General features: G+C 38.6%; 2 protein-coding genes across 2 annotated transcripts; both read left to right on the plus strand.

Annotated features, from left to right (window-relative positions):
• Positions 1 to 20,689: 20,689 nt before the first annotated feature.
• On the plus strand, positions 20,690 to 53,395 carry EPYC (epiphycan). Its single transcript, XM_040989595.1, has 7 exons — positions 20,690 to 20,763; positions 23,010 to 23,187; positions 45,046 to 45,217; positions 50,232 to 50,390; positions 51,450 to 51,652; positions 52,643 to 52,738; positions 53,225 to 53,395. The coding sequence occupies exons 2-7, from the start codon at positions 23,023 to 23,025 to the stop codon at positions 53,393 to 53,395; spliced, it is 966 nt and encodes a 321-aa protein (XP_040845529.1). The 5' UTR covers positions 20,690 to 20,763; positions 23,010 to 23,022.
• Positions 53,396 to 62,093: 8,698 nt separating this feature from the next.
• Positions 62,094 to 63,431, plus strand: CCER1 (coiled-coil glutamate rich protein 1). The gene has a single exon (XM_040978095.1). The coding sequence runs from the start codon at positions 62,094 to 62,096 to the stop codon at positions 63,279 to 63,281; it is 1,188 nt and encodes a 395-aa protein (XP_040834029.1). The 3' UTR covers positions 63,282 to 63,431.
• The last annotated feature ends 8,658 nt before the right edge of the window (positions 63,432 to 72,089 follow it).

The raw sequence follows: 72,089 nt of genomic DNA on the forward strand, positions 1-72,089 counted from the left end.
ACCAAGTCCAGGGTCTCTCCTTCACTTCTCTCCAGAAACTAGAACAATTGAATTCTTACTTTTAAATCCACCCGGTGTTTGAATGTCATTGATTCATAAATCAGTTTCTGAAGCAAGGACTTGAACGTGGATTGTTCACAGAAATCACCCCAGAAAAGAATTGAGAAGTATAGTCAGAAATCAAGAAACAATAATAAAAATGGGTTGATTGAGCAAACATCAAGGTGAGTAAACAAGGCTCAAACACCACAGGGGCTAACTGTGCAGATCGTCTCTCAGACACACCCAGTTGGAAAGCTGAGTTTCGTACACTCTCATTCTCACCACTTCAAATTTGCTTTGGTGTATAACACACAGATGAACTCAGCTGTATCATGACTACTTGAAGTTGTAAGTACACTTGTGAAACGCCATGTTAAGATTTGTGCTTATCCAGTGCAGATCATTTGTCCTGTCGGCTGAAACAGGACACAGTCTGGAGAACTAGATTTTTCTCATCTCATCCCAACCTCACCATCAGGTCAAAGCAAAATGGTGGGGTCTCTGTGCCTGGGCCATGAAGTTTTGTCTTTCAGAAGATGGTGAACTTGAATCATTGGTGAACTTGACCCTTGTTCCAACTCTTTATTCCAAGTGTGTTGTATTAAATATTCTTTATGAGGTTTATAATAACTCCTCTATTTTCTTTATCAGGGTTTAACATTTTTCAATGCTTCATGTATCTTTTTTCATTAAATAAGAAACAGGATTTCTTTCCAAAAGCAGAAAACCATCTATAAAATAAATAAATTAGCATGGAGGAGACAAAATCTCTCTGCACAGAAATCAAGTTATCTGTTAAAGTAATTGGACAAACTCACACACACACACACCAAAAAAAAACAAAACTCAAAGATTTTTTGTGATAGTTCATGGAGAACCAGGAATGTTAGCTTGAAAAATGAAATTAGTCAATGTTTCATTTTGAATTTTAAAGAGAAAGGGAAAGTATGATAGCATGTGTAAATAATAAAAATGCAATCTCATACCAGATCCTAAAAAAAAAAGAAAAACTTATGATCAAAATTGTTTTCCAAACTACCATATTATTGATGCCAGATGTTAATCTGGAATTCAGAAGATAAAGACCTTGTGGAGAAAAAAGGCCTCATTTTAAAGAGTAGAAAGTTCACTTATAAAAATAAGGAGCCCCTGGAAGCCTGGTTAGGCAATAAGCCTCCCATTATATTTAAAAACATTTTTTTTTCCAATAGCAATCCAATAGGTAAAATCCATTTCACATGATGAAATACGCGATTACACTTTATAAAGTCTTAGGTGACTAGAGGTTAGCAGCCATACAAATAAAGAAAAGAAAGTTACACTTTGAGAGATTTCTAGGAGCTTTTTGGTGCATTTTATATCCCTACAAAGAGATTAGTTCCATTTACAGCCTCTAGTTAGAGCTCTAAATCCCGCTTGCACAATTCAGAGGTCTTTTTACAGCTTGGGTTGATTGTTACTTAAGCAACAAAAAGCTAATACACCACGTTCAATGTCTCTTCTAAAAAATACCAGTTAGTTGAAAGGCAAAGAGATGTGGGGTGGGGTTGAGGGAGACAGGCAGTGGTCTTCAACTCACTTGTTTAATCCCCAATTGCCTGCAATTGACAGGGCAAAAACATGGTTGGAAATCTGCCATGTTGGTGGCAAGGACCCAGCTGCTCATGCTATCTCCTGACGCCCCCAGTGTGGGTAGAACCAAACACATTCCCTCCCTAACCCCCAATTTTATTCACTTAAAGCTTCTTGGTTTGGGTGACATTCCTTTCACTCACCAATTCATTCAACCATTCCTTCATTCATGTCATTGTTTCTTATGTAAGCGTTAGAAGAGGTAGATAAGTGTTAGAAGCTAAAGTATGTACAATATAGTATCTTTTAAAGTTCCTGGAAATATATTTTATAGAATGCATTAATTTCCAAAATGTGTTTGTACTAAAACTTAGCTTTAAAAAAAAAAAGCTTTATTTTTATGTGGCAAGCAGAGTTAGAGAGGGAGAGGAGGAGGCAGAAAGAAATCTCCATTCACTGGTTCACTACCTAAATGACTACAATAACCAGATCCCGATCTGATCTGAGCCAATCCAAAGCCAGGAGACAGGAGCTTCATCTGGGTCTTCCATGTGGATGCCAGGGTCCAAGCACTTAGACCACCTTTCTTTTTCTTTCTTTTGTTTTTGTTTGTTTTGTTTTGTTTTGACTACTTTCTCGGATTCATCAGCAAGGAGCTGGATCAGAAGTGGAGCAGCTAGGACTGGAACTCGTGCCCAATTGAGACGCCAGCACTGTGCCAGAGGCTTAACACACTACGCCACTTAGTTTTCAATTGCAATTTTCCACAAACTCTTTGAAGTAACCACATGTAGTGCCTACTCCTGAGGATGCAATGGAGGATTGTCACTTCATTAGTTATGGCACAGTGAAGTACTGCTAGCATCAGTGGCAATGGAGCCCAGAGGACTTCTTCACACTGAGATACTTACAGGAACTGGCTGCTAAACATTAAGTGAATGCTTTAGGCTTCAATGATGTATACCCTTCAAATACTTTTTTTCTTCCTCATTCTTTTCCTTCCATTTTGGATTACATTGAGATACATCTTAGAGTCCCTAATACACTCAGATCACTGAGAGTTTACTAATTTATTTTTGTTATTTCCTCTCTGTCTCCTTTATTCAATTTCGGTATTTTCTACTTACTTACTGTCAAGTTTAGTTATCATTAATTCTACCATACATGGCAGATTTTTAAACCTTACATATTGTTTTCTCAGTTATGAAAGTTCCATTGAATTTTAAATTATTTTAGGCTATTGATGTTTTAAATTGACTTGTATGTCTGTAGGGTTTCATTTAAAAGGAAAATCTACAGAGAGAAGGAGAGACAGAAAGAAAATCTTCCATCTTCTGTTTCACTTCGAAATGGCCACAATGGCTAGAGGTTTACCGTACAAAGCCAGGAGCCTGGAGTTTCTTCTGGGTCTTCTATATGGATGAGTGCCCCAATGGAGTGAGCCATCCTCTGTTGCCTTCCTATGCCATAAGCAGGGTGCTGGATCTGAAGTGGAGCAGTGAGACACAAACCAGTGCCCATATGGGATATCAATGCCACAGGTAGAAAATCAACCTGCAATGTCACTACGACAGCCCCCAAATACTAAATATTATTTGCCTAAAATACTTAATTTCTAATATTTAGTGTATTTCAAACTAATTATTTTCTTAATTTTATTCAATTTTTTTAAAAAATTTAAACTTAATTATTTTATGATATAGTTCCATATGCTGTGGGATTTCCCTTCCTCCCTCCTGAAATCCTATCCCCTCACTGATTTCCCCTACATTATAACAGTATAGTCTTTCATAAACAATCGTAAGTCTGTTGTTCTGCTGTTAAGTATATCGTGACATTGCAGGTATAGACAATGGCAGAGAGCAGTTTCATTGGAAATTCATCTTAGATCTGGAATTAGAGATGCATACTGTATTGTATCTTCACATCTAGATATGATAGTCTCCATTATACACTTACCATACATCCCCTTAAATGAAAAACCAAAAACAAAATCACTAATGGGAAGAAAACTAGAAAATTTACAACATGAAGTTAAATAACTGAAGAGATATGTCACTGGAGAGATGAAAAAAAAATTTCAAATAAAAAAATCCTTCTTGAAGAAAATGATGCTACTGATTGAGTCAGTGAAAAAATTAATTAAAAAAAAGTGTTTATAAAAATGAAAATAGGGCCCAGCGTGATAGCGTAATGGTTAAAGTCTTCGCCTTGCACGCGCCAGCATCCCATATGGGTGCAGGTTCTAATCCCGGCAGCCCTGCTTCCCATCCAGCTTCCTGCCTGTGGCCTGGGAAAGCAGTCTACGACAGTCCAAAGCCTTGGGACCCTGCACCCATTTGGAAGACCTAGAAGAGCCCCTGGCTCCTGGCTTCGAATTGGCTCAGTTCCAGCCATTATGGTCGCTTGGGGAGTGAATCATTGGATAGAAGATCTTCCTCTCTGTCTCTCCTCCTCTCTGTATATCTGCCTTTCCAATAAAAATAAACAAATAAAAAAGAAATGAAAATAAAAACAAAAATGTCAAAGTTTATGAGATGTAACAAAAACAGTATCACAAGGGCTACTGATCTTGTATTTTGCGTGAAGGCTGCCTTATATCAGAGAGAACATACGATATTTGTCCTTTTGGATTGTATAGTCAGTTTTTCCTTATCATTGCTTTTCATTGCATTGTAGGTGTTGTGAATGACACAAGGCAGAAATTATGTTCTACCTGGAATTCAGGATTCCCTGCAGTGGGTATCAGTTGAAACTGAAGTTGTCTCAGTTTTCCAGGTGTTGGTTTAATATCAGGTATAGCAATTTCCTTTGCATGTGTATAGTTTTGGTTGTGGGCTCTCCACTCTACTACAGTATCCTTTATGAGATTTTCTTCCTTGCTTTGTGCAGGCCATTAAGATTTTCCCCTCCAAGTCTTTATGATACATCTTATTTTAGTGACTTCATTGGGATGGAATGTTAATCTAACAGTTTGAACATGTGCATGTCCTATGCCCGTTTAGGAAACAACTGATGTGTCACACATGTACTGTTGGGAGTCGGGGTGGTATGATCCTTAAGAGCCATGTCCAAGAGGCTTCTCCAAAGCCTGGTTACCCTGTTCTCAGAGGAAAAGTGAAAAGAAATATCAGACACTTCACACACACAAAGAAGAAAATCAAATGCTGTACCTTCTAATTCACAGGCTGAAAATAAGTCAGGGCATTTGTATTGGTCGACCTTAAAAGCTGGCACGGACACATTTTCCTAGTTTTGCAGTAGGAGATTATGAGTGATCCACACTGTGAAAGTAGACACGGAACAATCCTGCCAAAAAAGATGACACTGCAACGATCCCCCTTGGATGTGGCTTTGGGCTCAGCAGGCATCACGGCTGCCATGTCCAGTTAAGTAACTACAGTTTTAAATGAGGAAAATGTGTTGACTGTATTTTAATCAGCTTGAACATTGCATTATTATTTTTTTTTAAAGATTTATTTTTATCATTTTTTCATTGGAAAGGCGGATATACAGAGAGGAGAGACAGAGAGGAAGATCTTCCGTCCGATGATTCACTCCCCAAGTGAGCGCAATGGGCCGATACTATGCCGATCCGAAGCCAGGAGCCTCTTCCGGGTCTCCCACGTGGGTGCAGGTTCCCAAAGCTTTGGGCCGTCCTCGACTGCTTTCCCGGGCCACAGGCAGGGAGCTGGAAGGGAAGCGGGGCTGCCGGGATTAGAACCGGCGCCCATATGGGATCCCGGGCGTGCAAGGTGAGGACCTTAACCACTTGCGCCACCGCGCCGGGCCCAGATTGCCATTATTTTTTAACTTGCTATCTAATATGTTTATCAGTGTATTATTATCCTAACATGACAATATTATAAAATATTGGTATTTTATGGACATCTCCATCTGATGAGGGATAATATTTAGGCAGCCTGGATAGTTAAAAAGAAAGTTATAACCAACACATTTTTTTTCTTCAGGATCGAGATAAAGACCTAGATTAATTATCACTTAGTGAATTAAAGTAAACTATTTCAGAGTTAACAATTCTACTGAACCAAAAGATGAAAATGAAAAAAAAATGATCATATGGACTTGGGAAGAGATAGGTTAAATTTCATACATAATAGTGTTGATTTAGGTGTTACTATTACTAATAAATGCCAGTATGTATTTAAATTATGAATGCCCTGTACTTTTAGAGTTGAAATTAAAATCTGTCAATATGAACATTTAACATAAATCAGTTAGGGTCTGGGGGCACAGTGCAGAGCACCATGGCACGGTATGAGAATGCACGCAGCAATTAAATAAGGAGAAAGCATAATGTTTAATTGTCTGGTTTTAATATAAAGCCGGGTATTAACTGGTACAATTATATTTCATTCTTCATGTATTTTAGTATGATTGGATGCCAAGCCATATAAATATTAATTTTTATTCAGAAAACAAAATATAAAACAGAATAAAATATTTTCCTTTGTATCTCTAAACCTAGGAAAGGCTCAATTTTGAAATCTAAATTCTACATCAACTATTCAATAATCCCAGAACTTTTTCTGTATGATTAAAAGGAAATTCTCTTTCCTCAAGAAGAATTCTTCATGCATTCCTCAAAATAAGATACAGACTGATCTACTTATCCATCATAAACACTTGTGTAAACACCATTTGTTTTTCAAGTTCATGAAGAGTTCATTGTACTTCCTAGTCTTTCTTCACAAGTTCGAAATGTTCTGCAGCCCCTAGCTTCACTGAGCAACAGCAGCAGGGGAAACAAACTGCTACTACAAACTCCTTTACGGTGTTTTTCAACTTTGTTGTGTTCATTCCAACACTTTGGATGTGCTATTTCAATTCTTAGTTATAATATGTCTTCAGTGATAATATTTGCAAACCAGTCATCTGAGTTTTCCAAATTCTCCCACCCCCACCCCCCCAAAGAAAAACAAAGTGATTAGCAGCTACACCACAAGTCTCCTGCTTTATCAGAAAGTGGAGTCAGGAGCGCAGCCTTTTGGGGCCCATGCCATGACACGAAAGGCTTATCCTCCACCACAAGGCCAGCATCCCATATGGACACCAGTTCAAGTCCTGGCTGCTCCACTTACACTCCAGTTATCTACCCATGGCCTGAGAAACCAACAAAGGATGCTCCAAGTCCTTGAGCTCTTGCACCCACATAAGAGACCTGGATGAAGCTCCTGGCTTTGGCGTGATTCAGAACTGCTTATTGTAGCTGTCTGGGGAAGTGAACCAGCAGATGAAAAGATATCTATCTAGTTCTCTCTCTCTCTCTTTGTAACTCAGACTTTCAGCTAACTAATTAAATAAATACTAAAAATTGTTAAGGTCACTGGCACTGTAGTGCAGCTGCAGTGTTAGCATCCGTTGTGGGAACGTCTTCAAATCCCAGCTGCTTCACATCTAATCCACTCCCCTGATAATATACCTAGGAATGCAGTGTAGGACCTAAGTGCTTAGGTTCCTACGTGAGACTCTTGGCTTCTGGTTTCAGCCTGGCCTCTCTCTGGCTGTAATGCCACTTGTACAGTTAACCAGCACATGGAAAAATCTCTGTGTATTTCTCCCTTTCCTCTCTCTTTCTCTCTCTCTCTCCCTCTCTAATTTTGCATTTCAAATAAATAAAATAAATCTAAAAATATCATATGGGATATTGGCTTTTCTTAGACACATGGAAATTAAAATGATGTCTTCTCAGGAACATATTTTCATATTTACATTGTTTTACCTATTGCATGAGTAATTTTGAAAAAAATCTATATGGTTTGTTACTCTCACTTGATATTAAACTCAATCAAAGCAACACTTTGACTTTATTCACTATTCTTGCATCCACATGCAAAAAACTTCTGACAAAATCATTGCCAAATATTCATGGCTACAGCAAGAGTTCAGGAAATGTAATTTGAAACCTAAAGCTTTGATAATAATTCCTGCTGGTTAAATTAGAAACACTTCTATGCAGGTTCACAAAGGCAGATTTAATTTTCTTAAACGTAATTCACACATGCAAATAACAACCCTTATGATTTCATAGAAATTAAAAGCCATATAGGGCTGGAGCTGGCGTGGTGGCAAGGTGGGCTAATCTTCCTCCTGTGCTTCTGGCATCCCATAGGGGCACCTTCTGATCCAGCTCCCTGCTTATGGCTTAGGAAAGCAGTGGAAGATGAGTCAATACATGGGAACCTACACCCACTTGGGAGACCTGGAGGAGGTCTTGGCTGCTGACTTCAGGTTGGCTCAGCTCCTGCATTTGTGAACATTTGGGGAGTGAAATGGTAGCTGGAAGATCTTTGTCTCTTTTTGTTTCTCTTTCACTCTCTGTAAATCTGCCTCCTAAATAAAAACAAATAGACATTTTTCAAAGACATATATAGGACTAAATTTGTGAAGGAATCAACTTTGACAGCACATGTTTTTAAGTAATGCAATGGGCTAATATGGATATGAAAGCAAACAGCTAAAATGGTCTGGCGATGATAGAAGCTTGAAAAATACTACACTGATTCATAAGCTTAAACAAGATATAACGAGGCCACAAGAACCCGGGCCTCAAAATTAATTAAAAAGATGACCTTTCTTTAATATTCAAATTGCCCCAGTCTCCTGTAAGTCCGTAAAGCATTTTCCTATGGCTCCTTGGGGATTTTGTTGTAGCAAAGGTTATTTTGCTGTTCGGCTACTGGCCCCCTCAGGAAAACAGAGACACAGCTTGGCCTTTCTCCAGGCATCCTGCAACTGGTAACCTAAAATCGGTTATGCAGGAGCAAACAGACTGATGCTGTGTTCTTTTTTTTTTTTTTTTTTTTTTTTTTTTTTTTTTTTTTTTTTTTAAAGATTTATTTTTATTATTTTTTCATTGGAAAGGCGGATATACAGAGAGGAGAGACAGAGAGGAAGGTCTTCCGTCCGATGATTCACTCCCCAAGTGAGCCCAACGGGCCGATACTATGCCGATCCGAAGCCAGGAGCCTCTTCCGGGTCTCCCACACGGGTGCAGGTTCCCAAAGCTTTGGGCCGTCCTCGACTGCTTTCCCAGGCCACAAGCAGGGAGCTGGAAGGGAAGCGGGGCTGCCGGGATTAGAACCGGCGCCCATATGGGATCCCGGGGGTGCAAGGCGAGGACCTTTAACCACTTGCGCCACCGCGCCGGGCCCTGATGCTGTGTTCTAACAAGCTTAGTGCCTCCTAAAAGAATGACATGCTTCGGAGAAGTGAGCAGAGATGACCTGTGTTTTAAATCCATCCCTAATTTTTTTGTTTTCTTCCTTGCTCCTTCTTTAAGCACAGGTTCTCTTTCTCCTGATGGAATCTGCTCAAACCTTTCTTAAAGCTGTGTTTCTGACCTTCTTCCACTCTAACTCTCCTTTCCCTGCCAGAGAATAAGTTATTCATCCAGGAGTCACACTTTGGATAATGATTTGGATTATCCAAAAGGCTGACCAAAGATGTCAGGAAACACACTGGTCAACAGTAATGTGATATTTAACTGCATACTTTCTGATGTTCCTTATATATGAAACCCCCTTAAAAGACACATCAGAAAGAGGAATTGCAGCCATGATGGATTTTCCAATCCTCTTGGATATAAAGGTAAATAACCCAGAAATAACATTAATTCTAATAGAATTCATTATGCTTTACAGAATAACAACTATATATCCCAAAATTATTACTTACAGATACTTGCTATGGTTAAGAAGGTAGACCACATGGTTTTACATACAGAGCACCATTTAAATATGGGAGCATAGTTCCAATATATTGACCAAATATGGAATAAAACGCTAAGTTCACTTTGATGCAAAATCATTTTGGATATCTAAATGTAATTTTTCCATAACATGAATTCTTCACTAACTTTCCGAAGATTTTTAGCTAATTCTCATCTTCATTTCCTGAGGATATTATTGTGCCTCTTTCACAGGAACATAATCTAGGGCAAAGAAATATTATGTGAAAGTTTTCAAGGTTACAGAACAAACAAATGTTGAATTCAGAAAAGTTCTAACGTCAAAGCAGAAGTTGCTCACCCTGTTTTCCAGATGAAATGAATATAGCTAAAAGGGAGGGTGACGTGAGTTTTGTGTCACACTGGCCAAGTGACCATGTCCAACACTTTTATCAAGTAGTAATATGAAGGTTTCTGTGAAGATATTTTGTGGAATGCAGCTATCATCTCAAATAGTTTGGCTTTACATAAAGGAGATTTTAGTTGAAGGTCTTAACAGGGAACAGTGAACTTTGCCAAAGAAGAACTTAAGTCTCAAGATTTCTAACAGAAACCCTTTGTAAACTCCCAACTTACTACCACCCTGAGAATTTCAAACTTACCAGGCCCAATATTCATAAGGCTATTTCTTAAAGCTAACATGTATACAAATGTTCTAAGGCTTATGCTTCTCTGCAGAACCCTGAATAATACTAGGGACATCCACAGCTTCTCAAATTAAAATTATGTACCTGGATAAATCTTGAGTTGGGATATTGATCACAAATCTGCTCAAAATACACTTTTCTGTAACAGAACCAGCAGGAGCTTATTATGTTACCTAATGAATAATCCTGGCCATTGTTAAACCAATTTTTTATGTACACATTTTAAGAAATACTAGACTTTGCTATGCTGTGAAACTAAATACATTTTTAAAATGTCAGGCAACTTGGAGGATAACACCTTGGGTTTCAAATGATTAATAATTACCCCTGGCCTATTGCCATCACCCCCAGGCTATCCACTGTGCCTGCGTGATTTTAATCTACTTGATTAAAATCCATTTGCCTTCAAGAAAGCCTTACTTTATTTAAATATCCCATGAGAAATATTTGGGTATTGTTTATTTTACTCTCCTACATGAACTTTAAATTCCCTGCCATTGGACAGATTCCAAGGTTCTATAAGCAATCTTTGTGCTGACTAGTCTAGGTGTGAAAAAATTTACTCTTTCTTTCCAATTTGGGTTCTGACCTAATTAGAGATGGGTTAAGATACAGAATTTTCTATTGAGTTGAATTTCAAATATATAATTAATAATTTATTGGTATAAATATGTTCCAAATATTATATGGACATACTAGCAACAAAACTATTGTTGGGGTCAGGTTTGATCACATGTTAAGATGTCCCCAAGCCATATTGGCATTCTTGGATTCAATACCTGACTCAGTTACTAACTTCAGCACCCTACTAACATAGACCCGGGGACGTACCAGTGATAGCTCAAGTAATTGAGTCCCTGTGGGAGACCTCCACTGAGTTCCTAACTACTGCTTTCAGCCTAGCATGGGTCTTCCTCTTTGCAGAAATTTATGAAGTAATCCTGGGAAAAGCATGACCCAAGCCAGAGGTCTGGTCTCCCACGTGGGTGCAGGAGCCCAAGAACATGGGCCATGCTCTGCTGCTGTCACTGGCAGATTAGCAGGGAGTTGGATTGGAAGTGGAACAGCCATGACATGGCATGCCATGTTCAAACACTGCCCGAAACCCTGGACATAATATTTTTTAGACAGCTAATGCCTGAAAACTTATTTTAAGTGAATAAATGTATGAGATATTTTTACTTAAATTTTTAAAAGATCCACTTATTTGACAGGTAAAATAACAAAGAGAGAGAGAGAGAGGTGGGGGGAGAGAGAGAGATTGTTCATCCCCTATTCATTCCCAAAGGGATCATAATGCTTGGATCTGGTCCAAGTCAGAATCAGGAGCCAGGAACTCTATACTGGTTCTTCTGTGTAAAGGGCAGGGGCTCAAGCATTTAGTCCATCTTCCACTGCCTTTCCAGGAGAATTACCCAGGAGTTGGAGCAAAAACAATGCAGCCAGGTCTTGACCTAGCATTCAGGTAAGGGCTGCCAGAATGACACACAGTAGCTTAACCTGCCAATGCTGGGTCCAAATAGTAAAACAAAATTAGAGGTAACTTATAAAACTGTACTGAATCCCATCTCAAGCTACAAAGAGCAGAATAAGCTTAATAATAGGGGTGTATGAGTTGGATGATATTTTGAGATCCAAATCAAAGTTAGAGCAAAAAGCATATTCACCAACACCAGCTGTGAAAGCCAAGATGAAAAACATGTCATTTTGTAAAAAGGTATATGAATAAACTTATTTAATGCAGAACAAGTAATTTTACCAAGTTAGGAAACAGCAAGGAATGCTGGTCCAGACTTGATATTAATCATAACAGGAAACAAATGTCTGAGACATAAAACTCAGGCGTAAAGTGCCAAGATTGCTACCATTGACACATATGTGAAGGCTTTGATGGTCAGAAGTCAGAGAAGATTCTGTACCAAGAACAGTACAAGTGTGTTGTGTCTCTGTGTCACACAGTGCCTACCCCAGTAAAAGCCTCTTTGGATTTTGAGTGCTTTCTTTAATGAAAAATATTTGCTAAACACAAAATTTATTGAGTCTGTGTGATATGCAGTGCGGTGATCCTTGTGGTCTAATGTAGAACGCATCCATAACTGAAGTAATAGCAATGATAGAACGCTTAGGAAGAATTCTTTGCTTTAAAGGCTTGGTCCATTCTTAATCCATATTCCATATTTATATTATTATGTATTGTATTATGTATGTCATATTTATAATACTATATTCCATGTTTATATTCTTGCCACACTATTGTAATTCCATAAGGGAATATACATTAAGGATTGTCTTAGACAGAAGGGTTAGAGGAACTATAGCTGCTGGAATCCCAGTCCAGGTCAGACAAGGCGCTGGTAGAATAGTTTCACTTAGGGGGCAGGAGTCTGTTAGTTATTTCTAAGCAGAATGGATGGATTAAGAAAATAATAAAGTTGGCCAGAGTAAAAATGATGTTGCTGAAAAGAGATAACTGAATAGCAATATGACATGATGATACACATTATATTTGAAAAGAATCTCAGCGAATTAAACAGAAATGCAAACTTAAAGTTTATAGCAGAAATATTTTATTAAAATTATAAACAACAATTAATTTGAAGGTAAAAATGCATCTTTGCCTTCTTGAAATATTGGTATGGAAAGGCCAAGTCATTGTTTGATCATTTCAAGGTCCAGTAAACATCTTATTAGACTCCAGAGAGGAAAATGAAGTGACCTAACAGCGAAATATAATTAGGTTGGCCTCAGACTTTTCCACTGCGATCTTGAAGCCAGAAGACAACAGAGAATGTCTCAATTTTGTAAGAAAAAAATAAATGAGCCCAAGAATATCCTACCAGACAACTTGTCCTTAGAGTAGAACATTTAGAAAAGTTTTTAAACATTCAAGGACACAGACAACGTAAGAAGTATCAGACTTTTTGAGAAAAATGTTTTGGAAATATAAGAAGTTAGTCTCATCAAAGTTGCACATGTTAAGAATATGCCTGCTATTATGAAAGAACAGATAATTCATGTTAACAATCTTCAGGTGTGTTTCTGCCATCAAGCATTAACAAAATGGTATCGGATAATGAGATATAGAGTGCTCTAGACCTAGATTCTTATCATTTCAGCTTTGACATTTTCTTTAGTTGTATGCTCAGGAGGAAATTATTAATAAGTCATTTATATTATTTTCAAGAGTATATGTCCTTTAACATGTAAATAAAAGTGGGGATGACTTAGAACTATTGCCAATGTTTAATAAAGAAGAAAACAAAGTAAATGTAGATATAGAAAAAACATTAATTTCTGCAGTTATAACTATTGGAAAAATTGGGTGAATTACAAATGCAAATAAGTGTCTAAGCCTGAAATATCTTAAAAATGTTTTGTCTTCTCGGGCCCGGTGTGATGGCGCAGTGGTTAAGGTCCTCACCTAGCACGCCCGGGATCCCATATGGGCGCCGGTTCTAATCCCGGCAGCCCCGCTTCCCTTCCAGCTCCCTGCCTGTGGCCCGGGAAAGCAGTCGAGGACGGCCCAAGGCTTTGGGACCCTGCAACCCGCGTGGGAGACCCGGAAGAGGCTCCTGGCTTCGGATCGGCATAGTATCGGCCCGTTGCGCTCACTTGGGGAGTGAATCATCGGACGGAAGATCTTCCTCTCTGTCTCTCCTCTCTGTATATCTGCCTTTCCAATAAACAAATAATAAAAATAAATCTTTTAAAAAAATTTTAAAAAATGTTTTGTCTTCTCAATATTCTTCATAATTATTAAGTGGATAATAGACAATTTTTGTGTAGTGAGTGGGAAATCACCCCGGGACCTCTGCCTGCTTGGTCTATATGGGAATTCATAGGCACATGACACCATGCCTCTGGAGGAAACACTGACAATCGTCTTGGCTTTCTGAAACCTGGCCTGTTCATGGGTCATACAGGCGAGAATGATGGGCTGCACCTCAATCTCTCTGTCCTTGGACAAGCTGTTCTGGGTCTTCCTTGATAAGGAACTCTGAGAAGCTGATGCGGCCCCCTGTTGCCTGCCAGCCACACAGGATGTGTGCGACCTTTAGCTGATGCACAGCCACACATGGTGAACTTGACCTGCGGCATTCCTGTCAGCTATGCGTGTTGTACATGATCTGTTACATGACTGGAGAGTCCTAAGTGATAGACACTCCTTCTAGCCAGTTACAGTGTCTATGTTGGGTGGCAGGATTATTGGGAGCCACCCTTCTGCTCTTCCCTAACCCTTTCTTAGTCTGCATAAGTTTGTGCTGGCTTTACAATAAATGGACATGCTCGATCACATCAGACTGTCTCCACTGGTCTGTGTTGAAGAACACAGGAAGCTCCCATGAGTAGTGAAGGAACTACCTCACCTTTACCAATTCCCTCAATTAAGATTTTTTTTAATATTAAATATATTAAAGTAAATATTTTAAAGTGTGTCAAATCTTATTACTTACATGTAGCTATGTGTATCATCTCTTTATTCGTAACATTTCAGAGAAATATTTGAAAAGATAAGCACCTGCGTGATTATCACTTTTCAAAAACAATTGCAGACCTTGAATTTTTATAATGATGATGTATGGTTTTTACCAAAGCAATCATTTTCTAAAAAACCCCATCACAAGAAAAGCAAATAAAAAGTGGCATAGCCAAGTATAACAAAATGAGTACTAATAGAGGTTAATTTAACTATAATTTTAGTCATTATTGATTAGCGCCAGTTGATTTAAAAATGAACTGGAAGGGTCCAGTGAAAATAGCTCAGTGGTAAAATCCTGCCTGCACCAGGATCTCATAGGGGTGCTGGTTCATGTTCCTACTCTTCCACTTCCCATCCAGCTCACTGCTTGCAGCCTGGGAAAGCAGTAGAGGATGGTCCAAAGCCTTGGGACCTTGAGCTCATATGGGAGACCCAGAAGAAACTCTTGACTCCTGACTACAGAACGGCTCTGCTCCAGCTGTTGTGGCCACTTGGGGAGTGAACTAGTGGATGGAAGATGATGCTGTCTTTCTCTGCTTCTCTCTGTAAACCTACCTTTCCAATAAAAATAAATACATCTTTTTTTAAAAAGAACTGGAAAACATAGTGTATCATAGATACACATGAAAAAGCTTAGTATGAGTACAGGAACCTGTTTATCAATTTTATCAGTGGTATCTCATTACTCATTAATTTGGAAGACAGGCGCCAAAAGAGGCTTCAGCTCAGTCAAAATAGGCTCCAGGAAGGCCAAGTGCTAAGGCTCAGAGACTTCTGCTTTTCATCAAGGGTTCACTCTTTATTTGCTAGTCCCTACACGGAGCCACTCGGTATTCCACTTGCCCCAAAGTCTTCGTCATTTGTTTATTAAAACAAACAGATCATTTTGTCATAGAGAAAGCATTCTGGTGGTGGAAATAAATAAACTAATACTGTAGGCAATTATGCAAGATCATTTTAAGTGTTATGAAGAAGTTGAGCCTGTTTTAAATGGAGTGTTCAGGAAAGATAACATTTGAGTTGAACTTTGAATGAGGTAAGTATTCAGCCAGTTCAGACCCTAAAGTTTCCCCATGTTGACTTTTTTTTTTCCTTTTGAGTTATGAATTTGTGGTTTGGTCAGGACAAATGGCAAAAGGGGAAATACATTTTGGACTTTCATAAAGAAGACTATTTCTCTTCATTTTTAATCTGAAAAGATGTAAGATAAAGAGCAGGCATAGTTTCCATTTCAAGTCCACAAAACAAACAAAACTGTGGGAAAAGAGAAATTGTCACACTTCCCTTGTCAGTTACATGGCCTGATATTTGCTTAACATAGTTTGATTTGGGGGATTTTATGTTTGTGAAGACAAGACATCCTACATGGAATCAGAGCAGCCTCAGATTCTCAGCAAAAGCCCTTGCCATGGATCATGTATGTGATAGAGTTTTAGTTCTGGAAAGTGTCACTGGATAGCTATCTAGTGGTCAGTCAGAACAGAAAGTCGTGCCAATTAACTGATTGAATGATTGATTGATTCAAAAAACAATGAGCTTGAATTATGGGCCAAGCACTTAAAAAAATAAACATTTATTTTTATCTGAGAGGCGGAATTACAGTGAGAGAGAAGAGACACAGATCTTCCATCTGCTGGTTCACCCCTCAGATGGTCACAATGACAAGAAATGAGCTGATCTGAAGCCAGGAATCACAAGCTTCTTTCATGTCTTGCACATGCATGCAGGGGCCCAAGGATTGGAATTGTTCTCCACTGATCATTGACAGGAAGCTGGATCAGAAGCGAAGCAGCTGAGATTTGAACTGTCATCCATATGGGATGCTGGCACTGCCGGTGGAGGATTAAAGTGCACCCCATGCAAGCCCCCGGAATTTTACTTTTTGACACTTATTCTTACCAGTGAAGACTATACAATGTGAAGTTTACATTGACATAGGATTAGAGGGATTCTATAGAAGAACAGAAAAATTATAAGATTATGCAAATACCAAGGAAAAGTGAAGGGGCTGAGTTAGTACAGTGTTTCCAGAAGGAAAGAGGTCTATTTTAATGTGGAAGAATTCAGGGAAAGCATTTTTTAAGATGGCATTTACGTGCTTAAACTTTTAAAAGAGAGGTAGACACTCTAAAATACAGGAAGTAATGACTAAGTGTAGTACTCTGAAGTAATAATGGTTTGCTCAAAGTCCATGATATAAGGGTTGGGCATATCCCTACAGCAGAGTGACTGAGGGAGTCGTGGTGAATTCATTGTGGAGAAGCACGCCATCTTTGACTGCTTTCCCAGTCCACAAGCAGGGAGCTGGATGGGAAGCGAGATGCAGGCATTAGAACTGGCACCCATATGGGATCCCAGCACGTTCAAGGTGAGGACTTTAGCTGCTAGGCTACCATGCCAACGCCCTAGATAGTTTTTTATTCCAGTTATTTTAAAAATAATTTGACTTTTATTTTACTTGTTTTCTTCAGATGTAGCATACATTCTTTAAGTTGTTTCTCTTTCTCATTTCCTATAGGTTTTCATTTTTTTTCTTTCAGGATAACTGCACTTCCTTCTACTCGTACTATGTATTTATATTCAGATTTAGTAGAGAATTCATTTAGTGAGAAACTGAACAAGAGATAACTGAATAAACCCAGAAGTTGGATAGGTGAACAGAATAACATTTCAGACCTTATTTGGGGAATATACTTTTAACTTGCTGCACAGTCAGAGAAGGCAAACAGAAGACTCATGTAAATGTAGGTGGATTTGATGGTGGCGAATGGTCTGTTTTCAGATGACTCCTATGGCTTCAGTGAAAATGAATGTAAAGAGTTTGTGGGCAGAGGGCATGTTATAAAATAAGCACCTTGGTGTTAGAAAGTAAATCAACATCAGGAACATGATGGATTTTGTGATCGAGGAGAAATCTTATCTTCAAGAATGTCATCTGATTTTTACGAATAATACACAGGCTATTAGAATGCAGAAAGAGAGATAGTTGAGAGTTGTACTTAACCAAGTTCAGGTCTTTCTAAACGTGATAGAAGTTAAATGTGATAGAAAAGAAGCAGAGCATAAGTTGCTTCAAAGGGAATAATTGTGGTAAAGTCCTATCAAATCTAAGGGTGATGAGGAGATGAAAGCAAGAGTTTTAATGGATAGTGAAAAAGTGATAGTCCATGGAATGAATATTCTATGAGGCTGAAATGCAAAGGATTGCAGTACCATTAATTAGTGGTATACATTGCCTAACTAACAGAAATGAGTGTGCTGGTGAATAGGTTTGTAGGAATGTGGCAATTTCATTACATACAAGAAGATACAGCAACTACTAAACCACACTGATGGATGATTCACATGATCGCATGGCAGGGATATGTGTGGACGGCGTGATGGATCCAGGAACTGTCAAGGAGCTCAAGCTATTAACAATAGAGAAAGGATAATGGGAACTGATAAATGTCATGAATTTCAGAATGGATACTATATTAGAAAGCTACCGAGAAGAAATCATTTGGGAGAACATCTTTGGTTTATACTCCTAAGAAGACAGGTAAAAGGACCACAGTTGATAATATGTATCAGAAATTATTTCAAATCAAATAAAGGAAAATCTTCCAAACCAAAGAGATCTAATGCAGGTTAGTAAGATGTATATCAGACATGAAAGATTGAGAGGTAGAGGCAATAGTTACAATTAGGGAATGCAGGTAGCAGAACGCATATGGCTTAATGGTACGAATGGCAAACATTGACTTTTAAGATTGGACTAGTTGCCCATGATGCAAAATGCACTTTATCTGCTAGTTCTTTACAGCAAGACAGATCAACACTGCAGGTAACAGTTTTGTTATTTGTAACTGGGGGATTAGGATATATAAATCTTCTATATTCCTGATGATGTGGCCTTTTGGGTCTAAAGGCAAGAGCAGGCCACAGGCTGCTGTTAGAATGACTGCTGCTCTCTGTTCATCACTGATGCAGAACAAAGAGTAACTAACCACTAGAAGACTGTGGTTCGTTATATTCATTATCATAAAGCAAGCAGAATGGTGTTCAGTCAATGTTGTAGAGCTGCAGCAAAAAGGGTTTTGTAAAATGTTTTTGGAGTTTAGGGGTATAAATCTATGAAGACTCAGTAACTAGGTAGTGTAACTGGTCAAAACAACTGATCCTCTGAGACTCTGATAACCCAAGTTGGATTCTATTAAGAAAATTATCATGAGAGCTGGAGATACTTGCCAGTAATAAGAGAGGCTGGAGCTGGTAATTTATCCTCCCTCACTGTTCAGTGGTGATTAGGTCCTGTGATTGCTACAAACTTGAGCTCTGAAAGTTGAAAATAGATTTTGAACTGTTGAAAAGAGTCCAGAGAAGATTAAGGAAATCATTTGAGAAACTGTCAACTTTTATAAGGAAAAGGAAATGTCTATGTCCTTGGAAAGAGAAAATGTTCCGGAATGATCATTTTGGGTTTGAATTCATTCTAGGATAAGTAGTTGGCTTTTAAGTTGTCATGAAATTTGGATTTCAGCTGTGTTAGTAGATGATGTTCAAAAACCTAGGGAAGTTTCATTTAAACGCTAATAGGGTAACAAAGGGAAGTATTAAAGTATCCTTCCTGAAAATAGTATTACTGGTTGTGCTAGAGCTCTTTTGGAAGCCCTCCGGAAGCAAGGGAGTGGAAAGAACTGCACGGATTCTTCTGGACGACAATGGGTCTCCTGACTATGTGTACACAGATATGGATTCAACGACAAGTTTGGCTTCCTTTTTCTTTGTATCTTGTGTGATGGTGGATGATCTAATGTCTGTGTCTGTTTTGTCACCTGTAAATAATGACAACCACTATGGTTAAAAGATACTGAGAAACTTAATAGTGTATGAAGACCCCTAACTCACTGTGGGACTTCACTGCTAAATAGAGCCAGCATGGATACTCAGCTTCAGGCATCCTTCCGTTAACTAGTCTGCAAATATCCTGGATTCTGTATGCGTCTCAGAGAAAAAGTCTGATGAGGTGGGACTTCAAGAATGCTAGCTGCAAGACATCCTTCCTCTGCTTCGAGAGGCTCAATAGTCTTCATAACTTATTTACCTTGTTTTTGTTCTAGATCCGATTGGTTCTGTGAAAAACAATGTGCAGTAGGAGCAAATCATTTGGAAGCAGGATTGGCCGATAGGGATGATGAATGAGAATGGCCCGAGGAGATTAATTACGGAGAACTTTCTGTGAAAGGAAAGGTTGTAGATAGAGACAGAAAGGGGATGAGAAAGTACTGGAGACCAAACTTCTGCTCCCCATCTCTGTGCCAAAACCCAAATGTAGTTTGCATTTAACACAACTATTCATTTTTTATAATATAGGAAAAATTCTAGCAACAGAAATAAAAATCACATGCCCTGCTATCTGTAAAATCTACAGGAATGCGAAACGCAAGTTTTGTCTTCCTCCAAAATGTTCGATGTAAACTGAGCAATAGAAATGTAATACATATTTTTCTACATTCTCGCAATAAAACTCAGGTTTACAAACCAGGTCAGTTCTTACAGACTAAAACAAATCATCCATTCTGTGCGATAATTTTTTACTGTAATTTGATTTGTCTGGAACTGATAGATAAAAGAATGGAAAAGGGCCTGCTTTCCCTCCCATAATCCTCAGACTGTATTTATGCATTGCTTCAAGAAATAGGTTTTTCGGAATATTTTCATGCACAAGGTTCATTGTTCAGTGTTGTCAAAGGGTTCCAAAAAACTAGAAGAACTTGGATACCCTTATTTATGTATTTATTCATTTATTTTACCCAACAATAAACAGGTAAGTCTTTAGCAACTTTACTTAGATTTTGGTGAACATTAATACAAACTGAAAAGAGTAATTATTACTTATTAGAATATTACAAAAGAGCCATATTTAGTATGACTGCATCTATTAATGCATTTTGTTAACCAGTGAATATGTTAGAGATATGTTAAAATCAACTACATTTGCTGAAAAATTTAAGGTGACACATTGGCATTATATTTCCATTCACATAACATCAATAGCTTTACATACTCTGTATTTTGGATTATGTTATTTACTTTTGGTGACTATAAAATAATTTGGGGTTTTTAAAAACTGAGAAATATTGCTCAAGTTTAATTTTTCCAAACAAAAAGTTGACTGTTATAAATTCCACCTCCCACAGACCAGAATTCACTACTATTGGTCAGGGGCAAATACCACTGGCTGTGCGTCCTCAGTCACTCTGTGCCACTTCGCCAGGTTGGAGCCAAAGGTAAGATTGTACACTTGCTTTCTTCTTGGGCTGGAAATTCTTCCCTTACTGTAACAACCTTTAAAAATTGTTTGGCTTGCTTTAATATTTCCTGGTGAACTTTGATCTAATGTATTTGGTTTAATTTTATGATGAGCTTTATATAATTTTTAGAAAACAAAACAAAAACTTAATTAGTTTAGGAACTAATAGATGTCAATAAAATGATGATAGCTTCCAATAAAAGAAAATTATGAGAGCTTCCAATAAATGCTCTAAATCAAGAACACTATATTTTTTGCCAGTACAGACAGGGACTATTGCTTAATACTGATTAATCAATAAGTCAGTTTTGTGACAAATGAAAACATAGTGATATTTCATGCTTTTAAAAATACTCTAATGATCATATGGGACTAGACATTTATAAGGTATCTTAAGCTAAATATATTAAAGTCAAGTAACATTTTCAAAATATGGAATTGATGTAAAATAAATGGGCTCAAAGCTTTATCTAAGAAACTACATTAAGACTAGCAGAATATATTGAGGAGAGAAATGTAATTTTTTAAATACAGATTTCCTAATATTTTAAAGTTTATAAACAATGTCTTATTGCTAACAGCTTTTCTTAAGGCATAGGTCAAATAAGTAAAGTATTAAATATAGAGTATGGAGTAAGAAAAAGTCTAAGCAAAGTGAATAATTACCTTGAACAATTGAAGTTGTCAAAGATTAACAAAGAAAATATTTTGCAAGGTAACTGGTGATCACAGTTAATGCTTCACACTTGAATATGGGAGAATGAATCTTGGAAGGTTTGCAAATCAGTGTTTTATGGAACAAGGTTTATTGCTTATTTCTCAGAACAGCTCAAATGTGCAATCCTGCAAAGACTTCTGCAAAAGCAAGTGAAATACTGGCTTAGTTATCCCAGTGTGAATTTTAAAAATTATTTATGAAAAGCAGCAAGGATGAAAAGGAGTTCCTTGTACGGCTTCTTATTCTCAGAGGAATTTCATATCCTTCTGCCTAAACCTGCCTCATAAAGACTTTCTTTCAAGTAACTGGAGGTCAGTTGATCTTCCAGTTAACTCAAGTTTAAAAGTACTGTTTATCATGAATCCCCCTTTATACGGGTGCAGAGGTACAAACAGCATATCAACTGTTCTTGAAGTAAACAGAAGGAGTGGATCCAGAATACAAAAGGCTACAATTTTAAAACGTGTTTGATAAAATGTTGTGCAATACCTATGATCACTGTGTAATAATTTTGATAGGCCAACTTGAATGTTTAAAAAAAAGGAACAACTATTTTTCCCTCAATCAATGTATGTATGTTCAAAGGAGTACATAAAACCTAAAATAATTAAGATGATCAAATTTTGATGAAATCTTTCAAAAACATGATGTCATCATGGAAAAGAGAGCTTATTGATTATTTAAAACAAACAAGTGTCCTAATCCTGCATATGTTCAAGTCCTCTATTCAAGAAAATTTGCCAGTTGTCCCTTGGAAATTTCATTTGTGTTAAATATAAGATTAAACCATACGTAGCTACCACAATGAAATAAAATGGCAAGAATTAAAGGAAATTATCTTTCTGCTCCATTTTATTATGAGGATTTTGAAAAATATTGCATGAAATGTTAATATTTATATAAATATTAGATTATATTTCTATTTAGATACTTAGAGGAAAGAAAGAAGCAACAATGGGAAAATCTTCATTATATGGCTCTTAGGGAAAAAAAGCCTTAGTTTTGAATATGCATGAAAGAGTTATAAATACGTATATAGTTACATCATAAGTCAATTGTGTCTCAATTTCCCTACCTGAAAATGGTGTGACAGTTGAAGTCACCATCATCTTCATCATCAGGCCTGCAAACCACAGTTGATATAAAAATATTCATTTAGATGATAAAAGTCTTACAGTGAAAAGATTTGTGAATGAGAGTACCACAAATTCTTTCTGCACCCAGTTTTTTCCATTTTTTTCCTCTATGACATAGAATCAGTTTTGTTGTCCATAAACTATTCCCTTTAAAAATGTGGAGAGAATTGTGAGTGAATCTGATCATCTGGCACCAACAGCCCTCAAAAATCATATAAGCCATTTGTTATGCATACACATTACTACGTAATCAAACCTACCTGATTAAGTTTCTTGATATTGATACTGATTTATTATTCCTATCTAATAAAAGCTATTCATGAACTAATACCAATGAAATATTTACATAGTTTAATATTTTGTGTTTAGGAAAGTTTGAAAAATGAACCTTTTGGGAAGCCTTATTGTGGGACTTGTCATCTTGGGTGTGGCAGCAACGGCCCCAACTCCAGAGTCCATCAATTATGACTCAGAAACTTACGATGCTACCTTGGAAGACCTGGACCAAACATACAACTATGAACACATACCCATTGATCAGGCTCAGGTAAATTATCCCACCTCCTGTTGGGGACACTAAGCACTTTGGATAAGGGATCATTGATGTTTGCGATTCTTTTCAAAACAATTTTTTAAGCTTAAAAAATGTCATAGTAACTTTTCCTCTAGAAGATGGCCAATCTTTTGAAGTTTAATATTGGAAGTGTTTTTGCTTTCATGCAGATCACTCTATTTCTTCCAAATCTAATCCAAAAAATTTTATGAAAGAGTTTCTGTCAAGTTAGAATAGAGAAAATTTGGACAGCTAACCCATGAGGAATAAGTTTTTTTTTCATTGTGTGTATATATATTTTTAGTAATATGAGAAATGAGGACAGTTTGGGCGAAAGAAAAACCTGTGACATGAAAATAAATTGTAAGGAAGTAAAAATTGTACAGAGGAATTACAACGGTTTGGAACTTCATCGTGCATCAAGAGGGAATGTGCTTCTCTAAATGATTGATTGTTTTTCTGGCACTAATGTGGGCATTGGCAAGGTTGCAGCACATTACATAAATCTGATATGACATGTTCCTAATTAAATGCTAGACTTTTTACATAGCTAAAGGATTCAGGGTAATTTTTATGAGTCAGAAAACAAACAGACCTTGAAATGCTAGAGTATAGTTAATGTACAACATTGAGAAAATCCAATTAACTATAAATAAACAACAAAGTATATTTTATCACCTTTAATGGATTATAAAATGTTTTGGGAAATCTTTTAAGCACAAATATTCTTCAGATAACTATTTCAGATACTCAGGGCTACAAAATATTTAGGCAAAACCAGTAAACTTAACCGTATGGCAATTAAGCATATAGTGATTAAGAAGATATCAATTTTCAGTACTGTTTGCTGAAATTTTATTCATTTCAATAAGCAGCATTGCCTGTTGTCTTATAAAGTACAAGAGTTAGGGCCCAGCACGGTAGCCTCACAGCTAAAATCCTCACCTTGAACTCACCAGCATCCCATATGGCTGTCAGTTCTAATCCCGGCAGCCCCGCTTCCCATCCAGCTCCCTGCCTGTGGCCCGGGAAAGCAGTCGAAGATGGTCCAAAGCCTTGGGACCCTGCACCCACATGGGAGACCCAGAGGAGGCTTTGCGCTCCTGGTTTCAGCTTGGTGTAGTTCTGGTGGTTGTGGCCGTATTGGGAGTAAATCACCAGACGGAACATCTTCCTCTCTGTCTCTCCTCCTCTCTGTATATCTGGCTTCCCCATAAAAATAAATAAATATTATTTTAAAAATTCAAGAGGTAGATTTTTAGAAAACAACAGTTTATTTAACTCTTGTCCCTTCCCTTTCCCTCCTCTACCTTTCTTCCTCTCTCTCTTTTGATCACGCTAACTTCTCCCTGCTGCTCCTCATCTCTCTCTCTCTCTCTCTCTCTCTCTCTCTCTCTCTCTCTTTGAAGTTTCAGGCTCAACAGCAGATCACTTGCTTTCTCCATTTAAGCTGTGCTTTTATTTTCCACATTTTCTTAATATTCACTGTTTTATCCATTTCACAGTATGATTTCTTTTAAAGTACAAGTGCATCAAAAAAGATCATAAAAAGAAAGTCAATGGTTAACTCTTCTGCCTTGCGTATGTACTCTTACATTAAATTAAGTATTTTTGTTCAAACCTCATTTCTCAAAAAAGTGTCCCATGGGATCCAAGAACCCCGATGACTATTGTAAGTCTTCTCTTTTTGGTAGAGTTTGAGATTGGGGTCAAATGTTCTATTTCCTTCAGAAGACTCAAGCACAATAGAAGGGCTGGGGTTCCCTAGACACAATTTTAGAGTAAACATTTACTTTTAATTTAAAAAACAATAATTGTTTCTTTGTTAAAAGGCAGTGAGACAGAACAAACAGAGAGAGTAAGGAGCTCTTCCAGGAAACCCATCCAGGGGCCCAACATTTGAGACATCATTTGCTGCTTTCCCAGGTGTTTTCCTGGAACAGGAGCAGCCAGTTCTCAATCTGGCATTCACTCACTCCCATTCATCACAGTACTGGTTCCCAGATCTCACTGAACCCATTCTTCGGTCCAGAAAACCATTGGCATTCTCCATATTCTGAAGACTTTCACAGCATCAGCAAGCTGAAGTTAATAATCATTTCCCTAAAAACATGGTTTAATATACAAATTTTCCCTGATATTTACATATTCAGCAATAGCATCTTTCCTGCAAGGTTTTATATGTACGTATAAATAGGTCATCATATCCTTTCATGCTCTATTCCTTTCCCGATGCATTCTTAGTTTGAAGCACAGTTTTTCTAAACAGTTGCAGTTCTAGCCACGCTCAGAATCCTGAGCTGCCCTAGAAATACACTAGCAATCCCTGTGTCATGATTTAACAATCATTTGTGATGAACTCGCATCAGGAAACCACTCTACAGATAGGCAGATAGACATAAGTGTGGATTTCCAAAGACATGCACAGTAATGGAAAAACATGTTTTATGTCTTTACATATTTTATTTATTTATTTATTCATGAATGAATAAATAAGCTCAGAGATTTCTTGTCCCCCTCCTCAATATTATAATACCATAATCCTTAAAAGACAGTCACAAATCCATCATCCTGCTATTTCAGTGCATCTTGATATTGTAGGTCTAGACAATGCTAAAAAGCCCAGCACCCTATTATCAAGATGCATGCAACAGTTTCATTGGGAGTCCATCTTTAATTCAGGAGAAGAAATGCATAGTGCAATATATCTTCACTTCTTGATATGATAGTCTCTTTTTTACAGTTCCTCTAGATGAATATATACACATGCATAAATATCTAAGTATCTGTTGATGTTGTATTTTACATAAAAGGTTGCCTTGTATCAGAGAGAACATATGATATTTGCCCTTTTGGGATTGGCTTATTTCACTGAGCGTAAGAGTCTCTAGTTGGAACCATTTATTGCAAATGGTAAGATTTCATTTCTTTTGAATGGCTGAGTAGCTTTCCATAGAATAGATGTTCCACAATTCTATATATTTTAATTTTTAAAAAATATTCTTTACATTAAAGGCAACGAGAGAGAAAGTGTGGGAGAGAGAAGAGAGAATTCCATGTTTTTATACATTTTTGGGTTGGACCAAGCCAAAACCAGGAGCCAGGAAATCCCCATCTGGGTCTCCCATGTAAGTGTCAAGGACCCAAGCATTTGATTCCTTTTTTGCTGCCTTCCAGGTGTATTAAAAGGGGTTTGGATTAAAAGTGGAGCAGCAAGGACTCAAACTCATGCTTCATTATGGGATATTGGTATTGTAGGTAATGTTCTAAAAATAAAGCATTTTACTTACTCATTATTTTAAAGAAATGTATTAATGTATTAGGGTCACAGAAAAAAAAAAACACTACAACACAATTAGCACCAATTCTCATGTTGAACAATAATGTAAGAGAACAGATCCCATGAAGTTCATGAATACAGTTCTGAAATATAATTATTCTTTTTCTTTCTCTCACTCCCCTTTTCCTTCTATCCTTTGTTCCCTAATTTCATTTTTAGATAATACATTTTAATTTACATTACAGTTAAAGGCTTAATGTTCACTAAACAACGGATTCAAGAATAAAATACTGGTAGTTCAACAGGAATACAAAAGGGGTTATAAATAATAATCAAATGAGCAGATGTCCATTTAACTCATCTAAAACAAATTTCACAATAATCACTTTAAAACACAAAGAAATATAATATAAAACACCAGTACCAAAAGGTAAAAACTAATGCACTCATTACAAGAAAAAAATAGAGAAAAACATAAACAAGATAATAAAGACACAATGGAGAGTAACTTTCGGACAGTACTTAGGTACTCCAGTTGAGATATTCACAGATTATTAATAAAAATTGCTTCACAAGCAACTAAGACACAGTTTCTTATGAGAGGATGAGAAAGAATGACGATAGATCCAGTCATGTGAATGAACTGAAGAACACAGAATATATGAGTAGCTTGAATTTAGTCCTGAAAGTCCAGACTCTGATGATTTGCCGATTTATCTCATTCTAGCACATACAAGTTGTTCTGATGTTGTTACTCCTATGCGTTTGCTGAGTGATCACTGTTTAACACCCACTGGGAATGGCTGTGAATAAGAAATTAGTTAAAATAAAGCACGTGGAGAACACGTATGAGATCAGAATTTTTTTCAACATTTTTAATCTTGGTTCTAAGGGAATGATTTTGCCTTGTTTAGCTTGGAATTTATTTCATCTGTTGAAAATGTAACTTTACATTCTAAATTGGCAAATTCGTAGAAAAACTAAAAAGTGATTCTCAAATACATGTCACTTTCTTATAAATTTTGTACTCTACATCTGTGAGCAATGTAAATCATCTTGGCAATGCTTTAACTTAGTAAACCCTCAGCCATTGAAGGATATTGCAGAGAGAATTATCACATGTCCGCTAAGAATATCATTTCATGATGTATTTATGGCACCTATCACACCTGCCAAAATCATGTGCATACTGGAATATCATTTGTGTTATTAGATTGTTAATCTAAGATTAACAAGGTGAGCCTTTTGGATCAAGATCTTGTTGATAATGACAAAGCCTGAAGTATAAACAATTCAGGGCATAGAAATTGGCTGTTACATGCTTGATACACACAGGCCCATGAGACAAGGAATGCAAAGGTCTTTGGAAACAGAAAAACCTGCAACTATCAACAACAATGCATACCTCAAGCCTGTAGACACAGGACCCATGAATTTTTTTTTCTAAAGATTTATTTATTTTTCTTACAAAGTGAGTTATACAGAGAGGAGGAGAGACAGAGAGAAGATCTTCCATCCGATGATTCACTCTCCAAGTGAGCACAACAGCCGGTGCTGTACCGATCCGAAGCCAGGAGCCAGGAAGATCCTCTAGATCTCCCACACAGGTGCAGGGTCCCAAGGCTTTGGGCCGTCCTCGACTGCTTTCGCAGGTCACAAACAGGGAGCTGGATGGGAAGTGGAGCTGCCGGGATTAGAGCTGGCGCCCATATGGGATGCTGGCACGTTCAAGGCAAGGACTTCAGCCACCAGGCCATGCGGCAGGGCCCAGGACCCATGATTTTCACATTAGGATACAAGTCTGATCGTCACCTTAATTTTGGCTGTGTGAAATTACACAAGGGTATTCCCAAAAGCTCATGAAAAAAATGGGACTAAAGAGGAAGTTTATTTTGCAAGGAAGTTTGAAATGTACTAATAGTTTTTTATTCATCTACAACAAAATGCCTGAGGCAGACTAACTTTACAGAAAGAAGTCTCATTAGTGGTTCTGGAGACTGAAGAAGGTAAGGCCAATACTCACCCTTGTTCTGATGTGGGGAGCGTGGTGGACGGCATCACAACTTGAGAGCACAGGTGAGAGGAATAAATCACATCTAGACAGAAAACAGGGAAATAATTCAGGGATTGGGATTAATATATTTAACTTTCTTGAGAACTCAAGGGTTTCATGAGTGCTACTTTAATCCATTCCACCTGCAGCTTTCCTTTAGATCTCCCACTAAGTCTCACCTCTGAAAAGTTTTCTGTCATCTCCCAACACTGTTAGCCTGGGAATCGAGCTTCCAACACATGAGTGCTTGGAGACAAAGCTCACCCAAACCTCAAATCCTGAGTGGAGAAATCAGGTAGGCAAGCGCTGAACTTCTAACTCAGAGACTGTGAACTGAAAGGAGCTCTAGTTTTAAGCTTCTAAGTTTATTACAAGTTGTTGTGCAGCAATAGAAAGCTAATCAAACATGTAATATATTTTTTTCAGAATCAAATTTGAATCATAATGATCCAAGTCTTGAATTGTTAAATCCAATCATTTTGCAGAGCCAATGAAATAAACCACCCCCAAATCCACGGGGAAAAATCTCAATTCGGTTGCTTTGATTTGTAGTGGTGGTGACATATTAATATCTTCTTCTGTGGTTGAAAATAGTCATTAAAGCTTTTCTCTTTTTGAAAAATAACATGCAATAGTAATAGTGACCACTGATTTATATTTCTGATGATATTGAACATCCACAAGCCACAGGATTCTTTGTTAGCAATGCATTTTAGAACCAACAGATCTATTGTTATGATGTTACCCACTGTATACATTTGCTGATATGATGTAAAATAGTCAATGGTTTTTGTTTCTTTGTTTTACAATTTTTTTTATTGGAAAGGCAGATTTACAGAGAGAAAGAGAGAGAGAAAGATCTTCCATCAGCTAGTTTACTCCCCAGCCATCTCTGCAATGGCTGGAGATGAGCTGACCCAAAGCCAGGAGCCAGGAATTTCCCCCAGATCTCCCAGACGCATGCAGGATCCCAAGGCCGTCCTCTACTGCCTTCCCAGGCCACAAGCAGGGAGCTGGTTGGGAAGCGGGGCCACCGGGATGTGAACTAGTGCCATATGGGATCCCATTGCACACAAGGAAAAGTCTTTAGCCATTGGGTTACCACACTAGGCCCAATGGTCATACATTTAAGGATTTCACTTTACATCAATCACGTTATTAAGAATTGGCTATAGTATATATAATCAACCTACAGACTTTTTGAACTCTAATAAATAGTAATTAATTCTCATTAGAAAGTGTAAATAGTATACTTCATTTCTTTCTTACAACCAAATGTTCCCATCGAAAGGATGAAAATGTTGAGGCAGAGCTGAAGAACTCTACTGGATTAAGCAGTACGATATGTAGTGATAACGATGCTAACTTTTCTTCTCAGAAAATAATTTTAATTAGAAAAGTATTTTAACCTTTCACCAAAGATTTTATTATCTTTCCTCCATTTTTCACCTTGTTTGAAATTGTTCTGTTAACTTGAAACTGGCTTTTGTTTATGTTAGTGTCATGTATTCCAATACAACTAAAAGAGAAAGGTCTTCTTCTATGGCTAGATAATGTGAGCTAGAAGTAACATTTTTCCATAACTGAAACTGTTGTGTAATTACTGTAAATAGTTACTTACTCACCAGAAAACAACATTGTTCAAAGGATGCTATTAGTTGAGTGTTTTCAATTGAGAGTGTTTTTGATGATGGTGATTATGTGATAGGGCCATGCTCATGGCATAGCTTTTGCACTGGGGATAATCTCCTTCTCAAAGGTTGGAGGGACACTCAAAGTGTTTATTAAAAGAAAACATTAGCCTGGCCCATAAGGAATGATTTCTTTTCCCAGAAAAAAAATGCTCAGTAGCAGCATTCAATATCTATCTCATGTGGAAGGATGAGAATTTCATTCTAATGCTTACATTTCCTTGATTCCACACATAAAACCAGCCTTTTCCTAGCTGTAATATTAAATTATTTGTAAAAAATATCTGTTCCTTTATTCTACCTGCAATGTCCCTGCGTCTCCAGGAAAACTGCAGATACCATGGTAGAGTCTTTTGAGTTCTTGCATTTCTGTATATATACTGGCAGTCTTCAACTCTGCCTCAATTACGATGACACCCACAGTGTTTTTCATGAAGGTGTGTAGAAAAAGTTCTCTCAGGTCTCAGTATCAGAAGAGGTTGCCATCTAAGAAATTTGCTTGTTTCCTGCATTATCTATTGTGCAACTGACTGTGCTTGTCCTATCTGGAGCCCAACTTTGTTTTGTTTTTAAAGAGCTATTTGTTCTTATTGGAAAGTCAGATAGACAGAGAGGAGGAGAGTCAGAGAGGAAGATCTTCCTTTTGCTGATTCACTCCCTAAGTGGCCACAACAGCTGGTGCTGAGCCAATCTAAAGCCAGGAGCCAGTAGCTTCTTCTGGGTTTCCCATGTGGGTGTAGGGACCCACGGCTTTGGGTTGTCCTTGACTGCTTTTCCCAGACCACAAGCAGAGAGCTGGATGGGAGGCGAAGCTGCCAAGACACAAACTTGCACCCATACTGGATCCAGGGACAGGCAAGGCAAGGATTTTAGCCACTAGGCTACCGTGCTGGGCCCTGCAGCCCAACTTCGTTAAACTTTCCTGGGGTGTATAGAGTATAGATTTGCCTCCTTTATTTTCATGTCGCTCTGATTTCTCACATAGACTTGGGTGAAATATTCAAACTGTATCATATCCATTCTGGCAAAATACATGCAAACAACAAAATAGTAAGAGTATCAGTAAATATTCGCTATATGAAATTTCTTGGATGAAGAATGTTTTTCCCTGTGGATTTCCATTATTCATACTTTTTTCCTCTTCCATGAACAAAACTTGTTGTTAGATTATTTAAATAATGCTTAAGAAGAAAACTGACCATTGAAATGAACTAATTCAATTTGGAAGAATTGCTTTTAGTAGTGAAGAAGCTATAAATTTCCAGTGAAGGTAGTTGTATGAATTGACAGAAGAGGAATGCCTTCACTTAAGCTGTCATCATTATAAAATGGCACCTTGGAAAATAATTTCAGAGTATATATGGGTGTCCCACAACATCAGAAATTTCTTAAGAAGAATCAAACCAATCCTGTACAATGTGCAGAAACTTAAGTTCACCTTTGAAAATGATATAAAAAACTCTTAACACCAAGTTTTCTAACTATAACAAAATTATATAAAACATTGTTTATGCTAAAGGATCATTTGGCTTAAAAACTACTTCTTCTCTGAACCCAGAGTATTTAAAGTACTAATATTTCTACTGTATATTTGCTCTGGTGACAAAAGGTAAACAATATTTTATCTTTATATTTGGAATTATATCTTACTTTGGCTAAAATATACAGACCGTGTTAAGGTTTAAAACATATGGTTTGCATATTAAATACTTATCCTGGAAGAAGAGCCTTTACCTCTGTGAACCTGAATTAAACACTCATTTCTAGATATGGCAAAAACAAAGGCCACCCTTTGCCTTCACCGAGGATGTGCTGGGCGGATTTAGGCAAGGATTTTGCTAATCATATTTCCACGAGGTCATCTGTTCATATTTTAGATGATTATTCCAACAGTGTGAAACCGTTTGAATTTCATTTGAAATATTTTAAAACCTTACAAATCGAAGAGGCAAAAAAATATATCTTCATGAAGGCTCACTGATAACCTTCACCAGTGCATTCCATTTAATTGCATCATGCATTATTTACACACCACATACATGAGCAGACAACAAACCAGACAAACCGGGCAACCCAGACAACGACCCTGGAAGGAAGCTGTCCGCATTCCCATTTCATAAAGAGTTACTGAGGATCAGAATTTTGCCCAAGGTTACTCAGCTGGTAAGTGTCAGAGTGAAATGCAAAGCAGCAGTTTTAATGCCAAAGCAAACAGAGTTCAGCATTCAAAGACTCCATTATTTCTCTGCTGCTTCTCTTTCATCTTTAATTCTTTTAGCTCTCTCCAATCATGAGGTTTCTTCTCTCTGAAATTAAGTAATTTGATTATTAGGAAGCTGCCAAACAACACTTTTCAAGGGATTTCATTTAACACATTATCCAGACATCTCCTTTAGCTGTCAAAGTATTTAAGGGAGCAGGAGGAAAGGTGATCCTCTGAACTGAAGGCAGCTTTGTCAGAAATATGGGGCTTGCGCAGTCCTTGCCAAAAATATTTCTCCATCGTCCATTTTCAAGATAAAATGGAAAATAAAATACAGTTTTCATTGCCAGGTGTCCACAGTCGCATTATTTTGGATAATTAATATGGTCACTTCAATAAATAGGAGCACCAGACTCATGTTTCAAGCAGAATTCCATTATGCTTAACAAATGCTCATACCAGTGTGTTAAACCCATAAGAACACATCCTCCACGTCCCAGACGGAACAGCGCAGGGCCTTCTGACACATTTGTAAATCAGTTGTTGACATCACAGTAACAGGAAGAAATGGCTTCAAGATTTATTTATTTGACCATGTGGAATGATTTGAGAGTAAGATAAATTCAGAATTCTATTTAGCTGAATAAAAGTTTTGTCTTTTCTTGAGGAGAATTCAAACTTCCGAATTTCAAATACTTCGGTTCTTTCAAAAATTAAAAAAAAAAAAACAGACCTATAATTTTAAAATTGTTCACCAAAGCTGTACCTTGACTAATTAGGAACTGATTGACACAGAGGGTATTTTATGCTAAACAGTGAAGTGAGGGTATTTGCTTCCACAACTGACTTCGCCCAGGCATGTGATTCACGAACATGCACAAAACAAAGATGGCGGGGGAGAAACCACTGGCTTTGGGTGTATTCACTTATTCACCCATAGCAGCACTTGGGGACAGTTCATCACAGCGCTGAGTTAACCCAGGTTATCAGCCTGTTACACTGACTATTCCACAACGGAAAGTCCAGATGCTCCTCCAAGCTTCAGCTTCCTCTTTTAGATACTTTTTGAGGATGTAACCACATAAATCTGTAATCTGTGTAATGTGGAGGGTACGACAAAGCAAATATGAGTACCTTTTTAACCATTGATTCATTTATTCAGTCAGCACCATTTCAGCTCATTTGCTGGTGACAATAGACACGGCCTGGAAGGACTGATATTTGAGCCTTACGGAGGCAATACCATATTGTTCCAGGGTAGGCCTTAGGGTCCATTTCCAATTGTTCATGGAGATCAGGTGTTATAATGGGTATATTAAACAAAATCCCTCCTAGCACTTTAACACTCTTAATCTAATACTTTTTTAAATGGAAAAAATATATATATACAACAGAGGAAATAAAAAAAACATAAAAGGGGTCTTCAAAAAGTTCATGGAAAATGAAAAACACACATTATCTTTCATTTCATTTCTCCAGGCACTTTTTGCAGCACCTTCATTGATGGCATATTACATACAAAGTCTACAGTTATCTGTGAGGATTTAATTTCTATGAGTGCTGTCACACAGTATTAACATCAAGAAATTACATGTCTGATTCTGTTATTCTGAGTTATGAAGCATTTTAGTGATGTGTTTATCTGCCAATTTTGGTAAACAAACTGTATTTAAGGACAGAAACAGAAATGTGTGTGTGTGTGTGGGTGGTGTGTGGGTGGGTGGTATGTGTGTGGGTGTGTATACATATGCAATAGTTTTAGCTCAAACAATGTATTGTCTATTTCCAATAATCTCATTTTATTATATGCAATACTGTAGCATGATTTGATAAATACATGAGGAAACAAAGCTTAAAAGCTGAGAACATTTAACAAAGCTGGGTTCTAGTTACCAATACTGAAATACATATATTTGTGTTGTGTAAAATAATTAAGCACATAATGTATAACATTGAAATTTGTCTGGCCAGTGTCAGGTGTTTAAGGGAGCCCTATATACATTCCTTCTATCCTCAGTAATTTGGGGATCATCTGTAGGATAGAAACAGGACAGAGGAAAGTGGAGCTCACCATAGTCCTGTGAATACTAATACATTCTATAGTAAAATAAGTAATTTCAGTGTGAAACCTCTGTCCCATTAGTCACAGGCAATGCTGTTCAACCACAGACCCCAGCACAAAGCCCACCTTGGTCAATCTAAGTACATGGAGGAGCCAAACAGAATCACATTGAAAAGGAAAATGAACCACACAGGATCAACACTCAGATTCATCATTTCTTCTCCCTTAAGGGTAAAGAAAGGCACCATTCTTTAAGTTTAAAAGTTAGCTGAAATGTGGGTCTCCGATCAATTTTCAGGAAGGTCATGTCAACCACCATTCCTAATTATGCAGATGTTTCTCTGTTGGAGTTTCTAAACTTGATGAAAGAGCACAACAAGACAGTTATCTGAAAGGCCTTCCTGTACTTCCTGTTAACATTTCTTCCTCACCCCCTGTTCTCCCTCAAATTATACCACGCTACAATATCTGATCATCTTTACAAAAGGCTCTGCAGGAACATCAAGTACAAGCAAATACATGCCCACAGTTCAGGTCCAGGAACGTAGAGACAGCACACATTTGTATACATATATAACTTCTCCACTGCTATGACATTTTTGAGAAAAAAAATTAAAGACCATGCTTCTAGAAAATTAAAGGCTTGATCTGTTTAAACCCAATTGGATTAAAGCACAAATTCTTGCCTTTTGATGTAACAACCCAAAGAGTACATACAGTACAACATTCCCCTCCTCGATTCCTCTTGCTTCATCTCAGTTGGATGAATTCTTAGTGACTGGGTCAAGCTAACCTCTTCCAGTAACTATAGTCTGAGTAGGCTTTTAGATTTGTAGTTCCTTCAGAAGCACACAATTTGCAGTTTAGTGCCAAGCCTCCTGTTTACTTCACTAGATTTTGAATCATTAATCACACACACAATATTATTACATTCTGGCCCTGCTTCAACTGTTCCTATTATTTAAAGATTTATTTACTTGAAAGAAAGAGTAACAGAGAGGGAGAGAGACAGAGACAGAAACAGACTGATGTTCCATTGCAAATTCATCTCTCCAAATTGTCACCATGACCAGAGTTGAGCCAGGTTGAACTCTGAAACCAGGAGCTTCATCCAGGTTCACCACCCATTAATTTTATGGAACAATGTTGATCCTAAATCCATACAATACTCGCTCTAGGCACAGGCATGCCCTCAGAGACCAATGTATGGGATAAGAGTAAGAAGAGATCTGAAGATATCTGAGGAAAGTCAAACAATGTCAAACTTCTTAATTTAGCCTCATGCACATTTGTCAGTTTGTATCTCTTGATATGAATATTGATTATAAATGAAAATAAACAGATAACATCCAAGTCACTTAAAATAAAACTTCACTAAAACTACAGTGACCCTACAATATATGGTCATAGAGGGGAATAAAGAATTCCTGGTGGCTACAGTTATCATATCCAATAAACTCTTAAGCAGCTGCCTTCTGTAATTGGAAGGGTGATTTCTATACCCTAATGACTGCCAAGCTTTAACAACAATCAATGAGTAAAGGGTCTGGTCTGATTTAAGATGGTCTTTCTTCTGCCTCATGTATTATAGAGTTGGTTTATGCCGAATTCCTCATTCTGATTCTATCATCAATATTCTTTGGTTACAATTAAATTCTTAAGAGGGATTAACTACAGAGAATGTATTTGTAGTAATGAGGAGTCAGGTTGGCACTAAGCTTTAATGTAGTCTTTTAAATTTAGTTGAAGTAATTCTGCCCCCAAAGAAAATATTAGTGTGTAAGATTTTGCCATTAATACTAAATATTACAGAAAAAAATATAATAATAATCCCTTTCAAAGACAATTGGTTGCTAATTGGTCTTCCCTGGGACAGGCTCTGGAATTCTACATTTTTGTTTTCCCTATTCTAAATGTCAGTGGTTACAGCACAGACATTATCTTCTTCTCTAAGAGCAAATATTAATTTTATGCAAAGAAGTTATACAAATTAAAAGGCATGGCATATTATACTTTGTGACTCAATGAAGGAATAATTTCTGCGTGTGTGTTAGGATCAGGAAGATAAAAACTTTAAAAAAATCGGAATTATCCCATTCAAAATAATATGCTAGGTTTGAGAATGTTCCAAATACCTTGTTTTTAGTCCAACTTTTTCAACTACTGTGACTTACTTGCTTCCCCTAATCCCCTTTTCATAGGATTACTGAATGCAGTCTGCATTAAGTTATCTGAATTGTTCTTTTGTCATTCTTACTCAGGGACCAAGGACACCAACAGGAAAGGAAACATGAGCTGGATTTGGTGTTAGATAGTGTTTCTAAAGTTTTTGCCAAAGTTCCCTACCAGTATTATTTGGAGACATTCAATTAGAACTAGATAATGCACATTGAGATAAGGAATATATTGGAAACCTTATAAATTTCTGTAGCCTAAGGAGATAATGCTGAGTGAAGTCTTGTGATAAAAGTGAAGTCCAAAACCCTTCTGTCAACTGAAACTGGAATATTTTCTGAAAACAAACGAAAAGAAAAAAAAATAAGAAAAAAAAAAATGTGAACAAAGGAAAAAAAAAAAAAGGCTGAGGGCCGCAGAGACAAAATACTAGAGGGTATAAATAGATAAAACCTTTGGGCCCGGCGCGGTGGCGCAAGTGGTTAAAGGTCCTCGCCTTGCACCCCCGGGATCCCATATGGGCGCCGGTTCTAATCCCGGCAGCCCCGCTTCCCTTCCAGCTCCCTGCTTGTGGCCTGGGAAAGCAGTCGAGGACAGCCCAAAGCTTTGGGAACCTGCACCCGTGTGGGAGACCCGGAAGAGGCTCCTGGCTTCGGATCGGCATAGTATCGGCCCGTTGCGCTCACTTGGGGAGTGAATCATCGGACGGAAGATCTTCCTCTCTGTCTCTCCTCTCTGTATATCCGCCTTTCCAATGAAAAAATAATAAAAATAAATCTTTAAAAAAAAAAAATAAATAAAACCTTTAACTCAAGTCCCATTCATTTCACATCAAAATTTTTACCTATACAGCACACTGAATGCCAAGATTTTAAATTATAACTGGGTAAGTTGGGGTATCGAGTCAAAATTTAAAGAGTGATTATGATAGAGAACATGAATTAAAGACCCAAAAATGAGGACTAGTTAATTTGTTACATTTAATATATCTTCAGGTAGAGCAGTTGACACTGCAGAGATTCAGGCTGCAGCATTCATATGGAACATCTGATGAACAGGGCCTCTACGAGTTATATGTGGTGGTTATCTGAGAGTATAATTCTTTCATCATAGATTACACTCCTCTAAAATTCTTGACTTAACCATATATTCAAAGCCAGTTTCATCAAAACACACCTCCTTATTTTCCTTTTGTGGTATATTTGCATTTTCAACAAAAGTGGAGCTGTCTGAGCTACAACTAGTTCCATTTCACAGTTGTGTTTGAAAAGTACCCTTAACCATGTTACCATGTTTACTTACTTTAATATAAAAAATAAGCATTGTGCTGTGACAAGTTGGCATTGTTAGCTTATACTAACAGTATTTATCAAGAAGCCTATTACTTACTAGGCACACTGGGTTAGAAGCCGAAAATACAATGGACAAAAAAGAAAGAAAGAAAACTATTCTCACAGGGAAAGTAATAGTAATCCGTTATCCACATATAAAACATAAAAATGTGGGGAAGATATTGTGGTGCAGTTAAGTGGGTTAAGCCTTGGCTTGCATGTCCACATCTCATGCTAGAGCGGCTGTCCCAGCGTCTCTGCTTTGCATCCTGGTCAGTAGATTATGGCTCCAGTGCCTGGAACCCTGACACCTATGTAGGAGACATGTCTCCAAGGTCCTGGATATGGCCTTTTGGGAAGTCCAATCTAATTTTCTCTTCTCTTACCTTGTTTTCCTTCTCTTCTCTCCCATCGTTTCCTCCCCCCTCCCTGTCCTTCCCTCTCCCTCCCTTCCCTATCTCTCTTCCTCACTCCCAGTACCTCTCTCACTCACTCCCTGTGTTTACAAACACATAAATCAATCTTATAAAACAGTATTTGTTTTTTTCATTGCATAAAAAGCACCCCAAATTTTGGGAACTTAAAACAGTTCAAAATTCTATACTCCAGCTGCTCCAGCTGCTGCTGTCTTGCAGTGCTGCTTTGCTCTGTACTGGCTCCTGCGTCTGCATTCAGCTTCCGGGACAGCTCAGATCTGGCTGCACTTACATTGGCCTCATCAGGGACGCCTTCTGCTTTTCCACAGTGTGCCCTTTCATCTTCTAATAAGCTGGCCAAAGCGTTTTTTTTTTTTTCTGTGATGACTAGACAGGTCTTTGAGACAGCCAAGGAAATTGGCAATGTTCTGGAGGAATAATCTTAAAATTGTCATGACATTACCACATTCTGTTGAATAAAACAAATTGTGAACTCAAAGCATGAGAAATTAGGGTCTACTTTGTGATTGTTAGAATTGACAAGTCATCTTGCAACAGGTCATGCTTACAAAGAAAGAAATAACTCTATACCAATTAAAAAAAGAAATCTGCCACCAATGTAATGGTTAATTTGCCAACAAAAAAAACATGCAATTCTCTGAGAGCCACCAGACATACATCTCTAAACAGGATGACATGAGAAATCTCTTTAACGGAGTGGCACTTGAATTGCATACATTAAGGATAAACAGTTAATTAGAAAAGTTGGGAAGAGGAGGGAGCTCCAAGAGGAAGGAATACTGCATGCCAATATCCCACAGAATGAGCGTTGAGATTACTAGAAACTAAAGATGGCCAAGTAGCTTAACTATATAGCAAGAGTCTCGTTGGGATGATACGGGGGATGAATACACCCTTAAGGACCAGATCCACAGAGTCTTGTGAGTGAAAGATTTTGAGCTTATTCTAGTAAAAACAGCAAGCAATTTACGATAGTTACTGCACATCTGGAACTATTCTAAATGTTTTACATACATTAGCGTCTCAATCCAAATACAGCTGTACTATCTACACCAGGATTTTCAAAATAGAGGAACTTGCTATCAAGGATGGAAAGTAACTCCCCAAAGGTGTCAAAGTAAGACTTGTTTCAATCATTTGATTTGAATCTTCCCCTTAACCAATGTGTCAGAGTAGCTCTAGAGGATTTTACCAGAAGTCATAGGATTAGTTTTTGTCTTCCAAAAGTTTATTCTCGCTACATATATGCTAACTTTGTATCCTAAACTTTGTATAAACTAATGTGGTATTCCAGAGAAAAGATGTTCGTAATATAGCTTATAATGATCATAGGTAGAAAGAAAAACATGAATAGTATCGACAGAAGATGCCATTGACAAAAATATCGACAAGTAAAATGAACGGTTGATCATATCTTAAGCATAATGCTTGGCATATTCAATCTGGTTGATTGCATGATTAGAAAACTGGCAAATTATCCATCATTTACAAATTCACCAATTTACTCAGTGATCTGTTTGTTTATTCATGAAGTCAGGCATCAGCTGGAGATAGCTTTAACCCTTTCATGGCACCTTTCAGTCACACAGATACTACATTTTCAATGGAAATCTAGCTGTAGTATAAGTATTAAGATTAAAAACATACAAAATGATTAAACAAACACATCTCGTTGCATTAGGGAAACAGCGCTGAAATGTACATGATGGTTTATGATCATTACTAACCTGCTTGAGGGTTATCAACATGTTCAACAACACAACTCTACTGAAATGAATGACACACAAAAACAACAAACCTGACTGCTCATATTTCTGAGCCCACTAGCTCAGCTTTTCCTACTGCACTATTTTTTTCCTATTTCTTGTGGAAATTAAGATGAGTAAGTTAATTAGGTTTCACTCTATAGACAGCATGGCATATGGATCATACGTACATGCATTTTGCTCTTGAAAAATGAATTTGTTCAAAATGATTTAATTTACAAGATCTATTTGCCTGTTAATTTGCAAGGCTCAGTGACAGGGAGAAAAGAAGACACATAGAGATACCTTTCATCCAACATTTGAACGCTCAAATGCTTGTAACAGCAAGGCAAGGGCCGGGCTGAAGTCAGCCAATAGCCAGGAATCCCATCCTGGTTTGCCACTTACATGGCAGAGGACCACCTATTGTCTCCCACTGCGCATCAACAAGGAGCTTGGTCAGAAGCAGAGCCATCAGCACACTTACAGAAGCTGGAATCAGAAATAATGGCTCAACTGCTGCACCAATAACACCAGCTTCAATAAAAATATTTCTTGCCAAATGTAATCATGTCTTAAAATAGTACAGAGAGGCCCGGCACAATAGCTTAGTGACTGAAGTTATTGTCTTGCATGCACGGGGATCCCATAGGGCGTCACCGGTTCTAATCCCGGCAGCCCTGCTTCCCATCCATCTCGCTGCTTGTGGCCAGGGAAAAGCAGTCGAGGATAACCCAAAGCCTTGAGATCCTGCACCAATGTGGGAGACCTGGAAGAAGTTCCTGGTTCCTGGCTTGGGAATGGCTTAGCTCCAGCTTTGGTGGCCACGTAGGGAATGGACCAGTGAATGGAAGAGATTTCTCTCTATATCTCCTCTATGTAAAATCTGCCTTTTCAATAAAAATAAAATAAAATATTTTAAAAACAGTACACAGATTTTACTTTGATCAACTCTGTGGATAACTGAAAAAAAAAAAAACTCAGCATATTCTAACAACAAAACAAGTACTGCTGATGAAAGTCTCAGCACCATTTGAATCAAGAAATGTTACTGGACTTTTTTGCTACTGAGTATCTCTGTTTTTTCAGGCAGTAGAAACTTCTGAGACACTCTTGTGGGTTTATGTCAGCACTTCTTACTCTGAGGTGCTGGTTGCTTATATGGAATCAAGGCTGCTCAGGTGCCTGAGAGTGAAGCAGGCCTGAGAATCTTCTTTCCTGAAAATTCTCTTTCCTGAGAACTGACCTGTTCAGGGCGCTTTCCTTTGGCTAAGCATTTGTCACCTCTGATACAAGTCAACAAATGAATGCACCTCCGCGCAGAGTATGCCACAACAGATATTTCCTACGGTTCTCAAGTCAGGTAAAGCAAGCAAACAGGAACAGAAAACTGACTGCAAATCAGTCAACTGAAAGTTGTCATCTATCGGGACCCAGCAAAAGTCTACCCGTATAGAGATAAGATCAAAGTTGCATGTGATAATGTTGTTATACTCTCGAACAATAGCGTAAATAAATTTAAGGGCATTTCAATAGGACACAAGCCAAAGTAAAATAACGAGACAAAGGCAAAAGGGAAATTTGAAGAATTGAGTGTCACCAACTCAGTAAAAGGAGGAAAGATGTTTTCTGTCCATTTGCATTTATATTCAAATTAACGTTTCTGTTGCAAAAGCATAAAATTCTGCCACACATCTTCATTTTGTAGAAGGAAAATCCTTAAAGGATGGGCGAAGAGCCAAATTGTTTCTACTTAAGAGTAAGTTAAAATGTATCTACAACACAAAAGATTCTCCTCAAACAGTTCTTTGAGACAGTTTTACAGTTTTGCCCAAATGAAAGGGATTTCTTTTCCTTTGTTTTTAAGAGTTGTGCATTCTCATCTTATTCACCAGCTTGAACAAACCAGTCTCTGATAAACACAAAAGCTGTTTTGCCTCATTATATTGGATGACAAATGAGATCTTAAGCTTCACATCAAATCAGTGGAAAAACAATTATCCATACAAAAGTATGTGCAAACATTTTCCTGCAAAGTTAAAGACTCAAGGCAATGGATCTGGAATGTGTTTCTCCCTTTAGGCTGCACCATTCCTGAAACATCTGTCTTAATTTCCGCCCTTGCTGGAGCCTCCTTTTAGTCTCTGTGCAAATCCATCCCTTCTGAATCTGTCTTAACTCTCACTCTACTGATGGAAACCACATGTGCCTCTTAAAAGAAATGCACACAGTCATCTCAGCTGGAGATTTCTGGCCACACTTTAAACTGCCTTCGTGTATGGATCCTAAACTATCAAATGCAGCATAATCTGATTTCATGCTTTAAATACTTTAAAGTTAGCATTGGCACATCCTTTGAAGCTTTTCAACAAGATAGCTAAAGCAAAGAGAGGTGAATTGTAATCAAACTTTTTTTTTAAAGATTTATTTTATTTTTATTGGAAAGGCAGATACAGAGAGGAGAGACAGAGAGGAAGATCTTCCCTCCGATGAGGGAAGGCACATTTCCAAGTGAGCGCAACAACCAATGCTATGCCAATCCAAAGCCAGGAGCCTCTTCCGGGTCTCCTGCGTGGGTGCAGGGTCTCAAAGCTTTGGGCCATCCTCGACTGCCTTCCCGGGCCACAGGCAGGGAGCTGGATGGGAAGTGGAGCTGCTGGGATTAGAGCCGGCGCCCATATGGGATCCCGGGCGTGCAAGGCGAGGACCTTAACCATTGCACCATCGCGCCGGACCCCTCAAATATATATTTTTTTAATATTCTGTTTAATTACTCATTGATCACCTATCTGTGCTGTAGCTTTTAGGACAGGTGCCATGGCATAGTAAGCTGAGCATCCACCTTCAGCACCGGCATCTCATATGGTTGAGGGATTGTATTACAGCTACTCCACTTCCCATCCAGCTCCGTGCTTATGCCTTGAGAAATCAGCAGAGGACAACTGAAATCCTTGGGTCCCTGTACCATGTGGGATAGCCAGAGGAAGCTCTACGTTCCTGCCTTTGAACTGGCTCATCTCAGATCATTGTGGCCATTTCAGAAGAGAACCAGTAAATGAAAGGTCTCTCTCTCTCTCTCTCGTGCTCTCTCCTCATATCTGTAAATCTTCCCTTCAAATAATATATATATATACATATATATGTATATAATTCTGAAAAGATACAAAAAGAAAAGACATGACTCAATTTACCATTTTATAGGCTTGAGTACACAAAAGACCAGTGGTACCAATATTATACAAAATCAAGTACAGAAACAGCAAAGGAGGTATAATTAAGAAATGTAAATTGTTTGATGTAGTTTGACAGAAAGGAATAACCATCTCCCTCAACTGCCCTGTGAAAACAAGAGAAAAAGAAAAAAGAAAGTTGAAACATTTGTCCCACCCATTCCTGACCCTCCCTACCACAGTTGGGGGCCTACACGGACATGCATCCCTCTAAACTGTGTAGGCAATATTGAAAAGAAAATTTGAAACTTTTTAAAAAGAAATGTAAATTTACAAAAGAAAGTTTAGGGCTTCTTTGAAAGGATAATTTTCATTTATAAAAAAAAGTGTATTCAATCATTTAGAAGGACATTCGGTAATAGGCATATCTGTAAAACTTTCTACTTATCTACAACATGCCAAAACATTGTTTTAATTACACATCTATCTTATAGAAAAAAGAATAGTTTGTGCAATTTATCATTAAGTAATTTCAAAAGCAAATTTCTATGTTTCCTTGCCTTCTCATGGGAACAAATATTGAAAAACAAAGTGGGCAGGAGCAGAGGACATATGCGGATATATTTGGTTTTCAAAAGGTTGATGAAAATGTATATTATGAAAAACTGGCATGGCTTCAAGGTATGTTTCACACCAACCTAAACATACCTTAATTTTGCTTTTTATCTGTGAATTCTCTAAAGCATCTTGACGTGGCCAAAAGCAGAGGGATGAAAACACTGACCAAGACACGTGGGGTATCATTTCAATTATTTTGAGCAGATTTCTAGGCCAAGCTTACAAGACATGACATGAACATTTACTAAGTAATCAAAACCAATAGACTGTGACAAGCAAAAGCTGCTCAAAATGAAGGCTTATTTTAAATGCAAACAAAATCTTTTAAAACAAATCATGACTTAAAATACACAAGTAAAAAAAGCAAGTATAATCTTTGATAAATAACTGAATATTTTTATAAATGCCTCCTACTGACAATCTCTCTGAAAGGTCAATGCTGACATGTCCAAATGTTATTTATATACTTGTTATTGTAATAACATGAAACATCTATGAGAAATTGCATATCATAATCAAATAATGTAGCTTTGATGCCACTATCCTATTTTGTTTTAGTTTGGATTCTTTTTAGTAGAACTCCATCAAGGATGTGTCACCTCTATAAAAGAACAGAAAAATATACATTGGTTTCCATTCCATTATTATCTGAAAGAGGAGTAAATTAGGGGTAGAGGATCAGGAGGATCCTGGTTTTTACTCAGCTTATTTCTGGACTGAGTCTTCCACAGCAATAATCTATTTTTATAATTCCACATGTTACTAGGAAACAGTGATATTAAAAAAAAAAAACTAAGAAATGGACAGACATGCAAGACATTAAAAGAAAAAGAAGACCCTCAAAACACACAGGAAGCAAATTCTAAGACTTGGGAAATAAAATTAATTAAAAATAATAGCAATTTTTAGATTTCTGTGTTCTTCTGGGCAACCACACATTGCTGAATTTCAGAACCCGAGTGCCCTCTAGTGACAAAGATGGAAACATTTTCCATTTTCAGGAAGTTGCACAGATGTCAGAGGGGGATAGAGAAGGTTGACTGATAAAATGCTGCTTTTCCCTTTGTTTCGTTTTCCCTATTTTCAGATTGAAATAGTGACAGCTATGCCTTCAGGAAACAGCGAGCTCCTCACTCCGCCCCCACAGCCAGAAGAGGTTCAAGAGGAGGAGGAAGAAGAGTCCACGCCGAGGCTGATTGATGGGTCCTCCCCACAGGAGCCTGAATACACCGGGGTTCTGGGCCCCCACACCAATGAAGGTCGGGCACATCACAGTGGCAGAATGGTTGAGTCCACTTTGTCATCTATCCAAGCTACCAAATGCCAGCTCCACAGGGAACCTGGGTGACCAAGGAAGAAATGTTGAAGAGGCTAGGATTCACTTGGGGATCACACTGAATATTTTGTGTTAAAACATAAGCAATCTTAGCCATGCTGGCCTATTGAAAATGACCCAATAACCAAAGATTTGGGATGGAAATATTTGTCTTAATAGTTTTGTGGTGGAACGCAGTTCTAAAACAAAGGGACGTCAATAAGCTAGCTGAAATCTTCGTCTGTGATATGGGACCATAGGAGTCCTCACTGACGCAGTGGGAATGGATGACAGTGACAATGCTGATGTCGCACTGAGTAGAGCTGCTTGCGGGTCACAATGCTCAGCACTTCTCAGTGTTTTACTGGAATATTACACGTTTTCTGTGAAGGTTTCACTACCACTTTTTTCATTGTCACCAAGGACACTAACTCCAGGCTGACAGTAATTGCCGTACATTCAGTTTGAAGCCAGCACTGGATTCTTGTCTGTGTATCTAACGAGAAATCAACTTCTCCTCTCTCAGTCCTATCAGAAAACATCTTGTACAGTCTGAACATGGTCTGTCTGAGGGCATTTCAGTTAAGAACACACAATTCCTGGTACTATGCGATTCCACATACTTCTTGTTAGAATCTGTCAAGAGAATTCATCCTAGAGAGAGTTTTAAACAGAAGCATCAACACAGTGAGAATGCACAAACCATTTGCAGGTTCCCAGCGCAAAGACTGAGGTAGAATTAGGCCTTTCTGATTTCCAAGTTCTGCTGGTAGGAAACTAATTTTGAAATGCTCACTGTTCGCTCAGATCTTTCTGCCCAGTGCAAGCAAATGGACAGAGACAATGATATCCTATAAGAACTAGTGAAAATGTCTGTCTGCACAGAACCTAGTGGGAGACAAGGCAAGAGCAACGTGGTGTAAGCAGGACTAACAACAAAGGGGTCAAACTGAGACTTGGACCAAACCACATGCAGTCAGACACCAGCTCTGAGAATTGCTGGATGTATCAGTATTGAGCAAGGTATCAGTATTATCTGTGCACCAATTTTCTTAACTAAAGCATGAGATAGTAAGTAATAAAACTTTTCTTATAGGGTTATATTCAAGATTAAATGAAGATAATGCTTGGTCCATAGTAAATATGAGGAATGTTTGGAGGAGTGTATCCATTTTGTAAACCCTCCTCGAGATTTTTTCAACAACAGCATGTAGCTAAGAGTCCTGCAACTGAACTTTTACAGCTATTTAAAACTCATTTCTTCCTATTTTCCCCCAGTCCCTGGCAGCTGAAATCTACTCTTTACTTTTATGAGTATTTAACTTTTCACCAAAGGTAACATTAAAAAAATCCCTTTATCAAGTGTTTTATGTTAGCCACTTAAAATATTTGATGTGCATTCATTCCTTGGAGAGTCACAACAACACTGTATAGCAGGCACTGTTTTCGCCGTTGGGTGAATATGAAGACAAAAACGCAACTCAGCATGCGTGTGTCTGAGGTCATGTAGGCGGTAGGAGCTGGCCCGAATGCAGCACAGACCACCAAGTCCAAAGCCACTGTCATAAACAGTGCAGCCCAGTCTTCCTACAAGGTTAATCCTCTGAAAGCGGTGCACTCTACAAGGATGGTCAGAATGTCACACACATAATAAGAGGGAATACAAATGCCCAGTAGAAAGCACCTAAAATTTAGGAACTTAATATCCTTAGGACTTTTAATAATTTTAATAATAATAATTAATGATTCCTTTGAATAATTTGGCACCCATAACTGCATTTGGAGTCTCTCAGGTGAGCCAGAAACAACATAGATAGATACACCATACCCACTCGTGTTCAAAGTTGTGTTTAAGCGTGGCTCAATACAATTCAGAACTTTTTGTTTCTGTGTTGAAGTCAAATACAAATACGAAGCTTTACGTATTGGTTTCCAGAAAAGCAGCATAAATTTATGGAAGTTAAATAATTTGAAAATAGTAAGAAGATTAAAAATTAAAATGTTATACTTTAACTATTAATATAAATATCTAGAAATAATATTTTAAAGGCAGAGAATGTAGGCACAAACTTTGAGTGGAAAAACTAGAATTGAATTATAACCAGCATGAATATATATATATATAGAAATATAAATTATATATGTATAAATATAGATTATCTAAGTAATTACCACTAAATGAGCAAGGCCATAAATTTCACAAGCGTTTAATATGTTAGCTCCTACATTTTAAATTTTAAAGACAAGTAGAAAATATTAATTTATAATGATTACAGAAATAACTATTAAATATTTTACAGTACCTACTTTTAATACAATTCCTGGATTTTAATTATTAACTTTCAGTCCTGAAATGATTATTATAATGATAACAATATATAACTTAGTAGGTGAACTATTGGTTCTTGATCACAAACTACAAATTGGCCTTCTAATTATGGTGATCAAATGTTCCGTTTTGACTGTGATTTTCGATGTGCAAACCAGGAACGTCTCAGGTAAACAGACATGAATTAATCATTGAGAAGTGCATTTTTTTCTACCACTCTTTACTTTCTGCATTTACCTGACATCTCATAACCTTTTTCTTCTCCCTGCAAGTCACGAGCTCGTGAGATGGCCTAGCCCCCTCTTCCACAGAGGAAATGCAACCTTTCAGTCTCAGATCCTTGATGAGTGGTTCCACAGAGCATCCACCTACTTCTGCATGCATGTACCCTAACTGTCTCTCCTCCAATACAGCAGAAAGCTGGCTGCTCTCCCGCATGCGGCATGGGAACCCTTGCCACTGAGCTCTGACTCCTACCTCCAGATCCCCTCTTCGGATCTCTTTAATATTCAATCTCTTCTCCCCTGGAGCCTTCATTCTAATGTCTCCCGCTTCAATGCCCACTCCCCATTACAGAATACACCAATAGGGCTTCTTATATTCCCCTGCTCTTCTCAGACAACCCAGGGGCACTGTCTCTATTTGCCTTACCTCCGACTTCCTAGGTAGTTAGCTTGAATCTGGCTTTTAGATGCCACCAGTACACAATTCTTCTGGATTCACTGATCACCACCGTACTGTAATCACTCAGCAGAATGATTTCAGTCATTAACATACCTTAGGCTGTTCATTATTTACTTCCACTTAAAATTCTTTCCTCTTGGCCTCTGCAATACTTTCCTCCTTTCTATCCAGTCATTAATCTCTACACAACCATGAAAAAGAGTGAAGAAAGGACGTGTGTGTGTGTGTGTGTAAGAGAAAGAGAGAGAGAGAGAGAGGGAGAGAGAGAGAGCGAGCAATCTGTTAGGAGAGAACCCAGACTCACAAACATCTCTGGATCTATCATCCTCCCCACCACTTTCACCCTAGCCAAGGCACCATCTTCTTTCCTCTAGGTAGATTAGTACTCATCTCCACTCTGGCCACTTATCCTCCTTCATCCTGTACAAAACCAGCAAGCTCAGTGATGTCTCAGCAAACTGGATCATGCAATGCTACACCCACCATTAGGATAAGGAATCAAACCTGCAGCCCAGGCTACACAGTCCTTGTCTGCTACAGCCCAAGCATTCCAACACTCTCTGAGTCAGGCATGTGGTTCTTCACTCGTTCCCTTCACCGTGCAGGGACTTGGCACATATTTTTCCTTCACCTGTAATACTGCTTCCTTGCTCGCTGCATATTCAACTCATTCTCTTACTGCAGATTGCAGCTCTGTCATCACCTCTGTAAGAGACCACTCCCGTTACTCCCAGACAGGGTCAATCTCTCCCATGCTATATGCATATGACATTCATCACAGTCATAATTTTGTTCAGTTCCAAGATTGATGTTCATCTCATACACTATATTATAAAGTAGAATTTGATTGCTTTGTCCTCTATGCGGTTCCACCAGCTAGTATAATGTCATCTACATAGTAAGGGTTTAGTAACAAGTATTGAGTGAATGAATATTAACTATATTACCATTCTTCTTGAAGCAATTAGATTTTTGTTTATTGGAAAAGTAGATGTACACAGGGAAAGAGATAGAGAAAGATCTTCTGTTCCCTGCTTCACTTCCCAAGTGGCTGCAAAGGAGCCAATCCTGAGCCAAGACCCATGAGCTGCTTCCAGGTCTCCTTGGAGGTACAGTGTCCCAATGCCTTGGATCATCCTCTACTGCTTTCCAAGGCCACAAATAGAAAGCAGGATGGGAAGTGGAGAAGCCAGGATACGAACCACTGCCCACATGGGTTCCCAGTAGCTGCAAGGCGATGATTTATTCACTAGGCTATCACACTGGGCCCAATGAAAATTGGATTTTAATACCACAATTAAACACTGAACCAAAGAGCTGGTGGAAGTATTATATGTGAACTTCTATTTATTATTTTATGATTTTCCCCCAATTATTTTAAAAGCAGTGTTAGAGAAACAGCAAGATAGAGAGATAGTGCTCTTCTGTATGCTGGCTCAATTCCTAAAGGCAGTAACAGCCAGGGCTGGGCAAAATCAAAGCCAGGAACAGGGCACTCCATCCATGTCTACCACGTGGGCAGGGACTCAAGGACGTGGGCTATTCTCTATTGCTTTCCCTGGCACATTAGCAGAGAACTAGGTTGGGACTAGAGCAGCCATGACTTGGACCTGCATGAAAGTGGGATGCCAGCATTGCAGGCGACACTTTTATCCATCACATCATAAATATTTATTTCTTGAAAATAGAACTTCTAATAAGCATAAAAGTAATAGCCATGTTATATACATGCAATAATTTAAACTTACTTCTTAAACGTTAAAGGGAAAGCTTCAATTGATATATTTGACTTTATTGTTCCAGGTACAGAAATCTATGAAAAAATGTAAAATTTCCTGGGATAATATGTGTGAGACTCTAGTCTTCTTCGCCAAGCATTTATAATGACAGCATGTCTTATAAACTATTTGCTATTTACATTTGATTTTTTACTTCTGTTTTTTAGACTTTCCAACGTGCCTTCTGTGTACCTGTATAAGTACAACTGTATACTGTGATGATCATGAACTTGATGCTATTCCTCCACTGCCCAAGAACACTGCTTATTTCTACTCTCGCTTTAACAGAATTAAAAAGATCAACAAAAATGACTTTGCAAGCCTAAGTATGAATGACAACGCTAATGCCTTTCTGGTTTTAATGGACATCACTAAATACTTTTACCATAGAGTGGCAATGCTAAGAGTGCAAGTTAAAAGCGAAAATATGGCTCATCAAACAATTATTTTTACTTAAATATTTCAGAGTTTAAAAGTGATGGTTAAAACAACCGATGATCATTACGAAATTGTTGCCGATACTTTCAAGTGAATATATACATCATAAATAGCCATATTTAGAACTTTCATGTTACAAAATTAAAACTAGGTGCCATGTCACACATTTATAAGTGTTTGGCTTTTTCTAACAAGCTTCAATGGAAGATAGTTCTTTCATCAGTGAAAATATAAATCCTCACTTTATACTTGCTGTGAATTTAGAATTTTTGCCAGTGGTCATCATAAGATTTTCTTAGAGATTTTGTTCTGATTGCTCATGTATTTGAGTGTTAGAAAATATCAGTATCCCAATACCTAGGAAAAAGTTTCACTAGAAAAAAAAATTATTTACATATTTTCATTTTATTTGAAAGGGAGAGAAACAGCGTGAGACTAACCACACATTATTTCACACGTTCATAACATTCACAACAATTAAGGCTTGATCTCGCCAGATTCAGGATTGGAACTTGGTCTAGAATCCACTTGGGTGTCAGGGACTCTACTACTGGAACACGCATCTGCATCCTTCCAGGATGACACTAGCAAGAATTTGGAACTGCAAGAATTGTGGCACACCCAGGCCCTGGAGTATGGGATCCCAACCAATGTATAAATTGCTGTGCTGAGCCCTTTGCCCTTGGGAGAATATTTTAAACAGTGAAGTCCAAAGTTTATGAAGAATACTAAGACTATATTTTAAATATAACATGCCAGTATCTTTGCTGAAGTTACATTTTTATGAAGGCATAAACATGAATAGTATTTAAGGAAAATAAAATTTATAAAATAAGAAACTAGGCATTGTTAATTATATTCATCTTTATATTTGCTACATGTGAGAAAATTTACATTCAGTTTGTTTGAGTAAAACATATTCAAGACTAAATACTTTTTTCTTCTAGATGATTTGAAAAGGATTGATCTGACATCAAATTTAATATCAGAGATTGATGAAGATGCATTTCGAAAGCTGCCTCAACTTCGAGAGCTTGTCCTGCGTGACAACAAAATAAGGCAGCTTCCAGAATTGCCAACAACTTTGACATTTATTGATATTAGCAACAACAGGCTTGGAAGGAAAGGAATAAAGCAAGAAGCATTTAAAGTAAGTTTTAAGTGTGAGAAAGCAACTTGTCACCTTCCTCTCCACTTGCTGTCAATGATGATTATTTCTTATTTCTAGAAGAGGATTTAATTTTTGGAAAGATTTATTTGAAAGCTAGAGTTATACAGGAGGCTTCTAAACAACGCTGCAAAGAGGTTGAGTTAACTGAGCAATTTTATTTTCTAAGTGAAGAGCCAGCTTAGGGCTCCAAACAGTAGCAGAAGAGTCTGAGAACAGTAAGAATCAAATCTCATCCACTGTCACTCCATTCAAGCTGATCGTCAAAAGGTTCCAGGACACATCGTTTTAAATGAGTCTTGGCGAGACACAGCATTCTTCTCAGGGAGGTCACAGAGCTGGTACGGTCTTGTTCTTGTTAACTTTCAATGATTGTAAAAGCCTGCCCTCTCCTCTAGGCCTCCTGTGAGATCACCAGTGGAGAACAAAGGAGTTGGGTGCCTCCTTGTAGCTGGGCAACTCATTTTCCCCGCTCAGCCTCTGCTGCCACAGGCAGTACTGAGTCACAATCTACTCTGGACAGTTTCACTGGAATAGGTCACTAGTAATTTCAATGTTTTCTGCCTTGCTCATGGCCACTTTTCTGGATTCATGGGCTTTTGCTGGGGAGGAATTCTCATTTTCCAACACTTCTAAAAGAGAAAATTTGGGCTATGTCTTGTCAAAATCCTTCAAGCAACCACCACAGGATGTCTATCATGAATAGTGGCTTTTTTCAAATTTGAGAAAATGAGACCAAACAAGAATCTTCCTAGAGATTGGAGAATATATCTAATGAAAACATATTTGCTAATGGTCAATTTTTCCATAACTTATTTGTGCTCTCTAGTAAAATGGAAAACCAATATGCTTCAACTGCATAAAGCAAGACCTGGACCATCTTATTTTGAAAACATTTGCAAGCAGAAGAATTGACAATATAATCATTCATTACTAATGGGTATTAAATCGTTGCATGTGGTATGTTCACAGGATATGTACGATCTCCATCATCTCTACCTTACTGATAACAACTTAGACCACATCCCTCTGCCACTCCCAGAAAGCCTTCGAGCCCTTCACCTCCAGGTAGGCTTCTGCCAGTAAGATGTGCCTAAAACTCCAAGTTAGTAATTAGGAGGAAGTCAGGATATGTATATCACATGCTAATTCCTCAGGACTTAAAACTTAATGTTCTCTTTACTTAGTACCTTATCCCCATGGCTCTTCCCATGCATCGCATTCCTTATTCCATTCTCAGTAAAAATTTCTATTGCTTCATGTATCTTTCCGCAGTTGTCTTCTTTTCTGGATAGTACTTATCTGCTGGAAATAAATGACTTTTTTTTTCTTTAAATCTGTTTTGCCCCCTCTGAGATTTCCCTTAAGTAATAAGCATTATTAGGGCAATCTTATGTCTCTTTTGTTGAATGGTTCATTGAATTGCCTAGAAAATACTTGGCATATAAAAAAATCACATAAGATTTAGAGAAGGAACTAGAGAATGCCCTATGATGTCAATAAAAAATAGATATGTTACACCTTGTATTATTAACATATGTTCTTCTTTTTTAGAATAACAACATTCTGGAGATGCATGAAGATACTTTCTGCAATGTTAAAAATTTGACTTATATCCGTAAGGCCCTGGAGGACATTCGGTTAGATGGAAATCCCATTAACCTCAGCAAGACTCCTCAAGCATACATGTGTCTACCTCGTTTGCCTATTGGCAGTCTTGTCTAATTTCAGATCATGGCTAGCATCTTGGCACCTAGTATAACAAAAGCAATTGTTACTGCTTCCTTTGAAACAAAAAGCACTCCATTTTCAAATTATGTTATGAAAGACAGGATTACACAAAATACAACAGAAAGTACTGAGATATAAAAACAAAATAATGTAAGAAAACATCAGCTGAGTATGCAGAAAACCAAGCAATGCAGAAATATTGCAGATACTCTTATCCATCACATAAAACTTGCAAGTTTTGAATGTTCATCTTCTACATAATTTCAAATTATGTGCATAACATAAAAATGTTTTAAATGAGCTCCTTAGCTACCTTGCCAAGATTTAGATGTCCTAATATACTTTTCTGATCCTTTTTAAACCAAGGCATGTTTTATCCCTAATTCATTAAAGAGCATGAAGAAAAGAATAAATGTATTTGAAAATTACAATAGTCATATGGGAAATAATTAATATAACTAATATACAAATAACCACATCCAACAACAATGCAGTTAACCTTCAGTGTTTAAATGGTACTATTTAATCCATTTAAAGAACTTCTCATTCATTTTACATCTTTGCTAAACTGAATAGTTGCCTGTTACATTTCCGTGCCTATGGAAAAGATAGAGAAAAACAGAAAAATAGAAGATACAAAAACCAGGCTTGGAAATAAGTTAGGAATTACCTTCCAAAAACAGTCATTTTACAAGCACATGGGTACAATCTGAAACACAACAAGAAATTTGAGACTATGAGTTCAACTCCCTAGACACAATGCTTTTGCTTTCTTGAATATTTTGGTGACATTTTTTTTATAAACAAAAGAGTTGCAAAAGAACAATTTCTCATTTTTACACTTACAAGAGTGAGAGTTCTTCAAAGTGCTTGTGAAAAAATGAAATGAAAACAGGTTTGTTCTGATGCGAGAAACTTTTGAAATCCATACCTATGAGGGCTCTTCAGAAAGTTCATGCAAAATGTATATTATGGAAAATGGGATTCAAAATTTTTTGCACCAAAATAAACTTATCTTTTAATTTCATTTTTGGCTTGCTTTTGCAAATATATTCATATGTATGTGCTGCATATGTACACTTACCAAAGACAGTCATAATCTTGAGTCTTTATTGTGTCACTGAAATATATTTCTAGTGATATTCCCATAGCAACAGTTTCATGATTCTAAAGCAGCCTTTTTGTCCATCAGAAATATGCAAAGAATAATCTTACCTGACCAGGTATGATGGGTGAGACAACATCTATGGGTAAATTCATACTACCATAATTCTGGTGAAACATGTTTTAAATTTTAAGGAATGTTACTAAGTGTGGAGGATGCTATACCCACTTAGAGTTTTACCAAAAAAGTTGGAACGTACATAGTCCTCTACAATCTAAAATGTTTAATATAGGACTTTTAATTATGGTTAAGCTATTAATATTAACAAAGGACCGTTGGTAACATATACAACATTTAAAATTCCACCTATGAGGCCTGCATGGTGATGTAATAAACTAATCCTTTCACTGTGGCACTAGCATCCCATATTGATGCCAGTCTGGGTACCAACTGCTCCTTTTCCGATCCAGCTCCCTCTATGGCCTGGGAAAGTGGCAAAGCATGGCTCAAAACCTTGTGCTCTTGCACCCACATGGCATACCAAGAAGAAGCTTCTGGCTGCTGGCTTCAAACTGGCTCAGCTTTGGCTGTTCAGGCAAATTATGAAAGGGGCACCAGTAGATTGAAGAACTCTCTCTCTCTTTCTCCCTCCCTCCCTCTTTTCTTCTATTTAAATCTGCCTTAAAAATTTTACATACATATTGACTCAACCATGCTTTTCAGAATATATATTTTTAAATTTTCTACTAATGTAGAGACAAATTTTCATGTGGTTCATAGATACGATTTTATGATACTTCTCTTCCTCCACTTGTCTCTTTCCTTCCTTCCTTTTTTCCTTCCTCCCTTCCTTTTCCTTTCCTTCTTTCCTTATCCTCATCTCCCTTTCCATCCCCCTCTCTTCTCTCATTTATATCTTCTTGTTTACTCTCAGAATGTCCATAGAGCTAGTATAACAACTTTATATCATGTTATTAAAATAATTTAAGTGTCACAGCACATCATTTTTTTAAATATAGAAGCTAAAGTATCAGTGAGAATAAGCATTCTTCAGTGGACCGTGTCAGAGAATCCATTTTATGCCTAGAGTTTAACATTGAAGCACTTCTAAATGTTGCATGTTAAAAGTAATTGTGTGTATATTATATGCATACATATACCCAAACTGTTCTAACAGGAGCCAATTATTGAATATGCACCATGTGCGAGGTGACCTAGTGAGGTATTCAGCATGTATTCACTTATATTCAAAGATGAATCTGAAAAGTATTCTAAGCCTCAGGTAATACGAAAGAGTTAAATAACCTGGACTGGGTCAAGGCTGACTCCTAGCCCCGTTGTGTGTCTTACTTAGATGCCACAAACATGTCTTTTTCCTCTTTTATGCAGACTGGACAAAATGTAAAGACCAGAATCACCTTTGTGTGCAGTGGTGACTTTTGCATAGGTAGGGTTCAGTGTGGTCCTCTTGAGTCCATGTTTGAGAAGATCTGGAGAAAAACAGAGTTCCTCAGGGCCAAAGAGAATAGGTAAATGCTTGCTAGTGACAGGGATGGAAAAAATAAGCACAGTAGAAATGACCTTAGATAAAGTATAGACCAATGAAAAATTTTAATTTCTTTTACAATATAAAAGAGAACAAACAATAATAATTATAATAACCAGGCAGTGCTGGCACTGTGCAGTAGTGGATAAAAGTCACCAGCATCCCATGTATATGGATGCTGGATCAAAATCCTATCGCTCCACTGCTGATCCAGCTCCTTGTTAATGCGCCTGGAAAAGCAGGGGAAGATGGGCCAAGTGCTCAGGTCTCTGCACCTATAGGGAAGATGCAGAAGAAGCTCCAGCTGTTGTGCCAAATTATGGGGTGGTGAACCAGTAGATGGAAGATTCGTTCTCTCTCTCTCCCTCTCTGGCTCTCTCTCTCTCTTTCTCTGATGGTAACTTTGACTTTCAAATGAATATTAATAAATCTTTTAAAAAGTAATAAATATGCAATGACCAGCCCAACGTAAATGATATTCTGATCAATAAATCTGTAAAAGTTTACTTCTCACAGAAGTAAAGGCCTATGGCCATCACCGCGAGGCTCTCTCTGCAGGACCTTATGGACGGCATCACATCCTTACCTATACATGGTCCTGAACACCCTGTCACACACTGGGAGAACTTCCAGCCAAAAAGACAGTGCAGTGAAAAGGACAGCACTCTACCAGTGTTTGTACTCCTGGAAATGTCCACAGCTATGACTGCCTCTCCAGAAGGCTGTTTCCCAGATGTAGCTCTGCAGATGTTTGCTCCAGTCCTGAAGATGCGATAATATTATTTCAGCAATCACTCTAACTGTAATTTAAATGGCCATATGAATTGTCGCACATTCTCAAGTAAAAGTTCCAATTCTAAAGCTGACCCTGATTAAACACTGTATATAAATGAAATTGTAAAAAATATTTTATCCTTATTCAATGGCTACACATTCATTTTCTCTAAATACTACAAGTTGCCAACAACAACAACAACAAGAGCAGCACTGCTTTCTACTGCACTAGAACATACTGTACTTTAAAAATGTTTGTAGGCAAACCTCCAGGCCAAAGACTCCTGCTTAAGCATAACTGAGCACACATGTTTTTCAGACTTACGAGTCCAATACGCTGATTTTCTGAAAATGTGAAGTTCCTATGAATCAAGAGTATTTTTGAAAAATGATGGCAAATAATATCTCCACATACTATTCTGAGTGTAATATTGTTACTTCTTTTCCCATCTGAAGAAATCGCATAGTTATCGCAAAGTTACTGTTCTTACACAGTGCTCTTAAAATAATTTGAAGATTCAGAAGTGAACAAATACCACAATGGTATCTGATGTACAAGCCTTTTCACAAATTCATAAACTAAGCCTAAAACTTGCCAACATGTAGCAAGAAAGCAGAATGATTTCAATGTCTTGATCTTATCTTTGAAAAGCAAGGATGACTTACTTTTTTTTTTTTTAATTAGAAAGTCAGATATACAGAGAGGAGGAGAGACAGAGAGGAAGATCTGTCGTCCATTGACTCACTCCCCACGCAGCCGCAACAGTTGGAGCTGTGCCAGTCCAAAGCCAGGAGTCAGGAGTCTCTTCTGGGTCTCCCGCACAGGTACAAGGTCCCAAGGCTTTGGACCATCCTCGACTGCTTTTCCAGGCCACCAAACAGGGAGCTGGATGGGAAGCGGAGCTGCCAGGATGAGAACCGGTGTCTGTATGGGATCCAGGCATATTCAAGGCGAGGACTTTAGCCACTAAGCTACCATGCCTGGATTACTTACTTTGTCTTTGCTTTCATGATTCACAAAATGATGATGACCATTTACTTTTAAATTCCATATCTGGAAAAAGGCAAGTTTTCAGCAGGGTTTAATACAAGCTCTGCTACTAGTTTTCTATCCCGGAATACTGCATCAATTATATGGATGGCTCTAAAAATATTTGTTCAATTTCACTTTTCTGACTCAATATTTCAAGCACATCCAACTTTGCTTTGAAAAATTTTTATTTACAGGTTCAATTACCTAACATTTGCTTTTTTGGAAAGCCAACTGAAAAAATGCTATAAGTCTAATAAAAAGATCAAATTACACTGCATCCAAATAAAAGCTATTCAGTATTGGGAACATAATATTTTTTAAAACAGAATTCATGAAAGAAGAAATAAAATTCGGGTGTTCACTTCTCATGGTTTCTTTTGTAACAGGACTTTAGCTGATTGAATTTTGAACGAGCTACTACTGCCATCCAGTGTTAGACTGTGCTCCTTTCACATCACACAAATGCAGATAATACATTTCCAACTTAAGAACACAATGCCCTGCACCACTTGATGTAATCAACACATTCATAGGATATTCGTTGAGATTTCAAAATGCCAACACGTCACTGAAGTCTTCCAAATAATGTTGTAACCAGTGACCATTGAAAATCTCACTTCTGGTGAATGTATCTCACATATGTGGTGAACAAACTTTCTTGTTGACCTCTGGTGATTTTGCAGCTCCACTTATTCAAACGTTCGTGTTTTCTCCCACCTCTGCCTTGCACGCTGGTAGAAGCTGCTGTTCGCACATGGTGGAGTTTACAGGGGGCACGTAGGTCCAATCTACAATTATGTGTGTGCGGCTATATCCATGTGTATGTTTTTATAGGCTGTGCTTGTACAGAAGGATGTACTTACTAGAGGTTGTTCTCTTTGCCACTTAACGAAACAAGCATGCTGAGAAAAGTCCACGGAAAGGACCTTTTCCCTAGGTTCCTAGGTTTTGGGAATGTACTCTTAGTGCTGAAGTTGCCTCCAGGCAACAGACAGCAAAAAGCCAGGACTCTCTCATACAGCACCCCCTCCCACAACACACACAAATAAATCCCATTAATAGTGTAATGATGCTGGGAATAAATTTTCCTAAACAGAGTCCTCAGCAGAAAACCAAAACCAAAACCAAGTTATTTAATATGCTATGCAGCCACAGAAGACTAATAAAAGGTAGTGCAACCCAATAAATGTGCTTCATTTCAATATCAAATTAGAATATTTCCTATTTCAGTGTGTTATATTTAAAGAATATAAGTTGATAAAAATGTATTTGGGCCAGCTCCATGGCACAGCAAATTAAAGCGTCCACCTGCAACATCACATCCTGTATGGGCACTGGTTCAATCCCAGCTACTCCATTCCGATATGACAACCTGCAGGTGTGCTGGGAAAGTAGTAGGGAATGGCCCAAGTGGCAGGTCCCCTGTGAGAGACATGGAAGAAACTCCAGGTTCCTGGTTTTATCCTGACCCAGCTCCAGTGATTATGGCCATTTGGGTAATGGACCAGCAGCTAGAAGATATCTCTCTCTGTTTCCCTCTCTCAGTAACTCTACTTTTCAAAGAAAACAAAGTTACAGTGAATAGTTTCTTAAAAATATGTCTTTGGTAGTGGCTGTTTGCCCTAATCTGTCACAATGCATGTAAGAGTGGCTGGATTGAGGTTCTGCCTTTGCATCCCATTCTTCCCTTCCTTCTAATGCGCACTCCTGCAGGCAACAGATGGGAGTTCAAGCATTTCAGTCCCTGCCACTCACGTGGGAGACCGAGAGTATGTTCCAGATTCCACTTCAGGCCTGGCTCAACCCTAACCATGGGCCCTTTGGAACCTGAGCTAGCAGATGGGAATCCTCTCTGCTGTTCTGTTTCTTTGTTCACCAAATTTAAACAAACACACAAACAAAAAAGGTCTTAACATTTCTTAACTCATTTTCTTTTAGATTTAACATGTTCTGTTGACAAATCTAAAATATTTTTAACATTATTCCAACCTGATATCACAAATCATAAAATTGCTGCTTCTCTTAAGACTACCAAATTGACTTTTGGAAAAAAGACTTTATATTAAACACATACTTATTACTGTAGGAAAGGTGTACAAAGACAACTTTATTTTGAAAAACAATATGCTATTCCTTATCATCTATAAGATGAATCAATCCTTTCTTAAGCAAAAAGAATCTACTCGGGATTCTGTTGCATCAACAAGCTCGATCCCTAAAGCTCTCAAAAGAAGGCCGCTGTCACATAAAACATGCACGTCCAGAGGAAACGAAGCTGGGATGACCACCTGTCCATTTGGAGCTAAGCAGCAGGGGATGGTGCACACCTTGTCAGAAGGCTTTCACGGACAGCATGGTGGATTCTGAGTCAGGTAGACTTCCTTTGCGAGCTCACACAACAAACGACTCTAAATGAAGCCTGTGGAATCCACACGTCCTTCGGCAACGGTTGGGGTTCCGACCCATGCACTCCAGCTGTCCCTGGTGCCTAACAATCTTTGCAAGTGTCAGGGCTTTTGCACATTTTGCCTTTCCCATCTTTCACACAGGCTAGTCAGAAACAGTGGTTCCCAGTGGGTAGTGTTTCATTTCACACAGTTCCACTCACCACAGGAAAGTAATACAGGGAACTATTCAAGGATTTTTTTTTTCAGGTTTAAGCCTGGTAGCCCTTCATTGATACGGTAAGACAAGGCTATTAAGTTAGCAATGCTTATTTGGCATCATGTTCAGGGCTGGTGGAGTTCACATCCTCTTAAAAACAGGTAAATGCTAGAATGGTGACGGTCAGTTACTGAATCTTTATGGGGATTTGCAATAAGTGAAATGTCTTGCTTAACCCTTAACACAACTCCATGGGGTAAGTGCGGTGTTAATGCTGTGGATCAAGGACCTGGCGTGGATGCTGAGTTGAAATGGAATCACATTTACCACAATCAAGCCCCATTGTGTTCAACCATGACACTTCAATCTTTTGATGCATGTGCTGTATGGAGTCAAGGGACAAAAGTTAGTGACATGATTGCACTATTCTCAAAGAAAAAAGTTCACAGGATTCTTGCAGGTAATAAACGTGTGTCAAACAGCGGAAAGATGCGTAGTCTGTTACAACGAGCAAAGCAGACTTTCCCATATGTGTATCATTTGCTTGACCCATGAACACTATTAGAAGTGAGTTGGTAGTACTGTCCCTCAAAGGCATCGATCCCACCACCTTGGAAAGCTAACTCCTCACTTAGCTATTGGGAGGAAGATGGTAACAGCCTACAGAGCCAGGCAGTGGGTGCTGTGAGCCTCACAGTGCGTTAGTAAGTACACGTCATCAGCGCCAGTGGTGGCTTCATGCACGAGGAAGCCGGACTCCCAGGGCTCATCGTTGTGGACACTGGCCCTAGAATAAGTGATAGGGTCCAGTTTTCTGGCCATGGCAGATTTTCCTTAACCTACTGGGCCTTCCAAAGAGGCAGAATACAGCCTTTAGGGTATACAAATCCTTTTGCACAAGTCAGCAACACCTAAAGCCCAGCTCGCCAAAGAAGGTTCTGAGCAACTGCCTCAAACACTTGACAAACCCCACCTGGGCCCCTCTGCTTCAACCCCTCAAAACCTTCGTCACAAGCCCCCAGCGAACCCTCACGTGAGACCTCGTTCTGGCCGGAACAGGCCTCCACGCCCAGGGAGAACGATCTCAATGCTGATTGGCCATCCCCTGGGCAACCAAGGACGCGGCGGGCACGTGAGCCCGTCGGCCGGTATTTAAAGGCCGCAGCTGCCAGTGCTGCCTCAGTCCGGCCAGGACGGCTACGGGGAAGCACCTGGGTTGAGAGGGAGCCACAAGGTAGCGCAACTCCTGCCTCCCCCGTCCCCACCCCGGTCCTCTGCTGAGGCGGGTGTCTGTGGGACCCGGGAGCGGGGTCTGTTTGCGTGTCGCCAACCAATATCTTCCTTCCCTCCCTACCCCCACAAAAGTGACCCAGCCTTAGACCCCACCCAATCGACCTGGGCAAGACAACTGCGGTGCGAACGACAAGAGAGATCACTGCGGAAAAGCGAGCTCACAGAGGACAGGGCAGAGAGAGAGAGGGAAAGTCCTGCAGAGAAGGCGAGGCTCCCCAAAGCAGGTACCTGGTGCCGTGCCGCCAACGCAGACCAAGGAGGTTCTCCGGACTGTCTCATCTGGCTTAACTTCAGGACACCACCTGTTTGCTGATCTAGGACCCAGGCCCTCGACAACATGGAGGACCCTCCTAACCTGGGCGACAGCTACGGTTGGGCCTCTTCTGCCTCTGTACCCTGCCCTCGAAGGCGCAGAGGTGACCCTGTGCACAAACGGCGACAGCGCTATGGTCCCAAGGACAAGCATGAACCCCCTAGGAGACAGCCCAAAAACCATTATGGTCGGGGCTCTTGGTTCCAACCGCCCCGAATGCCCTCTTGGGCCATGGACTGCCACTGGGGGCCCTGGGGAGGTCCCTGGCATCCCCATCTGGCCGCAGTTCCCAAGCCCCGGAGACAGGTGCAAATGATTCGGGTGTGCACACTGCCCCCACTCTGCCTCTGCTGCTGTGCCTGCTGGTTCGGGCCCTGGAATCCGGAGTGGATGGGACCCCCTGGCAGGAAGAAACGCTGGGGCCGCAGGAGCCACGGGCTGCGCCGCCAATCTGGCCGCTCCTTCCAACGGAACCGGCCCACTGACAACAAGCTGCTTCGCCCTGCAAATCTGCGCCCGCGCCGTTGGCGTGTACCCGGCATGCAAGCGCCACCCAACACGACCCAGTTCATCATGAACCAGATCTACGAAGACATGCGGCAGCAAGAGCAGCTGGAGCGCCAGCAGCAGGCCCAAGCCGAAGGCCAGGCCACCCTGGAGGGCGCCTCTGAAAACCTAATGTCCTTCAGCGGCAGTGAGGAAGACTCGCAAAACCTGTGGGGCTTTGCGCGTGATCCTCTGCTTCTCAGTCCCGCCCCCGCGGAGGAAAACCAATCTCTAATCCCGCAGCAGGTGGAGGAAGCGAAAGAGAAAAATGAAGAGGAGTATGACAAGGTGGTGTATGATGTAAAAGAGGAGAGCGAGGAGGAGGAGGAGGAAGATGAAGTGGAGGAAGAGGCAGAGGATGAAGAGGACCAGGAGAGGCAGGAGGTGGAGGAGGATGAAGAGGAGCAGGTGGTCCAAGAGGCTGATTATGTGGAGGAGACGAAGGAAGAGGGGGAGGAGGATGCCGAAAAGGTGGGGCTAGGGTGGCCGGAGGTTGTGCCTAGAGAGGAAGAAACTCCCTTGTCTCTAGAAATGCCTTTATCAATCCTAGTTGGGGCTGAAGAAGAGAACGAGAACTTGATAAACTATAGTTATTTCAGCCCGGAGCAGCTATATCCCCAGTTGCCACAGGAAGCTCTGTTCATGGTACCGGACATTAACTGCTAGACATCAGCAAAGGGGTTGAGGAACGGGATGGAACCAATTCGAGGCTAAAGTAGAATAACAACTTACTAAAAATTGATGAAAAAGTGAGCACTGTGAAAAAAAAAAATACATATGTAAACCCCTGCTTTGGCCATTAAAAAAAAAAGTTTAAATATTGACGTGTTTGTGTATGACTATGGGTAGGAGTTGGAGAGCTTTCAGATATAATTTTACTGGAAATAATTAAAAGCCAGGTATTTTATTACATCAGTTTTAATATGTTCATTTGAGATTTTCCCTTTGGCTTTTTTTTTTTAAACTCTGGCTATGTTGAAAAGTTTTTTTTTTTTTTTTTGGTAACAAGTTTGCATCACTTGTCTGAGGAGTTTGGAATCCAATGCTTTGACTGTTGCATGTTTCAGAAGCATATATCCCAGCTATTAACTCTCTTAATAGTGCTCTTAAGGTGAAGTGAAGCCATTTGCAAGCTATTTTTCTAAAATATTTTTCCTTGGATTCACTACGTTCAAAGTGTATTTTTGCGGGTTGTGCTTTGCTAACCCCGTCGGACACCCTTGTGGCATCACTCCCATGTATTCCTTGTCCCCCAGTGCTGTGGATCTTCCGCAGAAGATCATGAGGGTGCTTCTGTGGGACTGGCTATCTGCCATGGCCTCAAGAATCCATAGTCCATGCTCGGAGAGGACTCCCCATGGTCAGAAGTCAACTTGCACAGCTAGTTAAGATCCAAGGTAACTGCAAACAGTGGAACATGGTGGAGGTTTTGCACCCTTGTCCCCAGATATATTCTTCGCCATGAGTTCAGAGGAATCATGGAAATCATTTTTACAGAATGGATTTTTACAAAAGCATTACTCTCCTTTGGGAAACATTCCCCAGTTTGTCTTCCCTTTAAAATGAGAATGAAACAAAGATGTGTAAATGTCAGTCGGTAGGAAACTAGCTCCTGATGCTGTCTAAACAACTGAAAGACATCATTCAAAATAATAGCTTTGCTTAAATATTTGCAGGAGGTGATAATATAAATTCCTTCCTGGACTCTTAATAAAAGGTCTCATCCATAGCACTGTCCCACAATATATCTAGATGAGTTACTTGAATCTGTCTTTTCTAGCATTACATCTTTTTCCAAACGATAGTTCTAGTTTGAACCACATAATATTGTGTATTGAAGACTATATATTATTTGAATATTTTATGCATTTATCCCACTGAATTCAAGTTTTCGAAAAGATACACTGAAGCTGTCAAATAATAAAGTAATCAGCTAAAGTAATCTGTTTCATTTTATGTATCAGAATTCTATAAACAACATTTCAGTGGTCAGCAAGATAAACAGAAAAAGTTAAACACGTAATTTTTAGTGACAGTAAGCCTTCTAACTGATATCAATGAATAACCAGATATTGAAGCACCCACACGTAAAGATTTCTGAATAACCCATAAAAGTAGATGAAGATCAGCCATCTGTATTTGTTTCATTGATGTTCCCAGGTGTATCTGAAGAGGGGAACCAGGAATCCTCCTCCTGGTACCAGTCAATGTATCCGTAGATATTAAATATCAGAGCCCATAAATACTAAACACACACAAAACAACCTCTAGATCAAACTCAGTAAAGAAACTCATTCATCAAATTCTGAGTTTCTTTAGAAGTATCCTTCAGTTTCTTCTTTTGAAGATTCTTACTCCTAAATTAGAAAATGAAACACATATTAAATTGGCCTCCACATACAACTGCCATGATTGAGGCAACGTAATGAATATAAATGTTATCAATGCCTTAGAAGTTCACATTCAAAAGCATGAGCCGTTATTCAGCAATGGTTACTGAATTATTAGGTCCAAGCACCATGAATAGTGATATGCAATGTGAATAGGCAATCACTGTTCTTGTATTGATTGTCATCTTACCAGAAATGACAAATGAATACTTAGAAAAATTGGTAAGGTATTTTAGAGTGTTCCTTTATGGAAGAATGCACAATTCACAGAAGAGTCGGAGATTGAGGCTATTAACATACTGTGAGCTGGGGGGCAGGGTATGGGAGGGGTGGGGGGAATCCCCAGTGCCTATAAAACTGTACCACATAATACAATGTAAACAACAATAAAAAAAAAATAAATCCCTCAAACTGAAAAACAAAAACAAAAACAAAAAAACATACTGCGAGCAAAGGGAGCTCTGAATCCAAGGGTTGAAAGTTGGGAGGGTCTTGATGACTGTGAGGAACCCTGGATAGAACCAGTGTGTCAAAGTGAGGTGGCCAATGAAAATGGCGATAGATGGCAGAGGTCATCAATTGGTTCATGTGCTAGCTATATCCTCTAAAACGGACATCAGCAAAAATTGAGAATGTCATTAATGGTTCGCCAGGTGTCATTTATATATATATACATATTACAAGCAGGCATTGTCATGGTCTCTTTACTAATCTGGAAAACTAATATAAAATGATGAAGCTGTGATGGGATTTGGAGAAAATGGTACTCTCCTCACTGCCAATCAGTACCACTTTTCAGAGACCTTCACACTCACTATCATGTGATGGAGGGATACGAAGATTTGCTGCTCAGAATGCTTGAAGCACCAGTCCCAGTGTTCTCAGCTGTCAGAGAAGCTCTGCACAATTTACTTATATAGTATGATACATCTCGAGGGTACTCAGTTTATCCACAATGGAAAAACAAAAAACAAAAAACACAAACCTTGTTTCCAAGTAGAGTGTTTAGTTCAGTTAAGCTCCTGAATGGGATGCCCACATCTGTTGGCAGAGTGTCTGGATTCTATACCAGCTCTACTGCTACTGCATATTCCTACCAATGTGGGCCTTGGAGGACACCAGGTGATGGTACAAGTAGTTAACCACCAGCCTGGTGGGAACCTGGATCAGACTGCCGGCTCCTGACTTCAGTCTGATGGCGTCTTGGCTGTTAGATTTTTAGGGAGTGAAACAACCAGTGGAAATCTCGCTCACTTTCTGTAGCTATCTCTGGGTCTCTGCTTTTCAATAAATGAAAAAAAAAAAACAATATTTTTTAAAAGCACAATTCCCCCAAATAAGCATATTATTCTTAAAGACATTTCAAATATCTATAGAGATACATAAAGTGATAGAAAAATCCTTGAGGACATTTTCTTCAAGGATGAAGCTATTTTGTCAATTGTCAGAAAAATAGCATTGATATCTCAAAATGCTTGGAAAGAACACTCCTGCAAATATCTTTGTTGTCTATCCTGGTGTAGTTTTGCTCTTTCCCTAGTGAATAATTGTATTTTGCCATTACTTTACTCCAACCATAGCTTAGATTGTTTTTCTATGAAAATATTAGCCTTTGAAGATGGTAAATGCACTTGACATTTACAGAGTAGCACTGAGCTCTGAGTATGATTTTATAAAATCTTACAACATCTGTTTATAAAGAAGACCACATTTCTAACAAATATGTTTGATAAAACACAAAAGATAAAATAATCTGTTAGCTACTCCAACTCTAACGATTGGAGACAATAAGACTAAGTACATAATAAAATGATACATGTAACTCTACTGCTTGTAAGCAGACAGATTCATATTGATGTGAACCCCTTGAAAATTACCCTTAATGCTTCTAAATAAATCTGGCCTAGAAGTCCTGCGTGTTTATAGCAAAATAAGAATGTTATGCCACAGCTGTTTCAGTCCTGGCTGGCCCCTCCCCTTTTGTTACTATTTTGTCTTAGCTAATTAATGGAACAAAAATAAAAGCAAGTTCAGCTGATAGAACCAAGGAACTAGATCTGGACATAATTGCAGGTCTTGGATGGGCCATGATCTGCTGGTTTTTGACTTGTGCTGGTTACCACCTGCCTTGGACTCTGTTTCCTCAAAAATAGTGACTTATTGTGTTTCAGAAAATTAAATGTCAGTCATAATATCACTACTTTAAAAAAAAGAAATCATATTTACTCATTTAGAAGCAGACAAAAAGAAAATTGCCATATGGAACTGCCTTCCCTTGGTTCACTCCCCAGTGTGTGCATGGCCATCACTGGCTGTGCCCAGAGCTGGAATCAGCAAAGACAATCCAAATCACTCATGGTTGGCAGCCAGCTATGTTAGCAGGAAACTGGGATGGGGGTAGAGTCAGGACTCCAACCCTGGTTCTCTGAGGTTGACACAGGCATCAAAGGTTGCGGTTTAGTGGCTAAGGCCAAATGTCCACCACATGACCACTTTAGTAAAGTATGTATTTTATGTTATACCTAAAGGTCAATAACATAGATAACAATTAGATGTAAATATATGAACATATAAGAGTTAAGTGCCCGTCACAATTCACCAACGCAAAATGTAATCTGAACATTAAAAAAGAAGAGAACATTGGAGCATATGCAAAATGATTAATATACATCATCTCATTTAAACACAAGAACCTTGCAAACCAATGCTTTTTTTCACCTTTTATAGATTAAGGACCCTGACATTCAAAGGGAATTGCTTTTGGAATTGGGTTCTAGATTTCCATTTCAGTGTTATAGGTCCACTATGTCATTGAAAATTTCTTCCTATTAACTAATTTGAAACAATCTTTGTAAAATTTCCCTTCAATCTGTTTGACCTGAGTTCCAAACGGGCTACAATGTATTAGCCTCTTTAAAATGAGAGTGATGGCAGAAGCATGTGAGGAAGAAATTAATATTCCTGTCTCGGTTTTAATTCCTGGCACACACTATGTTGAGAGTTTGGTGGACAAATTGGATTCACTCTAAGCTAAACTCCAGGCTGAGAAAACTCATCCTAGAGTAAGAATAGTTTTTATATGGTCATGTGAACTTACAAGAGCATAGGGTGGGGGGGAGGGGGGGAGGGGAAGCAGTGCAGTGGCGCTGCATGTTAGTCCTCTATAAAGGAAGCACTGGCTTCCTTTATGGGTCCAGTTCATGTTCCAGCTGCTCCACTTCTGATCCAGCTCTCTGTTTATGGCCTGGGAAGGCAACAACCGATGGCCCAGGGTCTTAGGACCCAGTACCCACTTGGGAGGCCGGGAAAAATCTCCTGACTCTCAGCTTTGGACTGGATCAGCTCTGGCCATGGCAGCCATCTGATGAGTAAAAAACTGGATGGATGACCTCTTTCTCAAATAAAAATGAAGAGAGAAGACAGATTTATTTGGAAGCTGGTGCAGTGGCATTAAAACTCCCATATAAATGATGGTTTGAGTCCCAGCTTCTCCACTTCCAATCCAGCTCCCTGTTAATGTGTCTGGAAATGTAACAGAACATGGTTCAAGTTCTTGGGTCCCTGTAGCCATGTGAGTGGTCCACGGCCCCCGACCTTGATCTGCCCAGCTCCAGCTGTGGCAGTCATCTGCGGAGTAAGTCAGTGGGTATAATTTCTCTCTGTCTCTCCTTCTTTCTCTGTAAATCTGTCTTTTGAATACAAAGAAATACATCTTTTTAAAAAGATTTACTTGGAGGGATTCAGATGTTGAAAGACATCTTAGTAAATGTTGCACAGGGATGTCTTGTAGCTACCTTGCTGCTACATTGTAAAAATATTGTGGGAGACAGGGAGGGGGATACTTGAGACAAATTTACTTCTCAAACAAACTAGATTCAGCTATTTTACTGGCAATGTCTAAACTGAAGCACACTTTCTCAGTAAAGATGATTATAACAAGTGTGAAACTTCACTTTCAGATGTCAACTATTTTGGAAAATCCACTTATATACAAATAGATGTATAAATATAGGCAAATAGATTCCTTCTCAGAGAAAACGTTGCATACAGAAAGACTTTTAAGAGTAAGAGTTGATATTATTGGGCCCGGTGCCATGGCCTAGCAGCTAAAGTCCTCACTTTGAAAACGCCAGCAACCCATATGGGCACTGGTTCTAAACCCGGCAGCTCCACTTCCCATCCAGCTCCCTGTTTATAGCCTGGGAAAGCAGTCAGGGATAGCCCAGGGCCTTGGGACCCTGCACCCACATGGAGACCTGGAAGAAGTTCCTGGCTCCTGGCTTCAGACCGGCACAGCATCAGCTGTTGCGGCCACTTGGGAAGTGAACCTGCAGATGGAAGATCTTCCTCTCTGTCTCTTCTTTCTCTCTCTCTCTCTCTCTCTCTCTCTCTCTCTCTCTCTCTCTCTGTATATATATATATTTTGTAATAAAAATAAATCTTTAAAAAAAAGAGTTGATACTATTACCCTACTTGAATAATGCACAAGTATAAGAAGGACCTACCATGGTTTATAAATCAGAAACACCAGCTCCTAATGCGTGGTATTTTTCAGACCCAATTCACCCTTTAAAACTTGGTAGACACATTTACCTACTGCAGATAGCATACTGTTCCTATGCCAGGGCTGAGCCCAAAGTAAAGGCAGGATGTGTCTGTAACTCTTCCAGGTCTCCCACGAAGGTTCAGGTGCCCAGGCAGTTGGGCTATCTTCCACTGCTTCCTCAAGCACATTAGCAAGAAGACAGCTTGCAGCGGAATAGCTGGGACTCAAACTGACTCTCATTTGAACTACCAGCTCTGCAGCCTAACTGGCTAAGCCACAACATCAGCCTCTGAGTTAGATTTTAAGATAAAAGAATAGAGAATTTTATTTCTCTTCAAAATTTTTGGATTGACATTAACTGGCATTTATAGCTGCTGCTTAACTGCTAATAGTGGCATTTTCAGAAGCTTTCATGTCATATTTGAATTTTTTTTAATGATTGATAGTTCTGTTTTTGAACATTGTCTCCTTGGAATATATTTAGATTCTTAAGAATGTCACTTTCAGTAATTTGAGAGTCTTAACCCATTAATTTACCATTTCTCACAAAATCACTATTAAGCATTTTGTATGGTGTTTACCATTACATAGTAATACCAGAAAAATTAATTTAATACTCTTTATAAATAATTCTAGATTTTTATTGTTAGTTAATTGTACCATTTTTAGAGCTGGGAGATTGATAATATTACAGAATGGCAACTTAAGATCAGGAATATGTATTTCTTCACATGGTGAATTTTTCAAAGTTAATGAATACTTAAAAAGCAGAATATTAATGGTTTTCTACTGTAGACGGTTTTATGAATTCCGCATTGTTTCCTGTACAAATATTTAAACAGAAAACAAAGTTCATGGCTTTTCCTTTCCTCTCATTCCTTGCTTTGGTTCTGTGACTACCAATATGGAGCTGCCCCCTAGCGGCAAAGGTGAAAGTCGACTAGGAATTACTGATAACAGACACTTTTAGAGACACAAAGTACGTATACAAGAACACATTAAAAGTGTGTTTTAATAGGGCTGTTGCAAACCACCACGGTGATAACATTTACATTATTCGAGAATGTGGCCAAATGGCTTGATGTGTAGTGATTAGCACTTTTTGGTCTGTAGACTAAGCCATGAATATCAAGTAGGAAAGTCTATAAATGAATCTAGGGGTAAACAGACCCACAAGAATCACTGGATGTCTGTGGATTTTTTTTTACATACTCTAATAATCTTACACTGTTAACCATGCTTCCTGTATGCCATGAATTAGCAATCTTCACAGATATCACAGTTGTTTTGCTTCTAACACCGACACAAAGCACAATTAGCAAATTTGTAATTGATGCACTCACATTTTAAACTGAAAATGCTAAGCTAAATGATTGTACAACTTTAATCCTGATAAATACAAATGAGAATATGTGTTCACTGGCCTGATTTCAGACGAGATCAGGCGCGTTCAGGGTGGTATGGCTGTAGACCACTGGCCTGATTTCAAAAGAAGGTTTGTAATAATCAGTAACCTCCTGGGCCTTGAGCATTATTTAATCTACTAATGATCACAGCCATTCATTAGAGGACTTCTTCTTAGGGGAAAACAAAACTGTTTGTTTCCTAGTCTGTTATTCAGAAGATTTTTAAATATTTTTATTTCTGCCCTATTTCCACCTCTTTGCAGCTGCCTAACTCCTCTGCAGAGAGCATACATCTGTGCTAAGGACTGGCTCTGCTCTAGCCTGGAAGGCACTCGGTGTATTTGCAACTTTCTTAGTATCACATGGAAATCACCAACTGCTCCAGAATGCCCACAGAAAGGAAGAATTGTTCTCCTGTTCAACTCTTCCTAAACATGTGGTTGACACTTATTTCTTCTTTTTTCTAATTATTTCTGTATTTATAGCTGTTTCTGATAAAAAAAAATCATTCTTATTTCATTCCCTAATTTTGACACTTACTTCCCAACAAAGAATTACAAAGCAAGGATTTGACGGTGTTCTTATTTCCAATGCAGTGTTGCAAATGAGGAGCCCTCAGTCAATAATGTCAGTATTAAGATGCCTAAACAAAAACTAACTATGAAGTGAGTGCTGGTGGATGCAGAGTTCCCGTGCAGGAACTTGGTGGCATTCCTCTTGACCCACTGAAAGCACTTTGAGTAGGAAAGCATGGAGATCGGGTTACACTAGTTGCACAATGGACCCATATTATGGTCAGACGGTGTTTATAGGAACTGAACACGATATTTTTACAATGTAGCAGCGAGATCTTGAATCCGAAAGTCAAAAGCCACAAAATTATGGCAAGCATGAACCACTTGAGAAAAGCTCAGAGAAATTTGCCTCCTCTGCACTACACCTGCATATACATTTAAAAGTATCAGGATTCTAAAATTTAAAGTACCTCAATGAGGAATTTAAAACACATGATTTATTTTTCTCTATGCTTCATTTCTGCTGAGTTCTTACTCTGTCTACGCCAGGGCTCATGCTAAGCACGCATGCCTATAATCAGGAAGATCAAGACCAAAAGCTGTTGTGCAGCTTTCCC

Source organism: Ochotona curzoniae, unplaced genomic scaffold (genome assembly GCF_017591425.1).
Source record: "Ochotona curzoniae isolate NIBS_2020 unplaced genomic scaffold, NIBS_Ocur_1.0 contig_1014, whole genome shotgun sequence".
Taxonomy (NCBI): Eukaryota; Metazoa; Chordata; class Mammalia; order Lagomorpha; family Ochotonidae; genus Ochotona; species Ochotona curzoniae.

Coding starts and splice junctions, on each gene's coding strand:
- EPYC (XM_040989595.1), top strand. CDS start 23,023: ATGAACCTTTTGGGAAGCCTTATTGTGGGACTTGTCATCTTGGGTGTG. Junction 23,188..45,045: donor TACCCATTGATCAGGCTCAG/GTAAATTATCCC, acceptor CCCTATTTTCAG/ATTGAAATAGTGACAGCTAT. Junction 52,739..53,224: donor TTCGAGCCCTTCACCTCCAG/GTAGGCTTCTGC, acceptor CTTCTTTTTTAG/AATAACAACATTCTGGAGAT.
- CCER1 (XM_040978095.1), top strand. CDS start 62,094: ATGGAGGACCCTCCTAACCTGGGCGACAGCTACGGTTGGGCCTCTTCT.